This window comes from Callorhinus ursinus, unplaced genomic scaffold (assembly GCF_003265705.2).
Source record: "Callorhinus ursinus isolate GAN/ISIS: 27379988/994484 unplaced genomic scaffold, GSC_fseal_2.0 scaffold32, whole genome shotgun sequence".
Taxonomy (NCBI): Eukaryota; Metazoa; Chordata; class Mammalia; order Carnivora; family Otariidae; genus Callorhinus; species Callorhinus ursinus.
In genome coordinates this window covers 16881521-16951878 of record NW_027397094.1, presented here as the reverse complement: position 1 = coordinate 16951878, position 70358 = coordinate 16881521, and the positions used below count along the sequence as shown (strand labels likewise).

The 70358-nt window shown below is 51.1% G+C and overlaps 2 protein-coding genes across 5 annotated transcripts in view; one reads left to right on the top strand and one right to left on the bottom strand.

Moving 5' to 3' along the window:
• Positions 1 to 9256, bottom strand: part of AGT (angiotensinogen) — an 11999-nt gene extending 2743 nt beyond the window's left edge. Inside the window, exons 1-3 of one of the 2 annotated variants that reach the window (XM_025850902.2) lie at positions 9156 to 9256; positions 4049 to 4900; positions 516 to 783 (exon numbers count right to left, since the gene is read on the bottom strand). In XM_025850902.2, coding sequence (XP_025706687.1) covers positions 516 to 783; positions 4049 to 4877 — 1097 coding nt within the window. In that variant the 5' untranslated portion in view covers positions 4878 to 4900; positions 9156 to 9256. The remainder of the gene's footprint in view (positions 1 to 515; positions 784 to 4048; positions 4901 to 9155) is intronic. The other variant, XM_073879063.1, reaches the window with a different exon arrangement.
• A 19222-nt stretch (positions 9257 to 28478) lies between these two features.
• CAPN9 (calpain 9) lies at positions 28479 to 69034 on the top strand. 3 transcript variants are annotated; one of them, XM_025850886.2, is made up of 20 exons: positions 28479 to 28718; positions 34628 to 34697; positions 38057 to 38175; positions 40341 to 40474; positions 44666 to 44834; positions 45863 to 45946; positions 48095 to 48180; positions 50128 to 50205; positions 51546 to 51706; positions 52672 to 52829; positions 53003 to 53211; positions 56010 to 56046; positions 57093 to 57173; positions 59164 to 59221; positions 60887 to 60951; positions 61296 to 61364; positions 61641 to 61719; positions 63451 to 63567; positions 66220 to 66284; positions 67351 to 69034. In XM_025850886.2, the coding sequence occupies exons 1-20, from the start codon at positions 28506 to 28508 to the stop codon at positions 67375 to 67377; spliced, it is 2079 nt and encodes a 692-aa protein (XP_025706671.1). In that variant the 5' UTR covers positions 28479 to 28505; the 3' UTR covers positions 67378 to 69034. The 3 variants fall into 3 exon arrangements, 2 of the variants coding, with proteins under 2 accessions (XP_025706671.1, XP_073735163.1); XR_012374329.1 differs by lacking the exons at positions 63451 to 63567; positions 66220 to 66284; positions 67351 to 69034 and having other exon boundaries at positions 57093 to 57168; positions 61641 to 61701; XM_073879062.1 differs by lacking the exons at positions 61641 to 61719; positions 63451 to 63567; positions 66220 to 66284; positions 67351 to 69034 and having other exon boundaries at positions 57093 to 57168; positions 61296 to 61373.
• Positions 69035 to 70358: the final 1324 nt, after the last annotated feature.

The window sequence follows — 70358 nt, the reverse complement described above, 5'->3', positions numbered from 1 at the left end:
CCCAGGGGAGGGGAACGGCTTTCTTCCCGCCATAGTTGGAAAGCCCCTCCCCAAGGCGTCTCAGGGGGTCCAAACCCTTCTGGAAAGCCAGTCCCCAACAAGCTCTTGGAATGCAGCAGATTGTGGGTGGGGGAGGACGGGGGTGGGGGGGTGGCATCGAAAAGTCTCCCCCCAGTGGCAGATTGAAATGCAGTCCTCCAAAACCAGTGGGTAAGCCCAAGCCCAAGGAAAGCATGCTCCCCACTCCTTTGCCTCTCCTGGGCCCAGAAAGAGACGATACCTGCAGAGCTAGGTCAGTGGATGGACGGAGGGATGATGCGTGAACTCACCGGCCTTCTGCTCCAGAACAGCAGGGCCACCCGGCTCCTCCCTGTCCTGTGCCCAGGGCTCAGCCAACACTGGCCCATCTGCCCACCCCATGTCCCCTCCCGCCCTGGGCAGAAGGATGGGCCCAGCTCCCCACTTCCCAGGGGGAGCAGCCCCAGAGGTGCCAGGTGGTGTCCTGGGACCCGTACCGGGGAGACAGGTTCTTCACCCACGTCAGGAAGTTGTGCTGGAAGGTGAGGGCCTCCACATTCTGCAGGCCCGAGGCGTCGTGGGGCTGGACCAGCAGCAGGCAGGCATTCTTGCTGAGGGCCACACAGGTCATGGAGAGGTTGTTCTGGGTGTCGCTCCAGTGCTGGAAGGTGCCCGTGCCTGAGAGCATGGGGACCGACACCGAGGTGGCGTTGTCCACCCAGAAGTCCTGCAGCCCCGCCAGCAGGGAGAATCCCTTCAGCTTTCCTGGGGACCCAGAGAGGAGAGCAGGAGGGACGGGTCAGCTGAGGCAGGGGCCGGCGGGTGGGCTGTGGGCTGGGGACACCACGGAGCCTAAGCCTGGACGGGCAGGTCCCGAAGGCCCAGACTGTGCCCCGGCCTCCTCTCGGCACACCCCGGGCCGCTGGGCCAGCGCTCCACCAGCCCCACCCAGGGCCCCAAGGGCCGGCCAAGTCTTCCTCCTGCAGAATCCAACTGTTTGAGTTCACGACGGTGGCACCAGCTGTTGAAGACATTTTCCACACCAGCTGCCACTCTGAGGTTTTACACCTGTCACCGTAAGGCCCACAAAGGAAACCGGGGCCTTAGGGAACTTAGGCCACTACGAATTGACCAGGTAAACTCACCCCAGATCTGTCCTGGCCCAAAACCTGCGGTCCGCCACGCTCACTGGCTTCTTTTTAAATAACTTAATTTTTTTTTTAGAGAAGTCAGGCTCACTGCGCAATTTAGAGGAAGGTATAAGGTTTTCCCGTTTACCCACTGCCCCCCACAAGCACAGCCTCCCGTACTATTGACACCCCACCGGAGTGGGACATCTGTTAACACTGATGACACTATGCGGACACATCATTGTCCCCGAGTCCAGGGTTGACATTAGGGCCCACTCTCGGGTCCATACGATCCACGGGGCTGGACAGATGTGCGGTGACATGTGTCCACCATCACAGTGTCGCCCAGAGCAGCCTCACGGCCCTACGCAGCCTCGGGGCACCCCCACTTCTCAATCTGTGAGCAGGGCCAGCTGCGACAGTGCCCCCTTCTCATGTTGGGACGCAGGGCTGAGCACACATGTCCGGCAACGCGGCCTCCACGTCTCAGGCCCCCATGCGGCCTGGGACAGACATACGACCTGGTGTGACCGGCCGCTCCGTGCAAGCTCGCCCTGGGCCCTGCAGGGAGCGGGGAGCCCTGTCTGGTGCCCTCCCTCCTGGCGCTGCGCGGAGGCTGGCTCCAGTGTCATGGGTGGTGGGGCGGATGCCTGCTCGAGGCCCTGTCCCTGGGGGTCTCTCCCTGACTGCAGCCCCTGGCACATTCCCACCCCACCCCTCACTGCGCTCTTCTCAGTCACCTTGAGAGCTTAGTCACCCATGTTGGGGCTATTTCTGGGAGGATGAGGTGAAGGGGAGTCTGTCACAGAGCAGCCCCCGGGTGCCGGCTGGCTGGGGGTCTGAGTAGAGGCAGGTTAAAGAGCCGGGGCTCCCTTTTCCTGGAGCAGAAGTCTCCAAGGTGGTGGGGCAGGGGCGGAGGGGCAGGGAGGGGGCTGGACAGGCTGCCTTCCCCGGGCCTGGGTCTGAGGAGAAGGGACTGGTGGACCCAGCGTACTCTTGCTCTTTGACACTCAGAGACCGTGGGGAGACAGGAGTAAGAAGCTGCAGGGTCCTTCCTCCCCGGCTCCCTGGGGGACCCTCAGTGCTGGCCCACCAGGCCTGGCCGGGAACTTGTTCATCTGGGGGAAGAAAGGTCTGCATCTCTCCCCACCAAAACAGAAAGACATGAAAGAGGCGTCTGCCCTGTCCTATCTGCTCAGCTGAAAAGCACAGCACACCATCCTCATCCGGAGGTTAAGTAAATCTCTCAAGGTTAAGTCAACTGGTGTTGTGGAAACTGCCAGAGCCAGTGCCAGCTCGGGATGACCGCACGGCCTGGGCAAAGGGCGCCCTGCTGCTCAGGGGCTCCCAGTGCCCGAGTCTCCGCCAGCCAGGAACATCCCGCTGTGCGCTGAGGTCGTGGTAATAGAACATCATTACCAAAGGGGAACTTGGAGCTCCCCAGACAGCCTGCGGCTTCATCAGCGGGCGCGCGGTGGTGGGCAGGGAGGGGCGGTGCATCTCTGTTTGATGGAAACGGCGGGCTGAGCCCACGAGTCTCCTCTGTCCTCCACGGGGGGCGGCCACCCTCAGCTGGAGGGCACCTGTGCTGGACTCTGTTCCTGGGTCTCGCATCTTCCTCCTGCGCCCAAAACGGGCAGGAGGTCCTCCCCCGTGGCAGTTTACACACTTCCAGGATATTTTCAGAGTAAGAAAGTAGTAGTCATTGTCTATTAAACCTCCCTGTCTCTGGTTTCATCTCTGGGCTGCAGGCTCACTTGGTTCGCAAACGCACCCGCCCCAGCCCACCCATCGGTTTGCAGAGCCACTACCTTAGCACGTGTTCCCAGGACAGTGTGCCTGTTGCGTCACCTTCCAAGGGACCCTCCCTGCCTCCAATGCACACAGCCCCGGCCACCTGGATGCCCTCTGACCAGAACACTTTGCCTGCTCCAGCACCCACCACCCTCCCAAAATCCGGCCCGACCCGTCTTTCGGGCTCTACCTTCCACGGGTCACATCGACTCCGAGCTCTGGCCAGACAGAGCCGCCCTTGCTCTGGTTCCTGGCCCTGAACTCAACCAGGCTTTGCTCCCACGTTTGCTCTTCCGCAGCCCCGCTCCCCTCGCCTGCCCCCAGCCTCTGTCCTCTCCCCAGTGACCCTCTCTCCTCCCAGTGCTTGGCACCCCCAGAGTGCCTTCCCAGGGCACTTTTACCTAGAGCTCTGTAGCTGGGGGCATTTGCCTGTGGGATCTATCTCCCCTCTTGAACTTGAATAGGCAACCTGGGGTCGGGACCTGTGCATCCTTCCTCCCAGGCCCCTCCGGAACGCCCAACTCAGGGGCATGCACGTAATAAATCGTCAACGATTAGTTGTTGAATGAGCGAACTATCTTTGCAGGGATTTGGGGGTGGGTAGAGGTAAGGACCCTCCCAACATGAAAGTGGTGTAAGCAAACAAACTGGTTATTTTTGCTGGGACATTGAGCTTCTCCAGAGACAATAACCCTCCCCCCTGAGCGTGGAGCTGGGCCACAGGGCTGGCTGGGAGGTGTGGGTTTGGATCCCAAGACCCCGACTGTGGCTGTGCCGTCTTGAGGAGGTCACTGTGTCTTTCTCTAGAGGCAGGTGTACCGCTTTACTGCATCACAAGGGCATCAGTGATCAGAGAACAAGGATGTCCTGTGGTAGCTGCACATAGCAGAGCAGGAGGGGGGAAGGCGGGTACTCATCCAAGGAGCCCATTGGGCAGCTACTTCCAGCTCCTTGAGAGTGGCTCCCGGCTATTTCCTCACGTTCGCCACCCTGCGCAAGTCCAAGGCCCGGCCCTGCTGAGCTGAATGCTGGACATGAAGCCCACAGACACCCAGAACTGTCACCCTCTGGCGCCAGCCCAGGGGCACCCCCAGAGTGTGCCTTACCTTGGAAGTGGACGTAAGTGTTGAAAAGTAGGGTGCTGTCTGGGCTGACTCCTGACAGGGGTCTGTCCATTTTCCACCCTGTCACTGCCTGCATGAACCTGTTGATCTTCTCTGCAGCAAGATCCGGGTCCGTGGACAAGTCCAGAGAGCGCGGGAGGGTGATGGGGGCAAAGAGAGCCAGGCCCTGCACAAAGGGCTGCTTCAGGTGCAGGCCGGGGGCTGTGAACAGGCCCAACACCGTGGAGAGGAGCAGTGTGGACTGGCCATCCGCGCCCCCCTGGGCGACCAGAAGGCCCTGGATGGTCTGCAGGGCGGAGAGGACCTTGTGGCCATCGAGCCGGGAGGTGCAGCCCTGGTCCTCCCCGGGGACGCCCAGGAACGCCTGCAGTCTGCTGGCCGTGGGGTCTAGTGCGCCCAAGTAGAGAGAGGCCAGCGTGCCAAAGAGAGTCGTTGGGGACAGGACAGTCCCTCCAGCCGTGCTCCAGGACTCGCGCAGCAGCCTGTACATGTGGAAGCCCAGGAAGTTGAGCATCATCCCCACTTTCGCTGCCCGCATCCTGTCTTCCTCCTCCTGCTTCTCAGTGGCCAGCACCAGATGCTCTCGAAGGGCCTGCTCATCCACCGGGGACGTCTTGGCCTGAATCGGGACCGGCATGAAGGTCGGGTCTTTGGGCCTCTCCGTGTTGGATTCCTCCAGGTGCTCACAGCTGCTCTTGCTGTAGACGAGGAGGTGGAAGGGGTGTATGTACACCCGGTCCCCGGCGGCCAGGCCGGCCCAGGCCAGGACACAGAGGACGGTGGCCCCCAGGCTCACCCCGGCAGGAGCCATCTCTGACAGGGGCGCTCACTTCCCTGAAACATCAGGTCACGAAGGGCGACAGATTACCAAGTGAGTAAGTGCCCTCCAGCCGGACTTCCAGCTGTTCCAATATTCCCCGCGGTCATTTAACCCAGGGGAAATCTATCTGAGTCTACACATTTCGAAGAGAAGCAATAGAGTCAAAGCTCTGAGGAAAATATCTCTGTGATCCACAGCACACTGTTGCGGGCTGAGCTGGGCCTTTTGGGGGCTTATTTTGGGGTTGGTTTTGTTTTGTCTGATTTTTATAATGGGGGGAATGTCTTGATACGAAGACGTTGGTAGATTTTGAAGAGAAATACGAAATCGTCCATTACGTCAAGTAAAAATGTACGCAGATGTTTTCACAAGATATTGTAAGCACTTCTCTTCAAGAATATGTGAATGGCTGATGTTATGTTTTACCTTGTGCTAATCAGTGATATTATGCTTTAGTCAATAACTACATGTTTAATAAAGAGTAATATGGGGGGGGCGCCTCGGTGGCTCTGCCTTCGTCTCAGGTCATGATCTCAGCGTCCTGGGATGGAGCCTTGGGTCTGGCTCCCTGCTCAGCGGGGAGCCTGCTTCTCCCTCTCCGTACACCTCCCACCCCGCTTGTGCTTGCTCTCTCTCTCTCAGATAAATAAATAAAACCTTTTTTTAAAAAGAGTAATATGGAAACATTTAATCTTATTTTAAAGGAACTTTAATTTTACAATTAAAAAAATTTTCCCTTGTTGCCTTGAAGTTGTTAACTTCATATGTTGATGCCCTAAATCCCACTACTTCAAAATGTACTATATTGGGAGACAGAGTCTTTAAAGAGGTAATTTAGGTTAAACGAGGTCATTGGGATGGGCCCTCATCCAATCTGACTGGTGTCCCTTTTAAAAGAGGAGATTAGGACACAGACACATACAGACGGAAGACCCTGGGAAGACAGGAGATGGCCATCTACAAGCCAAGGAGGGAGGCCTCAGAAGAGTCAAACCTGCCAACACCTTGATCTCAGACTTGTAGCCTATGTGTGACATGAAGGTTATCCCAGGAGAAGCGCTTCAGTACTTGTCGCCTCCCGAATCATGAGAGGACAGATTTCTGTCGTTGGAGTGACCCAGTCTGTGGGACTTTGATAAGGCAGTCTGAGCAAACTCAGACAATCACATGCCCCTGGCTGTGAGTTTTCCCCTAGAAAACCAGTCGTGGACCAGACCGCCAGTCTCCAGGAGGCCTCCTGGCCCCAGGGTAGGTGGGAAACCAGTTTGGAATACAAGACTAACACACACAGAGGTTTTTCCTATGTTACAAATTGGCCCGGCAAGAAAGATGGAACTGTGTAGTATCGACCAGGAAATGTCCATCTCATTTCCCAGACAAGGCGCATAATTTAAGAATAGAGATATCATAACTGGGTAGTATGTGAGAGTTCCCAGAAACCCCTGCCCATAGATTACCCAGTCTAGTCCTTGCGCTATTCAGGCAAGGAAGGAAGGGTTTCACGTCTTTGCAGACACAGGAGTGGGTGGTTCTGAGGCATGAAGAAAAGTTCCCGAGCTCACACAGCAAGCGTGTAACAGACGCAATTCAGACCTGCGTTTACTCTCACCGGTCAGTCCCAGCCCCGGTTCCCGTTGGTCTCACCTGGGAAGCCCTAGAGACTGTGGAAGTCTGTCTCACCCCCAGAAATGTCAGTTAAAATGGCCCTGGGGTGTGGCCTGGGAATGGATTTTTCAGCCTCCCCATGGCCTTACCAGATAGCCAGCATTGAGCACCAGAGGCTCAGCCTAAAGCCCTGGTGTTTCCACCTGTCTCAACGCCCCAAACCAGCCGGCAGCTATTTCTTACATGGTGGAGCCCCCGTGGAGCTCAACACCAGCCTCACCAACGCCTCTCACCAATAGCTGATGTCGTTGGTCTGTGCTGGGGCCGGGTATTGATTTTTTTTTTTTTTTTAAAGCTTCCCAGGTGAGTCTGATGCGCAGCCATGGAGTAGAACAATCCTCTGCCCTTGATGTGGGTCTCTAGGGTTGGCAGGAGCACCCTTCTCTAGAGCCCTGAGATTCTGCTCCAGCCTCATGTCTGGGCCAACAGCACACGGAGTAGCCTGAGGTCCTGGAAGACAAGGTTCTTGGGCTGGCTCTGCTAAGTTATTCCACTGTCTCACTCTTGACATTTGAGGGGGATCCATGTTCATTGTATGGGTTCATTCGGTTCCAATCATCTCCATGATATCTCACTCATTTCTGGTGAAGACGTGGACTATATTACCAACTTAGTTCTTCGTGCTCCCATCCCAATCCTCAGGCATCCCTGGAACCGAGGTATGTCTCCAGTAACTCAAGGTCACCTTGACACCACCGTCTTTCCAGCACCTCTACGCTTACCCAGTTATCCCCTTCTGTTGACAGCTTGCACTCCTCTCCCGGGCCTGGGAACCTGCACCTGCTTTCAACTTAAAAGCGTTGTGTGTTTAGTTCTGCTCTGGTCATCAAATACCAAAGGAACTTTGACTTCTGACCTCGGCCACCACGTCACCCTCCTCCCCGCACATTTGACTCAACCACTGTTCTCATGAGAAGCCACACGACATACAAAAGTGGAACAGAAAGTTCTCCTTCCTGTCCAGACAGGCCTCTGTTGCCTGCTCATGCCTCGTGTAAAAAGCCAAAGCACACTGAGTTATCAGGGGAAACTTGCAGAAGCCGAGCGCTGGAGAAATCTTACAGTAACGGCACCCAGGCCCGGGCTGGGGCCGTGCAGATGCGGACAGCCCCCTCCCTGCTTTGCCAGTCCCGTGGGGCGCGGGCACCATCGGGGGTGAAGCAATTCCACGATCGTGCCAGGGCAGAGACTGCGGTTGTTCTCAGCCGGGATCAGCAGCCGCTGTGCTGGCGGGTCCTAAGTCAGCATACAGCTGGCGCAGGGGCTCCAGGCACCTGTGGGTCTGCCCTCCTCCGCCAGCCCTGCTCAGTCTCCCTCTCCACCGCCCCGCTTCTCGGTGTCCCTACTCCTCGTGGTTCCGTAGCCTCCTGAAATGGTGAGATCGGCAGCCGACACTGTTCTCATGCCTGTATGGCCAGGCAGTGTTCCCGAGCTTTCTGTGGACCGACTCATCTCATCCTGTCCCCAGCACGCCTGCCACCCTGAACTCACTTACCCCGCTTTACTTCCTTTCACCATGGCACTGACCACCTTATGACCTTATAAATAATTAATTCTAATGTATTTATTTATGTTTAGTGTTTATTGCCACTCTCTTCCCACGTGAAGGCAAACCTTGTGAGAGTGGGGTCCTTGCTCTGTTTTGTTCGCTATATATATATATATATATATATATATACCACATTTCCAGAAATGTTCCTGGGACATGGTAGGTACTTGATAAATAATTGTTAAGTGGATTAATTAATGCTGTTTTGCAGAGGAACAGAGAGGTTCCGTGACTTGCTCAAGGTCACACAGCTAAGTGAGAGACAGCACTAGAATTCAAACCCAGACCCCCATGCCATAGTCCACACGCTTCAGCACCCATCTATAGTGCCTCTTGAACAAAATAATAAGAATCTGTCTTTTTAGTTTCTCCTAAAGTTTAAAGAAAGCACTTTCACATTCCATTAGCTCTCTTAATTTACACCACAGTTCAGGAGCAAGGGAGGCCAGGCATTGCTATTTGTCCCATTTTATAGATGAGCAAACCAAGGCTCAGGAATACAAAGTGATGAGTTGAGGGCACTCAAACCTTGAACCCAGGACCAGAGGCAGCACTGCCTCAGGAGAGGTTCAGGGAGACAGACGCAGGCCACCCTCACCTGAGCCTCTGCGGACGCAGCCCCGGGCTAACTGAGTCTGCTCCCTGACCCTCCTCCAGGCTCCGGCGCCTGCGCAACAAGCCTGGCGCTTCCTTCTGACTGGAAGAGACCCGTGGACTCTAGGCCACTGTGGCTCTGCTCCTGTACCGGCCCCCGAGAACCGAGCCCTGCTCAGAGGCATCGGGAGGACCGGGCCACCCTGCCCTACTGCTGGGGAGGGGCAGTTCCTCTGCTAAGACCTGGGGTGGGCTGAGGGGGAGGACAGCCCATGACAGGACATCCAGTGTGACAGGAGGGGAGAGACGTCTTCTGCGTCGTCTTCAGTAGTGATCCCCCCTGCAGCGCATGTCACCACTGACCCCTGGCTTCTGGCTCCCAGCAGATAGCTGCCCTGAGAGAGATAGGGAGGGGGCAGCGGCAGGGGAGGGGTGTGGATGAAGAGAGGCTCCCCACTTACCTTCTGCTCGAGTCCCCAAAACAAGAACAGCCTCTTCCCCTGGCTGGGCCACCGAGGCCCTATTTATATCAGAGGGGTGGGGATGGAGCGGTTCCCAGACCGTTCTGTGCCCAAGCTGGGGAAGAGGGAGGTGACATCACTTGGCCCCGCCAGGGGGGTGGGGGCCTCAGGCAGCCAGGCCTGACCAGGGGACAGTCGCCAGAGCAACTCTCAGGCTGGGACTCCTTCCAGGAAGTCAGGGTGATCGATACACAATTCCAGTGCCAAACAGAATGAGCCGGTACGCTGTCGAGTTACACATTTACCTGAGTTCACCTCCCTGGGGCCACGGTGACGGACACGGGGGCATCCCACGTAGGTGTGTGGAGGTGTGTGATGGGTCTCTGCCCTGAGGTGTGACAGCCACCCAGGCCTTCTGACAGAGCCCTCTTGAGGTATGCTTCTGAGAGTCCCCGAGAACATGCCTGAGTTCCCAGTGGGCAGGGGAAGGAGCAGTGGAGGGTGGCCCGGGGTCGACTTCTGACCCCTCGGCCTTGACCAGCTTAATGGTTGTCCAAACAACCTTTAGGCACCTGCTCCATGAGAGGCCCTCTGACGGGCGTGGGGAGACACACACAACCAGAGCAGAAGCACCTTCTAGAGACTCGTGATTTAGCTGGGGAGACTGCCAACAATGGTACAGACAGACGGAAAGGCACCGACCAGATGCTTTCAGATCCTGGGAAGGAACAACTGTTAAAACTGGGGAAGGTCTCGGGAAGAAATGTCATTTCAGTCAAAGCTGGAAGGATAAATAAGTTGGGCTTGGATGCTGAAGAAGGGATCTTTACAGGCTTATAGGATAGTAACAGAGTGGGAGGAAAGTGTGGAGCTTGTTTAGGGGACACCAGCACCCTCAAAGATGCTATGAGGGAGAGCAGGGATCACAGCAAATGGCCACTGCTCCCTGTGCCTGCCCCCATAGCCGAGGAGGGTGCCCCGTCTTCCATGAGTGTCCCTTGGACACAGGGCTTCAGGCCAAACTCTCCAGGATCCGAGCCGACGCATGAGACGAAACCTGCTTGCCACCGCAGATCTGGGGCATGGGACCGAGTGATGTGGAAAGAAAGGATGCTGGTTAGAGTCTGAACACCAGCTCAGAGGTCAAAGTTGATGCCACGGGAGGGAGGGATAGAAGATGTCTGAGTGGGGGAATGCCATGAAGCCTGATTTCTGCTTTTACAAATGTCCTCTAATTGTGACGGGCATCAGATATACAAGCTCCAGCCCGGAGAAGATGCTGAAACCAATAACCAAGAATGGGACCATGGAAGCACAAGAACTCTGGGGAAGCAATGGGAAGAGTTTGATCTTGGATGGGTTTCTTTCGAGCATCTATTGGACCCCAGTGGGGAATACTCAGGTAGACGATCCCCGCCCTCAGGACAGAGATCTGGGCTGGAGACACAGACGTGGGGCGCTAATGCATCATGGGGGAATTCAAGCCTGTGGGTGGAGATGTCCCCCACCCCACCCTGAGAAGAGTTAGAAATGAGGAGAGGGGAGAAGAGGGCAACCTAGGGAGGTGGGGGATGGGAAGGGAGTCAGCGCAGGAGGGGGGTGGGGGATGGGTAGGCTGCAAGACACAGGGGGTGGTGTTCCAGAAGCCAGGAGGAGAGTTCTGAGAGGTGAGGAGTTAGGGCCCAAAGGAGGCCCTTTGGGCAGCATGCCAGAATGGCTTCAAGTCATTGGTGTGGAGATGTCTCCACCCAGAGCATTCTTGGTTGATCACTTACCAACTCTTTATTGCTCATCAAAGACCATGAAGTGGAGGGTAGGAGTCCCTGAGGGAGCTGTAGAGCGGCCTTGGCCTCGGCCTCAGGGGAAGGACGAGGGAGGGGCCTGGCTGAGATGGTTTGAAAAGCCAATGGAAGATTGAATTGTGAACTCCTCTTTAACGATTGTGATAATGAAGGGGTGCAGGGACTGGAAAACTCTGTATTCTCAACTCCCAGGTAGAAGGAAGAAAGAATTCATATTTATTGAGCAGCTTGTTAAAAAATCAAAATTCTACCAAGCAACTGTGAAGATGTGATGAGCTTTATTAAATGATTCATGCATCAGGCATGATTCGTGGAGCTCAGAGGGGAGCTCCACTGAGCAAAACAAAAGAAAGGTTTTTAAAGGCAGAGGGAGGGCATGCCAACAACAAATAGAGGAATTTATTAGCAAGAGCAAGGAGTGCATTGTTTAGGCAACGGTTGGCCTCCTAAAGGAAGTGGAAGGGGTCTCTCAGTCAATTTCCTGGTATCGCCCAGAAAATTCCATGTTATCTAGTGAAAGGTCACGTTCCTGGGGGGATCGAAACTGCAGTTCGGTTGGGTGTTAAGTCTTGGTTTGCTTAGGTAGCCTAAGTGACACCATTTTGGGCCTGTGCTTTTCTTTCTAACATGCGGCTCCATGCCCGGGGCGTTAATCTTAGACGTCTGCAGTGCACATTTTAGTGCACCCGCTGTCATCCAGGGAGAGAAAACTGAAGCCCCAAGATGTTCAACGATTTGCTAAACATCACCCAGAAAGAACGTGGTGAATCCAGGTCTGACACCCACACCTGTTCTTTTCCTAGCACATTCAGGCATTTGTCTGACAACTATTTTTCGAAAGTCTACTATGGGCCAAGAATTGAAGTTCAATGTCTGATCATGAGTCTTAGCCCAGCTGTCCAAAGAATAGCAAATATTTCACAGAAATGACAGTATTAAGGGGCAGGAGGACATCTGCTGTCTAGACAAACCATACCACACACATATTTCTTAAAATAGTGAAGTTTGGGGGAGGGATCCTGAACCCCAAATATGTACAAAACTAGATTTTACCATATAATCTCAAAATAGCCCAACACAATGGGTAAACAAACCAAGGCATGAAGAGTTGCATCATGGGACCACAGAACTGGAAGGAGCCTCCCAACTGTACCACGCTTAGATCCGATCTATGCAAACCGTGGGCTAGAGCACCTCCTTTTCAATGTTTTAAGTTCCCTGGTGTCTGGGACTGGTAGGGTGACAGGATCATGACCTGTGTGGTCCCCGGTTCCTGTTTCTCCCCCATTAAGACGCTCCCTCACTTTCTACACATTCCCCGTATTGCATCGGGGGGGTGACCAGATGTCTAGCTCTAGGACTCTTGCCTGTGGAGCATCCTAGTTTCAGGAGGGCAGTCTGCTCACCAGATCACTCTTTCTGGCTGGCACAACGTTTCACTGATAATAAAGAACAGGGTCACATAAGACTGGGCTGTCAGGATGGTACTGATGTGCTCCTTTTGAGACTTCAGAGCTCTGAGCTACCACGAGCCTTGGGCTTGGGCCATATGTGGGCCTATGCGTCTGTCTCATCCACCTGTATGCCATGTATCTTTTCTGCTCTATAGTGCCTCACGGTGTGGATGGCAGCAGGCATCCTTCTTCCTGTGGACCCCTGCCTCCGGCCCTCAGAATGCTCACCCCACACCTTCCACAGGCTCTGTGTCAGCTAGTCCTCCAGGGGTGGTTTTCCTCTCCCTTCCAAGGCCCTTCAAAATCAATGCCCATTCACTAACTGGTCCCTCTGATAGGTGCCCTCTCTTGTCTCAAATCAATGCAGTAACATTGTGCTCTCTGGGGTCCTGCCGTGGCAGACGAGAGACGGACATCCCTTGGGACAATGAGACACCCCCCCGCCCTTTCCCTCACACTGCCCTATAGGTAAGCCTTGCATTTGTGGTCGTCATCAACAAAGGACAGGGCAACTTTGTTGAGTCGTCGGAAGCCAGCATTCCCAGAGGGCATGACGGAGGACATAGATTCCGGAGTGTCAGGAAAGGGAGGCCTGGACTGTCTCGACACTAACAGGCTGGAGGAGCCATGGTACATTCGCTGTGGCAGATAAGAAATTATCCAGGAATGGCACATTTGACAATAAAGAACAGAAAGAATCTTGACATTCACTGATTAGACAGTAGGGACTTAAGTACCTCTTCTCTAATCACTATTCTAAATCTTCATTTAAAAAAATCACTGTATCTCACATGGGCCCATGAATTCTGTCACATAATTTTACAATTATTTTGCTCATATAGACAAGTTCCCCTCAAAGGTTACTTGTCTGTGGCCCCACACAGCTTAGTGGTGGCCTGGCCTCAAGGAAACATCCGATGTGTCTCTCCTCTGCTGCCCCCCGCCCCGCCCCACTCCCTAGACCCAGGCCACCTCTGCCCAGTCCGTGAGCTTCTGCAAACCATGCTTGTGAATGCCCTTGAGTGATTTCCTCCCCCTTCTTTCAAGTTTTTCAGCCCGGAGAGTCCCTGTCACACAATTACAGTTTTAGTATATTTGAAAGCAGCTTCTCAGGGATTACAACACATGTCAAAGTTCATTTCAAACTCGTTACAAGGTAGAGAGAGGCCTCTAAGCCGACATTACTCTCTTGGTAATGACATGTTATTGGGGAAAAAATGAGGAAGCAGTCATCGTTAAGTGGGACACAGTAAAGGATGTCAGCTTCGACTTCTTGCGAGATTGGTTCAAGGCCATTAATCAGTTCCCAAGGCTGACTATGAGCTGGATGGATTTTCGATGCCGGGCTTTTAAGCTCATTAAAATAAATCAGAAAATTGCTAGAGCATTTGATCAAGACTGTAAATTATTCCCAGAAGCAACAGCCACTCAAACAGGCCACCGACATTTGACCCGGTACAGATTTAGGAGAATTTTCTTTCTAATAGGTACCATTTCTTGTGTCCACTCCATAAATGGAGGTTAGGGACGGTCTATCTGCGGCTAAATGAAGACTGTGGAATGAACAGCACATACAGGCTGTGGATACTGAGTAAGCCATCCTTCAGGACGGGGTCCATGAACCCAGTCATGGGTAGGAGGCAGCGCTGGGCCACAGCGATGTATTGGTGAGGGGGTGCTCCTCAGGCTGACGCTACTGGAGGTCAAGTCCACCCTGTGGTTACGGAGATGAGGCTCCCGCTTTCCCATCTCTTGACCAACTAGCCAGCCATGGGACAAACACACACAAACTCCTAGTCTAAAGCAAGACAAAGTCAAACTGGGGAACTAGGCGATGCTTTACTGATGTACATGATGCAATCGGACTCTGAGGCTGGTAGAATGAAGGGAAGAACGAGGCATAAACACAGGAACTGGGTCTCTATTTTTGCTTCTAGGGCAAAACTCATTATTTCACGGGGGACTTGCTTCTGCCTGGATCAGAGCAGCTGTCCCCAGAGCGTGCGTGGTCCGGGACGCATGAGTACAGAACACATCATTTCCTGGAACCGGGCAGCAGGGAGGAGCTCCCTGTCCTGCAGCCAAGCTTTTCTTTTTATGACAAGGACACTTTCTCCCACTTGTGAGTCCTCATCCCTGCTCATCTGAACCAAAGGAACTGGAACAGCTCTGGGGGCTCTCTCAGTTGGTAAAATGGACTCATTAGGGAGAAGTCCATCTCCTTCCAATAAAGAGTACTCAAGTACAAGGACAGTATTCTCAGCTCTCAAGGGCTTTAGACTCCTGGTAAATAAAACAAAGCAGTGTCAGCACCCCCATCTCAGCAGGAGGCATCTGCTCCCCCTGGGAGCCCTGTGGGACATCACGCTGTTGCCCTGGGCCGTGCCCTGCAGACCTGTGCATGCAGCCTTTGCCTGGTGGGGTGTGGCTGCCAATTTAGATGCAGCAGACCGTGGGCTGGAGGGAATGGGGATTCGAGATGACACCGTTCTAGGGAATTCTGTGATTGGAGCATATTTCAGAAGTTAGAGGCAAACAGACGGCTTTTCTTGGTCACCATTTACAGTTGTATAAGTAAGAAGTGGATTATTTGTTTCTATCAATTTCGATATTAGGGGATACAATTAGTGAATCCAGTTCCAAGGTGATTGGAAAAAGTAGTAATAAACTTTATGCCAAAATGCTGTTGGATGCTGACCTCTCCTCTCCCCCTGCACCTTTCTCCTTTGTTCACATCACGTAGAAATTGAGAAAAGCCTTCACATTCCTAGCCTCCCCTGTAACCATTAATGGTCAAGTAAGATGGTTCTGGCCAGTGAGACATAAACAGAAATTTGAGAGCCTCTGGGAGTCTTTTTGCTTTTCTTGTAGTACTCAGACTCTACTGCCCTTTCTTCCTCCCTCAAACGTTACGTGATGCCTGGAGATAGATCAGCCATCTTGCAACCATGAGACAACAAACAGAAGGACCAAAGGCTAACACAGTAAGAATGATAGAGAAAACCTGCGCTTTGGCACATGGAGCTGCCCGGCCAGTATCGACAGCTGTCTGTCTCTGGGCCTCTGCTTGTTTGAGCACAATTAGTAGCCTTTGCGGACAGTTATGCGCAGCTGAGAACGTCGCCAATAACATAACCTTTATTCCCACTGAGAGGCCAAAAGAGCATTCTTCGAAAATTCAATTCCGGGACGCCTGGGTGGTGCAGTCAGTTAAGCATCCGACTCTTGGTTTCGGCTCAGGGTTGTGTCAGGCTCTGCACTCAGTGAGGACTCAGCTTAAGACTCTCTCTCCCTCTCCCTCTGCCCGTCCCCCCCAATAAATAAGTAAATAAATAAATAAAATCTTTAAATAAATTCAAATCCATTGAGTACACTAAATTTCCTGTCAAATTTTAGCCTCTTTGGAATGAGGTTCCCTTTTACATTTGTTTTAGTTGGATTTTGGGTTTTTCCTTTTTTTTTTTTTAATTTAAGTACAGTTGACACACAGTGTTACATTCCTTTCAGGCATACAATACAGTGATTAGACAATCCTGTATCTAACGCTACACTCAGAAGTGTCATTGTTTCTGTATTTAAGGGAGTAATCTAAGTATAAAGTGTAACAATTTCCCAGTGAATTGCAGAACTTAATCTGCTATGCCCAGACGAGGTTCATGAAAACTCTAAATCTTGAATGAATAACATCGTTAGTGTCATGCCTTGCTTTGCAGTTAGGTTTTATTTTATCACATAACATGCTCCATCCATAATCAACCCTGTGAGGAAGGTTGGGAGGATCTTTCTGCCTCTGTTTTCAATAAGATGGGAATAGGCTTACCTTCCCTTTATCCCTCCCCAGGATGTTTATGGTTCTTGATTTAAGTCTGCAGGGTGATAAGCTTCTCTAAGAAATCTGGGTACGACCCTGCTGACAGACATGTGGCTGGTATACAGGATCTTTAATAACAGCTGTGATCCTGAAAGGCTGGGAAGAGAAACCATTTCTAATGTGCGTTCCAGGAGTTCTCTACCCAGAGTCGTCTATGGTCAACCCTGGCAAGTAAACAAATACTAGAATAACATTCTTCTATTCCAGGGATTGGTGAGCTATGGCACACAGGCCAAGTGTGGACCACAACTCTATAAATAAACTTTTTTTTTTAAAGATTTTATTTATTTGACAGAGAGAGACACAGCGAGAGAGGGAACACAAGCAGGGGGAGTGGGAGAGGGAGAAGCAGGCTTCCCGCGGAGCAGGGAGCCCGATGCAGGGCTCGATCCCAGGACCCTGGGATCATGACCTGAGCCGAAGGCAGACGCTGAACGACTGAGCCACCCAGGCGCCCTACGCAATACAGTTTTAATTGAACACAATCGTGCTCATTAGCTTCCATACCGTCTGTGGCTGCTTTCAGGCTCCAGCAGCAGACTTGAGTGGTTGCAACAGAGAAGACATGATCCTAAAATATTTATTACCTGGCCCTTTGCACAAAAGCCTTGCTGAACCCTAATCTGTTAATTCAGATTGCCAGTGACAAAAGTAACAGATCTATACTTGTATAGTGTCCTTCTATCTAAAATTTAGCTTTGGAGGGCGCCTGGGTGGCTCAGTCAGTTAACTGGCTGACTCCTGATTTTGGCTCGAGTCATGATCTCAGGAGATCGAGCCCTGCACTGGGCTCCATGCTCAGCGGGGAATCTGCTTGAGATTCCCTCCCTCCCTCCCCTCCTCCCTCCTGTGCACACGTGTGCGTGCTCTCTCTCTCACACTCCCTCAAATAAACAAATAAATAAATCTTTAAAACATAAATAAATAAATATTAGCTTTGGAAACATCTACTCTATTTACAGCACGTATTTCATGTGTCATTTTACTATTTTATTCCTGCATGAAGAGATGACTATCCAGAAAATTCTGAACAAAGCGACGCAAAAAAAAAAAGCTAGATAACTTATCTTATCCCCTTCATAGCGAGAAGAACAGGTAGAAATAACTTACAGGTGATAGCTAGAATTGCACAGCACAAACTTCATCACTCACAGGAAATTGATTTAAAAAGCTATACTGTTGGCAAAATTCAGATCTGCAAACTTTAAGCCTGAGACATTGGACTTGACCGAAGGGGGCAGTGGAGAAAAACAAAAGGAAACTTTGGGTCTGGCCATAAAAGAAAACTCTGAGCAGCAAATGCTACAAATCAAGAAAATCTGATGAAGACAAAAGCTAATTGATTAGTCAGCTCTTCACGATAAACTGTAAATGGAAAAGAATTTATCCTGATGAAAATCACTTTTGAGAAATAAGAATGGAAAATGTTTCATTAGCTTTAGAGAAACGAAAATGATTTAACTACTCTATATAATAGAAATTGATTAGTGAATTAAATTGGCTGAATGGGTTCTATCCCAGAAAATATATTTTCAAAGAAAATTCAGCAGGAGTCACACAAATTTTGAATTCTGCATTCTTGTGTAAGACGGCACATTCTCGGGGGCTCTCAGTTTGTTTTGTGGGTGCCTCCCTGGCGGGGGGGTGGCCCTGGACAGGCCTGGGGTTCCGTTTCTGCATCGGCAGAGGGAGGCAGATACAGAAAGTACGGTTTTCCAGAACTATTTTTTCTACTCAGCCCATCTTACACCTCTATTATTACTACAGCAAGGTGGCTGGACTCCACGTGTTTGCTTTGGCACCTGTGTGGTTGGGAAAAGTCTACAGGGGACAGCACTGCTCACCATGTAATAAGTTTAGGTAAGAACGGCTGTCCAAGGGGAAAACGTTGTCACCCTTTTCCCACCGAAGCTCCATACGGGTGATGATAGAAATGCTGTCCTTCTGGGCCTGAGTTGTATCTCTTGCGAAAACCGAGTTCCAGAAATAGTGTTTATGCAACACTTTGGTTATTCTTCCATGGAAAACATTGCAAAGAAATTTGGGAAGAGAAATCTGAGGAAGTGCCTTCTTGCTGCAAATGGGAAGGAGTGGAGAAGTCAGGGTGCCATGGGGAGGCCAGCCACGGTAGGAGTGCTAGCAAAAGCTGCCAGCCAGAGCCAGCCCTACACGGAGGCCGGGGTTCCTGGGTCACCACTGGGGCCTCCCCCTGGCCGTTGTGGAAAGAGCTAGGTGACACGTCCCGTCTGAACCTCGGTATGAAGAGAAGCGCCCACGACAGTTGCTTTGCCCATCTTACCAATAGAGGGACCGGCTACCCTGATAGATGGTTCCATGGCAAGTGGTCAAGCTGTCTGGACACCGGGGCTTGGCCTAAGATGTCATGCGATGAGCCAAGGTGGAGGAGGGCTCTATGTGGTTTGCACTTACGATATTTAAAAACAAACACAAAAACATTGAGCTGGGCGGACCACTTATACTACTTTATCAACAGTAGGGATTCTGATGGGTGCATGAGTCTCTTCTAACATCCTGTCCAAACAACGCTGTTCCGTATTTCGGTGAAGAACTCAATCTGTGTATGTTCTTCAACAGAGCTTTACTGGGAGAACCCAGCCGCTGTGTCTCCTCAGTTCTTTTCTCTTCACCTCATGCCATTCCCTTGGATCTCGAAATGTTTCCACGAAGACACCTTGGCTGTCTGAGTAAGGAGTAAGGAATTTGGATAAGGGATCTGGAAGTCTTCCCTTCTCCCTCTCCCCTGGATGGTCATGTCAATGGTGACTTTCTGGAGTCAAGGTTGCCCTGTAGATAGATGACAAAGGGTGGGACTTTCTGGCAAGGTCCCATGAAAATGGCACCCCAGTTGGAGAGCCCTAAAATCATACCAGTGGTGCTCAGGTATTACCCTGATGCCCAAAAAGGATGATCTCTCTTCCAAAAGATTCTAGGCAAAGGAAAAATACAATTCTCTTCGGCTGCCTCCTCCAGACATTAAGTGACCCCCTGTGCCAGGAACTGCTTCTCCTACCTAAACCCATTTGAGTGATTTCCCAAGCCAGAGCAGAGAGACCATCACATAACACCATGCTTTAAAATTATGAATCACAGGCGTCTTCCCCTGGGGAAGAAATACCCAACCACACTTGCTGGGTCATTCCACGATCATAAATTAAAACTATCAATCAGACTGTCAATAAATGTTTACCAAGCACATATAAACAGATTACAGTTACAAAGGAGATTAGGAAATTGAGAGAGAATACTATAAACAGTTTTATGCCAGGAAGTATGAAAGCCTACGTGACAGTGACAATTCTCTAGCAAAATTCAAATCATCAATAGAGGCTCAGGAAGCACTAGAAACCTTAAGTAAATAATTGAGGAGCGTGCAACAAAGTTCTGCTGAGGTTCTATCCTCCAGAAAGACACCATGCCCAAGGGGGAAAATGGCAAGTTCTATCCACTTCTGAGGGACCAATAATCCTCATCTTTTGTGAATAATTACTGAACATGTCTTCTGTATCAGGTCCTGACCCAGCCCTGGGAGGCACAGCGCAGGAAGTTCTCCAGCCTTCCACGGTCTTATGTCCATCTGGAGAAGTACTATGTCTGCACATGTAGATGTCACCGATGAGATCGCAGCAACAATTATAAGACGCTGCCCCTTCCTAAGCACTTTTGATGTGCAGGGCACCCTTCTAAGACCTCACACCTGCTACTTCACTTCCCTTCTCCATCACGGGGCACGTGGTAAAAGGGTAGAATGTACTAAATGCACCGTAGCTCTTTGAGCACAGGTGTTATTCTTGCTCTTGTATCATGTACTCTTGAATTAAGGTCAGGGAACAAATCGGGCCCATGGTTATATTCTCTGCAAGCCCCAGGAGAAAAATTCCTATGTCGAGGGTTGTGATGAGTACTTGGCACGCAGTGTGCCGTCACTCGTGAAAGGTCTGCTGGGGTTGTGGTTTTCAGCCAGGTGGTTGGAGAGAGAGCTAACTCTGCTCGGCTGACAGCAAGCAGAAATGCAACGGTAACCTGACCCTCCACCCGACCCAGAGCCGAAGGTCTCTATCCTGTGCACTTTGCCCACCCTCTTCCTCTCTGGGTTCCCACAGTGCCCTTTGGCCTCCACTGGTCATCTCTCGCCGGACCTTCATCCACGGCCAGCGAGAGCCCGATGGCGCCCAACTAGTCTTCGGCACAGCTCCCCTGTGCTTCTGGACAGTGTTTCCGACACCCAGAGGGCCCTGTAAGGACAAATTCAAATGAAATAATAAGAGACCCCATTCTCTCTGTTGAGAGTGGGGAAAGGGATCTCCCCTACCCTGTCTGTTTTCTCAGAGCACTTACCTTAGAAAACTTGGTGTCGTCAATACAGTTCTCTTCTTTTCGAAATACAAACAGGAAGGACCAGAGCTCCCTTAGCTCCCAGTCCCTGAGTGCCGTACATAGGAGCCTAAGCTGCGGGGGTGTCTGGCTCCGCGCTGCCAAACTACCTCCTGCCCTAAAGGGGTGAGAAGTGTGTCTTTCCTTCAGTTAGCAGATGGTCACTCCAATTACCAGGTAAAGTCAGATGACCTCTGCGTGACCAGGAGCGCCATCGCGTCCTCTTGCTTAAGGACTAGGTTGTCATCTGTCTTGAGAACACGTGTGTAATGGTAGTATCTGCTGGCCATCTTTTCGTAAATTCCCTGTGATGCCCATCACATGGGTTTTAATGCTTACTCCCTCAAAAAAGTGTTTTCTTTCTCTACTGTTCTGTGGAGAGAATTGCCGGGTTGGGAGAAGACTCTGTTTTTTAATTAAATGTCCCCAACAGTGCCCCATAACCGCTTGTCTGATGCATGCATGGCTCCCCCACATGTCCCACAGGCCACCTTACTAGACTCCCTGCTTCCTGCCTCCGGGGCTCCCTGCCATCTGTTGTTCACACGACATGCGGTGAGGTCTTGCTTCAGTGTAAATCACATCCCATTCCCTCCAGGAGCAAGACTCTCCGAAGGCGGCCCCTTGTAGTCGGTGACAAATCAGAACCCTCGCCCCGTGGAGCCATTTACACAACCTGACTGCTGCCTGCCTCTGTAAGCCCTAGTACACGCCCCCCTTGTCCTCTGGGCGCCGGCCACTCTGACCTCATTCCTGTCCCCTGAGCACAGAAACCACCACCCAGCATGGTTTCCTCCTCCATCTGTGAGCCACGGCTCATTCGATCAGTTCGAATCTCACCTTCAGAGGCCTCCGCGAGCACCCCAGAGGAGCACCCTGCCCCACACCTTATCGCCTGACTCCTTCTTACCTTCCTTATCCCGGGGACCGTTGCATGAAATTATACGGTTCATGTATTGAATTCTGAACGATGAGCTTGCTGAGGGCTGATTTTGTTCTTGGCAATACTTCTGCATCCAGAACAGTGTCTGGCCACAGGGGGGTCTCAAAAATCCGTGTGCCCCCCAAGGTGGAGCGGCCCTGGCTTTCGTGGTGAACTGGTCCATGAGTGCAGCAAATGAAGGCAAGAAATTTGGAGAGGTACTGAAAACCATCCCGGGCATGAGCGGGCTCAACCAAGTAGCTGGTCTATTGAAATTCAGGCCCTTTTTGAGAAAATTCCTTCTGATTGAAATGATAGAATATTTCTATCGACTCCTAAACTCAGCTCTTCACTAGATGTTTCCAAGCACATCCAGGTGCCCCCCTGTTCGCAGCTCTTGGATCTCCCCCAGTTCCTGCTCCTCTCCATGCCTAGTTCTTAGTTTTCCTGTCCATTACCCATTTTCTGGGTTTCCCGAGCTCTTTTGATAAATGCCTTTCTGCCTAATTTGTGCAGATCGATCTGCACAACTTGCAGGAGAACGTTGACACGTGAGGGGCCACCTGCACGGAACACTGTGTGTGCAGGGGACGGCCAAGAATCATACCTGGGGATTACTGTTCGTACCACTACTATTACTAAAACCTAAGTCACATTTGCAGCACGTAACTTTATGAAACCTTGCCAGGGGCAAAATTAAGCACAGAACTCATACACATCTTTTACAAGCAGCTTTATTGAGATATAATTCACTTATTATACAATTCACCTATTTTAAGTATACGGTTCAACAATACCTAGTATGTGCACAGGTATGTGCAACCATCACCACCATCAATTTCAGCACATTTTAATCACATTAGAGAAACCTCGGATCCCATAGCTATCACCCCACTTCTACCCCACTCTGCCCCGGCCCCTGGCAACAACTAATCTATTTGCTGTCTCTGCAGATGTTCCTGTTCTGGACTTTCATATGAATGGAATCATAGAACATCTTAGTCCGTTTGGGTTGCTGTAACAAAAATACCACAGACTTTAGGGCTTAAACAACAAACATTTATTTCTCACAGTTCTGGAAGCTGGGAAGTCCCAAGATCAAAGCACCACCAGGTCTGGTGTCTGGTGAGAACCCATTTCTTGGTTCAAAGATGGCTGTCTTTCCCCTGGATCCCCAGTGGTGAAGGGGACAAGGGAGCTTTCTTGAACCTCTTTTCTAGGGCAGCAATCCCATTCATGAGGGCCCCACCTCCCAAGGCTCCACCACCAAATACCATCACACTAGGGGTTTGGTTTCTATCTACGAATTGGGGCAGCGAGGAGGGGACACAGACCTTCAGTCTATAGCATATAATCCGTGGATTTTTGTGACTCATTTGTTCACTTGACGTAATGCCCTCATGGTGCCTCTATGTTGTAGCGTGTGTTGGTGTTTGATTCCTTGTTATGACTACATGGACCTACCACGTTTTGGTTATCCATTCTTCAAGTTGATATGCATTGTTTCTACCTTTTGGCTATTATGAATACTGTTGCTAGACACACCCAATGAACACGGTTTTGTGTGGACATATATTTTCATTTTGGGGGGAAATACACCTAGGAGTGGGATTTCTGGGTCACATGGTAACTGGGTGTAGTCTTTTGAGGAACTACTAGACTATGTACCAAAATTGCTACATGGTGTTACATCCCCACCAGCTCATACAGTTTTTAATTACCTAAATTAAGCAAGAAATCATATTTATACATCAGTCATAGTAATCGAACCCGTGACTGTAGTACTTCATATCCTAGTACTCGGATGAAAAAAAGTCCTATCCAAAATAAGCGATTCTTATGTTCCTTTATGTCCTCACAGCTAGGACTGACAGTCAGTGACTTTATAAATTATCTTTTCATGGGAGCCTGAGCTAATAAATCCCTTTGAAAGCTGGAGCATAAGGATTGCTATGAGATTTTACGAGAGCCATTAGCTCAAAGGAGACAAATAGTTCCTTTCCTGAGCCATTCATCCACACGAACATAGCATGTGTTTGCTGCCTAATGGCACCTTCCCAACGTGGGAGAATACAATTTATGAGAGTCTGAAAATGATGTGTCAAAAAGACGAAATGAGCGGTGACAAAAGATGAGACGTATGAAGAGTTGCTGAAGATAAACCTTTTCCACAAAAAAGATGGGAATTAAATAAAAATCTATGTCAATTCTAAATATGCACCTGGACCATATCATGTAAGAGAGAGCGCAAATAAGATATTTGTAATTATATTAATTATTTTAATAAACCCAGCAACATTGTGGAGAATATAAAAATCTCTACAATGAAAGGATTTTTTTTTTTTTATTCCATCTCTTTTTGCTATAGAAAAACTTCACAAACTACCGGGGACTGTCCTTCCTCCTCAGGACATTACTCTGCATTATTCACGCCCAGAGATACGTGTCCCATTAATTCCACGATAGTTATTGTCTCCTGGGAGGTGTATCAGTGAGCTTTTGCTACATAACAAACCACCTCCAACTTAAGGGCTTTAAAGAACGAATGCGTGCTTTCCAGGAGTCTGTGGATGGCGTTTTACATCAGGCTCAGCCGGGCTGTCCCGTTCTGGGTGGGCTCTGTTGTTTGCCCCTGAGCCAGCTCGGAAGGAGACAATGGAGTTGGGATGGCTCTGGACGGCCCAGATGGCTGGACCCTCTCTCCCTGCGGCCTCTCACCTGCCCAGCAGAACACTAGCCAGGCTCGTGGATGCAGTGCCAGAGGGGTTCTCAGGACCAGAGCAGAAGTCCCAAAGCGTCCAGAGCCCAGGCTGGGCTGGTGGGGGTGGGGAGAAATTGAAGGTGAGAATGGAGCTCCCACGTCTGAAGTCATTGCCTCCACCCACCCCAACACTCCTCTTGGTTGACCCTGCAGAGGGAGAGCAATGGAAAACTCCCAGATGTTTGCAGGAGACCCTGAAACCAGCGCACTGAGCACCAGGTTCTGTGTGCATCCGTGGGGGCAGACAGCTTCTCAGAGGGCTCATGGGGGGGCACCAGACAAGAAGGGCCACCACGGCTGTTCAGGTAGAGGGAGGCCTGCGAGCCCGCTCAGGTCCCAGGACCTGAAGATCACATGGGAATAAGCCAAGGGTGCCCACAGGCCCCAGGATTCCTAGCCACAAGCAACGGTTGCTATTTAAAGCAGAAGAAAATTTATTAAAAGGTAGAGGGAGATAACCATTTCTAGGGAAGCCAGAGACCCAGGCTCGGAAAGAACAAACCAGCAGTGATGCTCAAGGCCATCCCGAGGCTGCTTCGGAGAGAGGCCATCTTCACGGTCGCTCGCTGGCAGAGATCTTGTTCCTCAGTCCAACATGCTGGAGTCTCACACAGGATGCCGACGAGTGGACACCAAAAGCTTGCCACGCAGGCCATAAAGACTGGAATGCTTCCACCACCACCTTGCACCCACAACACACAAAACAAGTTCTTTCTCTCCTGCTTCTCCACCTCTCGCTCTGAATCAATCTTGCACGGGGGCATCTGAGGAGCCGAGCCTGAGTCATGTAGCTCCAGGCAGCCAGGAAGACCTGGGAATAAGGTCTGCTCCCATCCCCGGGAAACAGGATTTATGAAATGAGAAACTCTCTAGTTGGAAGAAGGGTGTTCAAATGATGCTGCGCAGCCCAAACATGACAATTTCCACTGTCGGGGAGCCATGGGTGAGGTGTGTGGCTGAGAATCAAGAGTCACTTTTCCCAGGCGTTGCCCTGAGCAGGCAGGAGATGTGCTGGGAGAGCTGCAGAGCCAAGAGCCCCACCAGGGAAGGAACGAAGGGCCAGAGATCGAGGGGACTCAGAGAGACCCCGGCGGAGGGGCTCCCGTCAGGGGAAGATGTTGGAGCCATGCCGCACCCCCAGGGAATTACAAAGCATTGTCCGTGATAAGAAATTGAAACACAGGTTACACTGGTTGTGAGCCTCCAGGAGCAAACACAGTGAGAGAAGAGGTGAATTCCCAGAGCCCCAGAGGCCCTGTCCCGGGCCCTGGATAAGTCAGACCCCCACCCGTTCCGGGTGCCACTGTTGGAGAGAAGAAGGGACAGGAAGACCGTTGAGTGGGGAGAGACGAACTCAGAGAGTGTTTGAACTCTGAAGTTCAAACTTGACAGAGCGAGAGACTATTTTAAAATGAAATGGTGTCGTACAACAAAATTTAAATTCCATTTTTACTACTGTATGGGAATGGGGGCTCCAGAACAAGAGGCGACAAGATGTACAGTTTTTAAAAAGTCAAGTTAGAATGTTTGCACGTAAACCCCGGAAAGCAGATTTCCATTCTGCTGTGCCTGGGGTCCAAGGCATCCTAGGGTCTGTGCACAGCATCAGCCTGCAGCCCCTGAGGGAGGCCCGGGAAGCTGTCCTCTTGGAATGAGACCAAACTGCAGGGACAGAGGCACCAGAGGGTCAGCAGAAGGAAGCCAGGGATATTGGTCTTTCTTCCGCACTGGAATTGTATTTTATTTTTCTAAAGATTTATTTATTTATTTGAGAGAGAGAGAAGAGAAAGGGCAGAGGGAGAAAGAGTCCTAAGCAGACTCCACGCTGAGCATGGAGCCCCATGTGGGGCTCGATGTCATGACCCTGAGGTCACAACCTGAACCAAAACCAAGAGCTGGACGCTTAACCGACTGCACCACCCAGGCGCCCCCACGATGAAAGGTTACAGAGTGAAACCCCTCAGCAATGCAAAGGCAATTTCAACAGTGTCACCTTGGGCCGTAGGGCAGGAGCCTAGTGCTTATCTGGGGCGACAAGGCCTTGGAGGAAACGATCCCACAGTCAAGCCAGAAAGCAAGCCCGCAGCCGAGGAGCTCTGGGAAACCGAGGGCAACCATCAGCAGCTGATGAGTGTGCGTCTCCGAGCTGGAAGCTCTCCGCAGTCATACAACTGAGGCCAAAGACTGGGCAGAGCGCCTGGGGAAGACCTGGGCCCGGTGCCCAAAGGTGACCTCCTGCCCTGTGAGGCAATGCTGCTGTGGGTGGTCCACTGGGGAGGAGGGGTGGGTAGCCGGATGCTGGAATGGGGGCTGTTCCGGGGTGGACACGTCCTGGGGAAGGAAGTGAGAGTCTCACCTGGGACCCAGGCTTCCCAGTGTGAACCTGGGAGGTAATAGAGGGAGTTTTGCCCCCAGGTGTCACAGACCCACCCGGGCATGATCTTCGCATCCCTCTGCCCTGAGCACAAACCCACCTGGGCTTGGAAAGGAAAACAAAACACATTCAGTGCAGGCCAGCAGTGTGGAGGGGAAGGACTAGTAGGCCCCCCGAGGCCCTGGTAAGGATCAATTAATTTAGAATTCACTTCAGCACATTGTGCTGTCAACGGGAAGGAGATATAGCTCAAATGATGAATGGTCCCCATGAGGCTCACAGGGCTCGAAGCCACCCATGTCTCTCTCTAGGCTGGTGACAAGCAGACAGACCTCATTACAAGAAATGCACCTCATTCCCATGGGCAGACCCATGGACCTTCCCCTCCGAGGTGTTCAGAGCGTTCCCTAGGGTGTGTGAGGGGGTGTGTGTGAGAGGGGCTGCATGCAGGAGGTGTGCAGGGCCTGCCGGGCATCCAGACGGTGTGGCTGAAGTTCCTCTATTTCCCATCCTGAGATGGAACTCAAGAACCAACAGTCTGAGCCCTTACCCAGGTGCAGCCACTTTGCCCGAGGAGTCCAGTGGCCTTGGACATCGGAGCAGGGCAGACGGACTCTCCCTTACCAGGTCTTGCCAAGCGCGCAAACCAGACCCGATCCTGCGACGGGGATTGTTCTGTGTTCCGTGCCTGGCTCAGCGGCGCTGGGTGCTGTGTGCAGAATGGCTGGGGCGGCTGGAGGAAGAGTCCGGAGGGGAGGGGAGCCAGGGTGCGCGCCCAGGTGTCCGGGGGAAAGGGGCCACGGCTTTCCAAGGTTTGGAAATGGCGGCTAATACTTTTATTATATTGCCTCCAACCTCTGAACCTCATTTCTTCTCAAATGTGAAATTGTGTTTGTAGAGTTTTACAGGACACAGAATTTTACTAATATGATATCTGCTTTTGCAAATATTTCCTAACACCGACTGCCAGGAATGTTGGAGAACAGAGGCTCCTGTACCCTGGAGGAGGAGCTGATGTCCTCTGTGTGTACACCGTATCAGGGGTCAGTCACCAAATTCCGGCTGGATGACATCTGGCCCCCCGGCTGCTTTTGTAAATAAAGTTTTATTGGCACATAGCCACGCTGATTCATCACATAGCATCCATGGTTGCTTTTGTGCTACAACCCAAAAAGTTGAGTACTTGCAACACAGACCATATGGTCCACAAAGCCGAAAATATTAACTAACTGGCTCTTTAAAGAAAAAGTTTGCAGACCCCTGCTCTAAATCAAAATGAGGTGGTCTGAGAAAGAGCTGGGTAAGCTCGGTTCATGTAATAGGTGTCATGACGGTTCACTAAGCTCCCTTCCGACTACAAAACCCTGCAGCTCTCTGACTTCACATGTGATTCAAGACCACACAGCACACTCTCCTCCCGCAAAGCAAACACTGCCTGCCACCTCCCAGACCGATTTGGTTTCCGTGCTCTCTTTTCCCATAAAGCCATCCTCTCTCTCCCACGGAGACTCCCCAGTGCATTAAGCAGAGTTTGCTGCCTCTGCCTGGAATTGACCCAGGCTGACTGCTCCCTCTGGGTCTGCAGGAGCCCCTGGGAGGGCAGAGAGCTCTCTCCACAGTTTGCCAGCAGGGCGTGCCTCATTTCAGTCTTCACAGGGAGGTTCCCAGGCAAACAGGAAGAGGCCAAGGGCCACTGAGCCCTGGTTTCCCTGAGCTGGCTCCTTGATTAGTACGGTCACCTTGTCAACCTGAGCCCACCAGCAAGGGAGCAGCCATGCCTTACCTCTATCGGGCCGCAGGGCCCCAGAAGCACCCAGTTCCCAAGGATGCCCGCATCACCCACTCCTCAGGCCAGAGCTTCGAGCAACTGAGGCAGGAGTGCGTGCAGAAGGGCGTGCTGTTTGAGGATGCAGACTTCCCAGCCAACAGCTCCTCTCTCTTCTATAGTGAGAGGCCCCAGATCCCCTTCGTGTGGAAACGGCCAGGGGTGAGTGCAAGAGGAAGTGGTGGGGGTGGCAGGCAGGGGTGTGGGCTCAGCAGCCTGGCAGAAGGCAGCGAGGAGAGGAGGGGCTGGGTGGGTGGGCTACACACAGACGCATCTGCCAGGCACATCTGCCAAGTCTACTGTTGAGATGCTATGCAGTTTGCAGAGGGAATGACACGCAGGGGGCATGCACCAGCAAGCCAGGGATGGCTCCGGCACCATGCCCAGGGTGTCTGGCTCCACCCCACCCCCAGCTCTCTGACTCCCACCAAGGTGAGCCCAGGACAGGAACCCAGAGCCAGAGAGGGTCTTGTCATTAAGTGGTGAATGGGAGACAAGTCTCAGGTGACACGTTCTATGGGAACCCAAAGGCAAACATGCAGAGCTGGGTGGGAGGCAGTCTTGCCCCGTGTGCTGAGGCTGCTGGGATGCATGTGGGGATCCCGTAGCTTCTGGCTGCAGCCCAGGATGTTCAGTGTGGATGGACACTCACGCAGCGAGTGCTCAGTACACACGTGAAGGATGGAACACTCGGGAAGCAGGGCCTCTCTCCCCAGACCACAAATCTCCCTTCCCAGAGGGGAGCCAGCGTCCGAGCTGCCCCATCCCCAACAGTCTGGAGGTGACGGGCCCCAGGGGCACCAGCTGGTGCCTCCCACAAGGAGTCAATATTTGCTGTGCTGGATTAGTCAGGCCTTGACCTCCGCCCGGGCGCTGCTGGCTATCATTCCTTCCAGGTGGGGACACCTTCCAGGTGGGGCTCCTACGGGGACAGGTTGCTATGGACAAGGAGAGCGCAAAGAGGGCTGGACAAGAGGTGAGACCCTGAGTGCTGGTCCCACCCTTCCACTGATTTGTCCCGCGACTGTGGTCCTGGCACTTAATTCCCCCGAGCCTCAGTCCCCTCCCCTGTGAAACGGGAACAGAAACGGCCAGAGAAACGACCAATGTAGATCCAATGTCCAGCAACAGTCTGCAGTAAGCAGCAGCTGATGTCATGATTGCTATTACGGGTGTCACCCCAGAGCAATGCCACCTACGGCTACATGACCTCCTCTCTGGACCCCACACAAAGAGCACCCGCAGGACGTTTATCACAGGTGTTCTCAGGATCAACACCTGCGGCCGGACGGGGAGCAGGAATGAGCAGAGGGAGCCTCTGGGCTGTCCCGTGGCCCCATAAATGGCCGCACAAAGCCCTCAGCCGGTTACACGGGGTGCCCTGGAGCTAGGATGGACCGTCAGAGTCGTCTTGTGTCGGGGTGACAGTGTCACCGGTGTCTGTGGCCCTCACCAATGAGTACCCCCAAGAGCCATGACCTTGGAAAAGGTAGCTTTCTCAGCACCCCCAACAGAGGGAACGAGCGGAGCCCGCCCTCGCCCCCCGCTGCGGGGGGTCCAGGCCATGCACCACACGGAGCCTCACTTTCCTCTTCCACAAAAGGGGGTTATAAGGCTGCTTCCTTTGCGGGGCTGTTGCAGGGATTCCCGTGTTAGCGTGTAGAGCAGGCAGAAAGGAGCCTGTAGATGGGTGTCCCTGACTGTGTTTACACGACCCTGCTTGTAACCAGACTGTCCCCTCCCCGCTGGAGGAGGGCGCCCTGCCTTTCGGTCTGCACCGCCACCCACTGGCTGAACGTGTGATTCCGCCGCCGCGTTCAACTCACCTTCTCTTTGCCGAAGTTGGAGTTTCTCGGCTGCACACAGGCCAGCATGGAGAACGCCTTTGTTCCCGCACGTGGAGTGGAGCAAGGACCCCCCAGACCCCCAAGGGAGTCCAGAGTCCCAGATCTCAGCTCTAGGAGGCAGTCATCCTCACTACTGATCTCTCTCGGGGTTGCCCCAAAGGATGGGTGAGGCCGCCATCCACTCGGGGGCCCTCCACCCGTGACCAAGGGCAGAACGATCTCTCTCTCTTTTTTTCTTTTTTAAGATTTTATTTATTTATTTGACAGAGAGAGACACAGCAAGAGAGGGAACACAAGCAGGGGGAGTGGGAGAGGGAGAAGCAGGCCTCCTGCCCAGCCGGGAGCCCGATGCGGGGTCCGATCCCAGGACCCTGGGATCATGACTTGAGCCAAAGGCAGACGCTTAACGACTGAGCCACCCAGGTGCCCCAAGGGCAGAACGATTTCTTCATTTACCTTAACTCAGGTCTACTGTTGCTGTCTTTCCTATGGATCCATTCTCAGAATCCATTCTGCGTTTCCCTTTGCGTGCCCCTGACACGGTCCTTTCTGTCCTCACTCCCAGAAACACACCCGTCTGTTTGCAATCCGAGGGGCTAGGGGTTTTACAGACTTCTGATAGACTTGTGTGAAGTCAGCAGCAAGGGGCTGGGTGGTGGTGAGGATTGAGATTCCTCCTGCAGGACGGAGGGCCAGGGTCGCTGGTGTGCAGATGGGCGGGCGGCAGGAGGGAAATGCTAAGCGTTGCCAGTGTCCCTCCAGAGGGCTTTTGTGGCCTGGGTGCTGTTTGCATGTCTGCTCAGCACTTAGGTGGTGCATGTTCGGGCAGCAAGTGCCGAGCTGCCCAGTGGGACCGTGGTGCCCTCCCCAGCACCACCTTCTTGGCAAACACAGCTGTGCTCGCGGGCGGGGTCATGAGCACCAGAGCAGTCGGAATCAGAAAAGTCAGGGGGTCACCAGAGAGCAGTGGGCAGCCGGGCTCAGCCTCCAGAGAGCCCCGGGCAAGGCGCTCACCGAGGGGGAGCCCCCGGGGCCTGCAGTGGGGGTGGGGTGATAGGCTCCGCTGGGAGAGAAGGGGAAATCCCCTCCAGTGGGCCTCTTGGAAAGGGCTGTGTGTCGGAGTGGGGAGGAGTGGGTCTGGGGTGCAGCCAAGGGCCTGCCTTCCTGGGCCCGCAGCCTTGACTTCCTCAGCTCACAAGCGCTTCCTTCGGCTTTTTCCTCCTCGCCTCCCTGTCCGCCTGCATCCTTCTGTTTCTTCTATGCAATTCCCTCCCTAACTTCTCAGCCTAAACCCAGGGTACCTCTTCGCTGAAGATGCTCATAACCCTCTAGCCCAGGCTGACGGCCCCCTGGCAGCCTGTGGCTGAGACTGCCCTGCACACTGGGCCTGCCCTGTGCCTCCAGAGACACCCCCGTGTCCCCACGCGCCTTTACAGCCCTGGGTAGCACACAGCTGCCGATCCGAGCCCAGCCTCTCCAAACTTGTTACAAATGCGGCTTCTCCCCTTTCAAATTAATGACTAAGTAAAGAAAAGTCTATGTGCGTGGCTGAGCCCCTGATGATGTACGAAGTGAACAGAACAGGCCCCAAGAGGGAACATTCCAGGACGCCTGGTCCTCTGTCTGGGTTCACCTCGGGTTTGTCAAGACTCCTCTGATCTTCCTGTCCCAGGACTGTAACAGGTAACCCTCATCCTCAAGCCCCCAAACAGCATTTCACAAGAACAAATGTACCTCTGGGCCCCACACACGCAGGCTGTCCAGGCACAAATGCAATGCATCCAGAGTACACACGAACCAATATGCGTGTGAGACGGGCGCACGTCACACGCTCCCCACACCTGAGACCCACATCTGTCGGTGTTCGTGGCCACGCCCCTTCGGCGTGAACATTCACGGACCCCACGCGGATTCATTGACTCCCAGGAACACTGGACAGACCCCTGTATCAGCCACGCGTCCGGGGAGTTCACCACTCCATACCCGATGGCTAACTCCTGTTCACTTGGTGAGAGTTTCTGAGTTTTCTCCTTCTGTGTTTTTCTCCATCCATCCACAGTTTGAGGCAATTTGGTAAAACTCTGCTGGACAAAAACAACTAGCTGCACGATGGAGCCGAGACGCAGTGGCAGCTGTTGGCCCAGTTGGTGCTGTTGGCAGGACGGGCCAGCCGAAGGCGGGGGAGGGGAGGGCCGCGAGGGGGAGCGGGGGGGGGGGGCCCCCTCGCCCACAGCCCATCTGGTCTCTGGGAGGTCCGCGTCTGCCACAGCCTGCTGGGCAGGGTCTGCCCGCCTTCAGAGTCGGAGATAGGGAGGGGGCCACGGCGGTGGGAGTTTTGCTGGCTGGAGCCCTGCGGCGCTCCCCCGATAGGGGCTGGCTGCCGTGGGAGCTCCTGGGGTGCCCTTGGGAGCCGGGGCTCCAATACACATTGTGCACCTGGCCCCGAATGTCCAAGACGGAGGAAAGTGGCCTCACATGACAGATGGAGACAGCCTGGAGAAGTTAGATGGTGCGCCCGGAGCCCCTCTGCGGATCGAGGAGGGCTCCTGAGGGGAGCACCTTTTCCTGGTTGGTTTGCACCTTCCCACTGGCCTGGCCCAGAGCCACCTGCAAACACCTGGGGAAGAGGAGCCGGGAGAGCGCCGTGTGAGAGGGTCTGCACGGGCCAGGAGACTGGCACAGAGGAGCTGCCCCCACCCCCGTCCATGGCCTCGCCTGCCATTCTGGAGCCAGCATTCGGTGTGTCGGTCAGACCCCCGCCACACCTGCGATTGTGGTGAGCCGATGGCACAGTGTTCAGAGGTTCTCCTGGCCCCGTTCACTGAAACACTGGGAAAGCACATAAGCCCACACAGTGCTCTCTGGGCAGATGTCCAGGGCGTCCATCACTCCGTGAGACCGGCACATCACGGGGGCTGCGGGGAGAGTGCCATCATTTTACACGTTGGCTCTTCGCCTTAAGCAGTCCCCCTTCCTGCAAAGAAATCACCATCCTCCTGCTGATACTTTGGACGCAGACCAGAGAAGTAGGTCCCCGGGGAGCTTGAGGAGGACTGTTCAGGGCAGGGCTGGGCCCCGGGGCACCACCCAGGTGCTGGTGAGGACTCTTGCCTCCAGTCCTGTCTCTGAAAAGAGGTGGGAAAAGCCCCTCACTCGGCCTGCATTCAGATCCTCTTAAAATGACCGAGCATCTGCTGTGTGTCAGAACTTTCCTCTATGTCTGATGATTTGTTGTTTCCTCGCCCTGGACCCTCACGTGACTCCCTACTCAACTGTCTGCTTCCCCAAGAGGTCCTCCCTGACCGCTCCAGCCCCCACACAGCCCCCGTCCCACACCATTACTTTCCATCCTGGAACTCACCGCTCCTGAACTTGGATGTCCGTGCCTCTGTTCATGGTCTGGCCCCCAGTCCCTCAGCAACTCAGGAGGGCAGGGATTCCCTCTCTCTTGTTCTTTGCCTTAGTCCCTGTCAGGAATGGAGACTAACGACTCAGCAAAATGTAAAGAATAGACGAATTTTATATAATTGCTTTCAAACACTTTTCTGTTAATGCTTTATAGTATCTCTTTCTCTCTATATATGTATATATAAGTAATTATGTACACATAATAATATAATTATGTGCAATATAGCATAAAATATATGTAATGCACTGAGGTAAAGTTACATGAGAGATATGTGCATGTATCTCCCACTACATAGTGTATATATATATTGATAGGCATATATATGTGTGTATGTGTATATATATATATATATATATATATATATATATATATATACAAAATGCATACTTTAAAAAAGAAAACAGCTGGGTGGGTGAGCATGAATTTGTATTTAATCCTAGGCACTGGTCTGTGGTGTGTGTATTACCTCATCTTAAGATGAGGAATTTGAAGCCCACAGAGGGTACAATGCCCGTAAGCGGAGAGTCAGGATTCGAACTCATGCCCTGCTCCCGCCCCACCCCGATTGCTAGCCCAGGGCGAGTGGCAATGGGAATCTTCAGTTCGTGGTCCGTTGTTTGTCCAGCACTGAGGGGCTGCCCAAAAGGCAGGATCTCTCCCCAAGGGGTGCCATCTACCAGAGACAGGCCCAGGTTTGTGGCACCCCTCCACCGGAAAAGAATCAAATACAGAAAAAAGCCCTCTGCTCCCAGAAAGGAGAGAGACCCTGAGCCCGCTCCAATCACAATGGCCCAGTAACACCTTTGTTCTTCCAGGAAATAGTGAAAAACCCAGAATTCATTCTCGGAGGGGCCACCAGGACAGATATCTGCCAGGGGGAGCTTGGTAAGTGTGAGGGGATGGAGCACGGAGAGAGGGGGGTTGGAACAAGCACCCCTGGAGGCCAGCAGGGCAGGGCCTCTGAGCTGCCCCCACGGCAAGAGCAACGTGGGACCCCCGGGGGGCACAGGGTCCGGGGGAATATGACTGCTACCACCGGCTCCTTCCTCCTCTCCTCCCTCCCAGTCTGCCAGTCTGCCGCCCCCCCAGATGGAACCCCGTGGACCCCAGGCTCCTTACACTCCTGTTCCCCTGGGGGTGGCTGTGCTGCAGTGTGGGGCTCAGTTCACAGAGAACAGAGATACCCCGCGGCGCTGGTCTGGCTCCCTGCACCGTGACATGGCTAACACTTGCATGCATTAACTCGGTCCCTGGATCTCCGTCCTGATCACCCTTCCTATTTTACAGATGAGACACCGAAGCTGAGGGAGGCTGAGTAACGTAAATCACAGGACTGATAGCAAGGTAGTCAGGATCTGAACTTGCTCTTAACCATTATGCCACAGTGCACCAGGGGCTCAGACTTTGGGGGGTCCCCCCGGGAGTTTCACAGTCTCCTTCCTAAAATTAACCTGCGAGTGCCCCCAAGTCCATTAAAGTGGGTCTTGCATTTCAGGATTTAGCCCAAAATTGGAGTGAGTTTACCTTTATTCTATCTACGGGGAAAAAAAAAAAAACGTCCTAAAAAAACCCACCAGTGAAGCTGTAAGCTTATGAGGCCTGGCCTACAGCTGAGTTACCACTACGGTCTAATGGTTGCAGTGGATCGTGCTGGAGCCTCCGTGTTCACCAACCAGCTACCCCAAACCAAGAACGCAAAGTCACAGACCTAGAGTGATGATAGCTGGTGATAGATCAGTAGATTGATCCATGATACAGTTGATCCTTGAACAACACGGACCCACTTATACATGGATTTTTTTGAATAACACAGTATCTTATTGTCAATGGATTTTCTCTTCCTTATGATTTCCTTACTAACATTTTCTTTTCACTGCATTCCTATTGTAGGAACATACAAAATACATGTTAACTGACTAGGTTACCGGTAAGGCCTCAGGTCAACAGCAGGCTCCTGGCTGTTAAGTTTCGGGAGAGTCAAAAGTTATACGTGGCTCTCTGACTGTGCGGTGGGTTGGGGGTGGGGGGTCAGCGCCCCTTCCCCCATGTTGCTCAAGGGTCAACTGTACACAGATGATAGAATTACACATCCTAGCTATGACTTTGACCTTTCGGAAAAAAAAATTACATCCAGACTGGTCTTCATTTGTTGGGGGTCAGCCTTCTCTGGGAGACTCTGCCTGCCCCTTCCTCATGTCCTCGCTCATCTCTCCCTGCAGACTCTTCCTCTGCCTCCCCTCACTGCCCCCCTACCCGCCCCCCGCCTTATCCCTATGCTGCTGTTCGATAAAAAGGCATTGTATAGGCTCCTTTGTGTTTCAAGGTTTTGGTTTGTGGCATGAGTGCAAGTATCTATTTGGAATTACAACTGCATATTTAACCTTGGTTGGTGTTGAATATAACTATTATTTTGTAACACTTTTAAAAAAATATTTTATTTATTTGAGAAACAGAGAGAGCAGGAGTGGGGGGGCAGAGGGAGAGGGAGAAGCAGACTCCCCACTAAGTGGGGAGCCCGACCATGACCATGTGGGGCTGGATCCCAGGACCCTGGGATCATGAACTGAGCCAAAGGCAGACGCTTAACCGACTGAGCCACCCAGGCGCCCCATTTTGTAACACTTCTATTACTTCCAAATACTGTACATAACATCTGTATAAGCCAGGAAGGATAACAATAAAATGAAGGGCTGTGAGCCTCACACCCAAAATAAGAGCTAGAACACGACCAACACCATCGCCAGTCCCTCCCTGCTAGCTAGCGGCCCCCTGCATGCTCTTGTCCACCCAGCTGCCCGACGAACTGACCTTCAGAGGGTACCCTCTTCTGGTTGATATGACCAATGCCATGCATCCACACAGACCCAGCAGAGAGATAAAGCCATATTGCTTTCTTGCTGAGTCTTTTCCTTTGCTTTAAATTGCATGAATAGCACTAGCTTCTGCATGCCCCCCCTTCAAAAGCTCAGGGCCTTCCTGGCTGAATAAACAAGAGGTGCTGCGCTCTAGGGAAAGAAATGCATTTTCCTCCACTGGGCAAAGCCCTAACTTGGAGAAGAACCGGGAGGAGGTGAGCCCACAGCAGGGGGGCCCTCCACCGGACTCTGGCCAGGACCACCCCAGAGCTGAGAGCAGGGACCGCCCCCCACCCCCCGGGAGGCACTCAGTGAGGTTTGCTGAACAAATGATCATGAAAGATTCTGTGTCCCTTCTCATTAGCATCTCCATCTTAAGAGCAGCAGATGCTTGAGGAACCAGTTGGCATGTTCCCCCCGGTGACATTCTAGGGAAAGCCAGAAGCAGGGCGACTCTGCAAGTAGATTTCCTGATGCTACACCATCTGTGAGTCGCTCTAGCTTGTGCACAACAATCAGAAAGGGGTCGTGGGCTGTATGGTATTTTCCAAAAACGTGAACCCCGAGGAAGCCGAACTAAGTGTGCTTGGGGTCTTGAATTCCAATGACGGCGGTGTTATCAACTGCCAACAAAGATATCAGGGATAAAACAGAGAGGTTGGGTAAATGGATACTTGCAAGTATCTGCTCACACAGAGCTCGTAGGCAGCCCTGGCAAGAGCGCTGGTCCCAGCCTCAGGGCGGACGAGTGGATGCGTCCGAGAGGCTGGCACAGCACAGATAAAATGCTGTCTGATATCTGACTTCCCTTTGGAGTTGTCCTCCAGATGTGTGTCAATGTGAAGTCACGGCTGCAGAAATCAGTAGACCAGTCAGCAAATCTTGAAAATGAAAAATAACTGGAGCTACTCTCATCTCTAACACAACCGAGTCTGTGCTGTGGGGAGGCCTCAGTCCCAGAAATGCACTCCCCGGGCACCACGAGGGGCTATTTCTGAGGACCCCCAACTTCTTGGGCTGCAGCTACGAAATGCCTACTCACCCAGCCCCGCTGACATGAGCGTCCGCAGCCTTGGCCCTCTGGTGGGGAAGCCTCTGGAACTGCACAGAGCTGATGCATAATGGAGCATCAGTCTGAAACCCAAGTGAGCGTGTCCTATAACATGACCCGGACGACAACAGCTGTGCGTGATAAACCGGGCACGGAAAGAGCCAGGAAGGGAGGCAGAAGGGGAGGACAGAGGTATCTGTTGGTATTCTGTCCATTTTCCTAAATGTGGAAAAGATGTGGCCACATCTGGAACGCCCCACCTCTCCTTCCGGCATAGAGCTTTCCCATTCATTGCGAGTTGGCAATGAAAACCGCGATGTCTGGCTCTCGTTTTGCAGGGGACTGCTGGTTATTAGCTGCCATTGCCTCCCTGACGCTGAATGACAACGCTCTGGCTAGAGTCGTCCCCCAGGACCAAAGCTTTGGACGCGGTTATGCCGGAATATTCCACTTCCAGGTAAGAGGGAGCCTGGACCGGGAGTGTTAGCTCTTTGGGGTCCAGCATGACGTCATGAGCCTCTTCAGCTGCTCGGTAATCCTGGGAGGAATGTGACCCCATCTGTGTGAAAGCTGCACCCCAAACCACGCTGCGTCACGGGATTGCCTCTAAATGTGTGAGGAGGACAGTGAGGGCATCCTGTGGTGAGCCCTTCCGGAAAATAGACAGTAAGGCTTTAAGTGCGATTGTGGCAAGTCTGGAGGTCCTTGCCAATGGGTTTTAGTCTTCAGAACAGCTTGTGCTTTTAGCATAAATGGCCTAAAACAATTCTACCTCCCTGGGACTGGATTATTTCTCATAAACTGGGAGATCCTCTTTATTGAAGAAATACAGATTTGGAGACGTGAGTGAGGGTAAGAAGTAGAAATGGACAGAAGCACGGAGGCATCGCCTGCTGGACGTCGGGGGGAGGGACACACAGTCGCCCCTGTGGGACCCCCGCAGAGCCACCCTCGGGGCACAGCCTGCCTGGGGGCTGGTTTCCCTTTGCTCACGGCCCTGTTCTCTGTCGTCTCCTCCCCTGCGTCCCCTGCAAAGGGCCCCAGCTCACACTGACGCCTGCCCTGCCCTGTACGTCTGAGGGTTACCTCGGGCAGATTTCACACGCTGTCTGGAAAAAGGACTCATATCTACCTTGTGGGGCTCGCAGAACTAAAAGGGATCCTAGGAAGGTGGCCGCATGGGGCCGGCACGCACTTCTGCCCCCGCACGGCCACCTTCCCCTCCCAGGCCACCACACGATCCCCTCCGTCCCCAAGGCCAGCCATCTGAGTACTCCCTCCAGTGCCCTGTTGTGCTCCACTGCCCTGCCTCTGATCGGGCAGGGGCTGGCCCTGTGGGGGGCCTGTCAGTCACATGCTGACATCTGGGAGGGGGGCGTTGGGAGTGAGGCCCCCTCGCTGCTCCTCTCCTGTCCTCAGCCACAGTGTGGGCATGAGGGTGCCGGTGGGGCCATCTCTGTGCTGCCCTGTAAGATCCCCTGAGCCAGCTCCGCCCTGGAAGGCCAGCCCAGAACCGCCCCCAACACCGCACCTGCTTCGGAAGCCCCGAGCAGTGCGTCTGTAGAACCTGAAGTCACAAAGGCCCCCAAGAAAGCCTGAAGTGACACGTGCTGGGAGGGTTAAGCCCCCAAGTGGGAGCCCAGCTGGGGGGGTGGTGGTGGTATTTATTGTCCCACGCCATGCTGCCTCCCAACACACCCCTTAGAGCCCGTCACTGGGAGCCCAGGGGAATATTCTCCTTCAAACACACACAACCTCGGCCGGACACTGGGCGGCCTGGTCTGACTGGGGCAGGGTCGCTGACACGGAACTGATTGGGATGCCCCGGCAAAGCTGGACATGGACTGCTCCTGGAGCCCCTGCGTGTGCTCCCCTCTTTCTACTTTCTCTTTCTTCTTCCCTTAGTGTCTCTCTCGAGCCAACTGAGTGAGAAGGAACGCACACGCAGATACACGCACGCACTCATACGCACATGCACGTGAACACATGCACACACGTGTGAACACACGGACTCACAAGCATGTGTGTGAGCACACGCAAACACATGCACACACACACACACATATGCACACACTCACCTCGTGTCTGCACACCCGGCACAAGTGTCCACCTGCCCCGTTACAGCCCCCCTCTCTCTGTGTGTGAATGGCCAAAAAAAAGGCAGTCTGAGAGTTTCCACCCCTGGGCAGGGAAGGCACTGAAGATGAAGGAACATTAAGACGCCCAGCAGCCGGCTGACAGAAGGGCATAGAGAACCGCGCTGTTGCAAGAGCAGAGCAAACCCCACACTATGCCCCTCCCTCGGGAGACAGAAGAGCTAACCCAGCCCACCCGCGGTGTCCGCGTGCGACCCTGTCCCGCCGGCCCCCGGCTTTGATGGGTCCACACGGGGTCTTCAGGCAGATGTCCGTGGTGGGTGGGGTGCTCAGCCTGTGTCTCAGTGGACACAGTCCAGGGGCCCCCATCATGGAACCCGCATGTGATTTTCCTCCGTACCCTAAGGGCAGTGTGTGGTCTGAGGGAGAAAGAGCCAAGTGATAAACATTCACGGACGGGGCTGGACTCCCCTGGGACTCACGCCCCCCCGCCCCCCGTGCTTTCCGTCTCCGTCCTGGCCAACAGTTCTGGCAGCACAGTGAGTGGCTGGATGTGGTCATCGATGACCGGCTGCCCACCTTCAGGGACCGCCTGATCTTCCTCCACTCCGCCGACCACAGTGAGTTCTGGAGCGCCTTGCTGGAAAAAGCCTATGCCAAGTGAGTGCTCCCTGCCCGGGGAGGAGGGGTGCTGTCCAGGAAGCAGGTCTCCACCCCTGGGGCCTTTCCAGGGAGTTTCAGTGAGTGGCGACACATGTCCCTCCTGTGTCTGGCCTTCCGAAGAGCTGGGAGAGTAGGCGGAGGAAAATCTGGATGAGTTACCAGAACTTGGCTCTCCCAACCTGCCACCAAGCACCGTCATAGCTCAAACATCTGGGCTGTGGTAACAGGGACCGTTTTAATCATTTTTAAGTGTACAGCTCGGTGGCGTTAAGTACATTCACACTGTCGTGCAACCATCACCAGCATCCACCTCTAGAACTTGCAAAACTGAAACTCCGCACCTGCTAAACTCCAACTCCCCGTCCCCTGCGCCCAGCCCCTGGCAACCGTCATGTTGATTTCTGTCTCTGTGGATTTAACGAGCTGAGGAAGCTCAAAGTAAGTGGAACCCAAACATTTTTAATCGCCTGCCAGATGACCTTGGTTCCCTCCAGCACTCTCGATGTCCGGCCCGTCAGCTTGTCAGCAAAAGGCCAAGCAGCCCGAGTTCTGTGCTCAGCTGACAGCAGAGCTCCCCTAGGAGTCCCTCTTGGGCTCATCCCGGATCTTCGGAGCATAGGGAACCTGTCTTCAGAGACGGGAACTGGGAAGCACATTTGTGTTTCTAATTCTGGCAAGTGGCAAAATTAAGTGAAGGGAAATGGAGGTTTAACTGACCCTGAAATCAGCAGGACAGAATTAAAGCCATCAAAGAAGAACCAAAGGTATACTACCCGCCCCCCATGCCCATCTGCTCCAGCTAGGTCTATGCACACGCCTCCGAGGCACCAGACAGGTTTCAGGTGGGCAAAGGGGCAGAGGACAGCCAGGGAGCCCAGCCCCAGCTCTACCCCATGGTGAGTCCCCACCAGGAGACCTCGGCAGGATCCTCTCCAGGGCTAGTGCCTGTGCTCTCCAGGGCTGGGCGGGCATGGCTTCATCCTCGGTGAGCCCAGCGCAGGGAAATCCTCCCCCTGCAGCTGTGGAAAAGTCTTGAGTCAGGAATTCCAGCTGGCGGGATCCAGTGGAACTTGAAGGGTATTCACTCAAAGAGTGGAGAATAAGTTTCCTAAAAAAGAAAATCTTTAATTTTTGGTCATTCAAAGAGGCCAAAAATGATTGGGATGTACCTCACCAAAAAACATGTCCAGATGGCAAATAAGCACATGGAAAGATGCTCAACAGTATTTGTCATTAGGAAATTGCAAATGAAAACAATAGCAAAATACCACTACATACTTGCAGCACCAATTGCTGACAAAGATGTACAGCAAGAGGAACTCTCATTCACTTGTGGTGCGAATGCAAAATAGTTCAGCCATTTCGGAAGACAATTTGGCAGTTTCTTATAAAACTAAACTTTCTTATAAAACTAGTCTTACCTAATAGTTCAGCAATCAAACGCCTTGGTAAATGAGTCCGGTAAAAAGTCATTTTTACCCAAATGAGTTGGATAAAAACTTATGTCTACACAAAAGCTGCACACAAATGTTTATTGTGCTGTTATTGATAATTGCCAAAAACTAGAAGCAAATAAGATGTCCTTCAAGATGAATGGATAAACAAACAGTGGTACATCCAGGCAATGGAACATTATTTAGTGATTTAAAAATGAGCTATCAAGCCATGAAAAGAAATGGATGAATCTTAAATGCATATTGCTAAGTGAAAGAAGCCAATCTGAAAAGACTACATGCATACTGCATGATTCCAATGATATGACATTCTGGAAAAGGCAAAACTATGGAGACAGGAAAAACATCAGTGGTTGCCAGGGGTTCAGGTGGAGGGAAGGACAGAGGTAGGGGTGAACATGTGGAGTACAAGGGATCTTTTTTAGGGTGGTGAGACTATTCTGTATGATACTGTAATCGTGAATACGTGACACCATTCATCTATCAAACTCATAAAACTTTACAGCACAAAGAAAGAAGCTTAATACATGAAGATTTAAAAATCATAGAGAAGGATGACGAACCCCAGGATGAAATGCAGACCATGCATTTCATCTAACTGTATTGCAAATTTATGCAACAAACTCATTGCAGGGGTAGGAGAAAAAGGAGCTGACCTGAGTAACTGTGGGCATGAATGGGGTCTGTAAGATTAAAAGCAAAAGGAAGCATTCTACTCAGGCTGATTAACTTGTTTCTCATAGGGGCAAGGACAGCAATTCTGATACCATTATATGTACATAATGAGTTGAACAATTAAGGAGATGAATGGCAGGCGGTGGAGCTAGGTTTCTCACTTTTGGAGAGGAGGTTACAGAGAAGCAAGGGGAGGAGGCTTAGAATGATGCCTATGGTCATGGGTTAGGGCTGGAGACTCAGGCTGCTCTCACGTTTTGTTTAGTAGAGATGGTTCCAGATAGACACATGTATACATCCTGGGTTGGTGTACATACATCATCTCCTCACTTTGTCAGCACAGGGGGCCTAGAAAGAACGGCAGCCCCACAGGAAAAAGGACCCCTACTTCCCAGGTCTTGGTCTCTAATACTGTTTTTCCAAAGAAAGGAACCAGACAGCCTTGGAGACAAGGTTGATTCTAGGACTGGGCTGGGAAACTCACAAGATGAGCCTAGAGCATCTTGTCGTACCAAGAAGTGAGAGAACATGGTTTACACACACACACACACACACACACACACACACACACTGGTGGGGTTACGTCAAAAGGACGCAGGAACCAGCTGAAGAGGTTGAGAGTAGCCAAAGCTGGGAGAGTTTGAGCAATAAAATAAGCAAAGTGGTATTGGATTGTAAACCAAAGTGCAAAGTAAATATCCCTGAGTCCATATTGATATAAATAAATGACTGAATAAATAAATTGGAGAAAAGAATAAATCTTCCACGTAGAAGAACTGCAAGTAATTAAAGGTGGAGCAAATCCCTCTGCTCCTGAAGGGAGGGCTGCACATAATGGTGTCCTGCCAAAGAAGACAGCGTGGACAGGGGGAGGGAGAGTAACTACAGTGGAGAAGCCTAACGGACATGACCTCACCATCGACAGCGATGGGTCATGATGACAGTATGGACCCTAGATACAATGTGATGAGAAGGACATGTTACTTCTGCGGTCTTCCTCCCCTACACCCATAACCCCAGTCTAATCAATAGAAAAACAGCAGACAGATCCCAATCGAGAGACATGCTACAAACACCCGACAGTATTCTTCAAGATGGCCAGGGTCATGGAAAACAAGGAAAGTCTGAGACACTGTCACAGCCAGGAGGGGGCTTAAGGACTCAGTGTGATGTGATATCCTGGGTGGGATCTCGGAACAGAGCATATTAGGTAAAAACTAAGGAAATAAGAAGAAAGTAGAGACTTTAATAATAATAACGTATGGGTTCAGTCCCTGCAACAAGTGTACCAAGATGTTAATCCTGGGGGAAATTGGGTGAGAGGTATACTGGAACTCTACTGTTTACAAACTTCTCTATAAATCTGAAACTGTTCTAAATGGAAACGTTTATATTATGTTAATTTCTTATATCTATATATTATATTAATTATATGATATTAATTTTATATTAATATATTAATTAATATATTATATTAATAATATATTAATTATATTAATTAAAAAGACCATTATGAGGGGGAAAAATGGTTGTGAGTATGTGAGACCAGAAAGGAAGAGAAAAATCCTCAACTTTGTCTCAGTCTATGTATAACACCTTCATGGTCAAGTCCTGGTCCCTGTTCCGTGTAAGATGAGGGAGAGGGAGGGAGGGCAGGCCGGCGAGCCTCATTTACACCTCACAGTAGTCCTGGCAGGGAGCATACACGCATCACCCCCATTTTGTAAATTTGGAAACTGAAGCACTGGGTGAGTTGTCCCCGGAGTCCTCAGTTTGTAAGTGGTGGGTCTGCCGCTTGCACCTGCGGCCAGTCGGGGACCAGAGTCCACGCTCTTTACCACCGCACCGCACTGCCTGTCTCTAAGAGAGCCCAGGATCCTTGCAGCTCCACGTAAAGCTGAATCCCTGCTTCCCTTCTTCCTTCCACACCACCCAACCCAGGGCAAGGTCAGGAGAGACAATGGTCCTTAGAAGAGTTAGAAAAACTCTGGTCAAGGGGCGCCACCTGGTGGCCTTTCTTGTTCCCTGCAGCGGTATCCCTGCCTTCCTTCCGAGACAGGCTGAATGGGAGCTATGAGGCTCTGAAGGGGGGCAGCACCATCGAGGCCATGGAAGACTTCACCGGGGGTGTAGCAGAGACCTTTGCAACTAAAGAGGCTCCAGAGAACTTCTATGAGATTCTAGAGAAGGCCTTGAAGAGGGGCTCTCTGGTGGGCTGCTCCATTGATGTAAGTCGTTCATGTGCATGTTCACATTCCTGGCACTGCCCTTGGGCTGTAGACCAGCAGGTGCCCTGGCTGGGTGAGAGGAGGGGCATAACTTTCGAGGGGGGGGGCAGCGCAGTGGTATCAATGTTTATGTATTTTCATTAAAACAGAAGTTCTAATGTTTTTCAAATTACAAAGTTGGGGCACACTTACTGTATTAGGCGGAACAATCCTCAATCTATAAAGGCAAACTTCGATGTCCCTGCCCAAGTCCCAGCCCTGGGACACCCAGTGTGTGCCCTTCACACCCCCCATCCTTACTCAGACATACGGGCATGCGCCTAAATACACAACCATAGGAGAAGTCCAGTTTGATTTTACTAAATGGAGTCCTACTCTGTAGATTTTACTAAATGGAGTCTTACTCCATACTTTTCCAAAACTTGTTTTTTTTCTACTTCCTACAGCATTAAAACATTCACATCAGTAGATAGGAATCTAACAGTATTTTCTCCAACGTCTTTATGCATGCAAACATACACACGTATAGTTTTACCTCATCCAGTTTTTAGAACCTATTCAAGTTTTGTGTTTCTTCTTGCATTAACCTTGGGAATATCTTCTTTGTTACTAAATTATCCCTTTCCTCTGTGTTTCCAAGTTTGTGACATAGGGTTGTACGTGACATAGGTTGTATGTGTCTCACATACACATAAGAAGTTAAATGCTTCTTATCTTGTCTTCGGTGTATGGGATCGTACTTCTATCTGGTGCTGGGCTACATGATGGGGGGTGGGGTCAAGTTGCTCTGTGTGGGGGCAAAAAAGTGAACTTTTCCCTGGAGTCTGAGCTGGGAATGAAGGTCTCCTCACTCTGGTAAGAGACTGGGGATAGCTGTATGTCCCTGCTAACCATCTTAGGGGTGACCTTATATGCGTCAGGCACATGGCGGAGCAGAAGGGGCCAGGCCAGGCATGGAGCTGGGTCTGGGCAGGTAGGGAAGGCTTGACTTACCTAATGGGTCCAACGCTGCTTTTTTCACATTTTAGATCAGAAATGCTGCAGAATCTGAAGCCCGGACACCTTTTGGTCTCATTAAGGGCCATGCCTACAGTGTGACAGGAATTGACCAGGTAGGCGATGTGAACCTCTGTAGATAGGGTACAGGAATAGACTCAGCAGTGCTAGTCCCTTATACTGATCTAGTGCATCACAGTATAAACCACACCTTCAGATGTTTTAGAGAAGGTCTCATCTAAAGGAGGAAGGCTGGAATCCAAAAGAGCAAAACAGGAGAGAGAGAAAGAGAAACATGTGATTCTACCACAGTACCAACCTGGTTTAGCTAGTGTAAGAGCCTAGGCTTTGTTTTTTCTTTTCTTTTCATTTTCTTCCTTAATTCTAGAGTTCTCTAGAGAAACAGAATCAATAAGATATTGATAGATGATAGATAGATAGATAGATAAATAGATAGATAGATAGATAGATAGATGATAGATAGGGAATGAGGAATTGGCTCCCATGATTATGGAGGCTGAGAAGTCCTATGATCCACCATCTGTAAGCCATAAACCCAGGAAATCTGGTGGGGTTGCTCCAGTCCAAGTCCAAAAACCAAAAACCAAGAGAATCAATGGTATAAGTCCCAGTCTAAGAGCAGAAGAGAATCAAAGTCCCAGCTCAGCAGTCAGACACAGAGAATGAATTCTCCCTTCCTCCACCTTCTATAGTGCTAGTCAGACCTTCAGCGGATTAGATGAGGCCCACCCACATGGGGGAGGGCCCTCTGCTTTACTCAGTCTCCCAATCCAAATGCTAATCTCATCCAGAAACGCCCTCACAGACACACCCAAAATTGTGTAAAAGCAAATATCTGGACACCAGTGGCCAAGTCAAGGTGACACATAAAAATAACCATCAAAAGTCCCGTTCTCTGCAGCAGTGGCCCAGTGTAGAATTGATCCCCAGGGGTTACTAGACCCCACACAGTACCCCTCTGACTTTTAGGGAGTGCTTGGTTACAAAGGCTCTTTCCCCCTCCTTCCCTGTCCATAATGCCTTGCCACTCACTCACTTGAGTAGGCATGTGATTTTTTTTTAAAGATTATTTATTTACTTGAGAAAGAGAGTGAATGAGCGAGAGAGAACACGAGCGGGGGTTGGGGGCAGAGGGAAGGGAGAAGCAGGCTCCCTGCTGAGCAGGGAGCCCGATGCGGGGCTCAATCCTGGGACCCCAAGATCATGACCTGAGTCAAAGGCAGACGCTTAACAGAGTGAGCCACCCAGGCGCCCCAGTAGGCATCTGATTTTTAATGTTACAGCTCCCAAATATTGTTTCCAGTAATAGAAACTTCCCACCCCATCTGTTCAATGGCTTTTCCTTTCTCTCCACCTCCAAGACATTTACCTTCCCGGCACATTTCACGTAATGAACATCTTAAATGATGAGCTGCAAGCTGCATCCTAGACTCTGGAGAGGTTATACTAACTTAATTTTTACACATCAAAAATATGATTTGTGCCCAGCGCATGAGGATAAAGTGTTTTGAGCTAAAATTTCTGGTTAGTTGATGAATAGAAATTTTTTACTTCTACTCTCTTTCCTCCAAAATCTTTCTAAATGCACTGGCCCTTTCTCTTGGTCCGGGGCAGAGCATGAAGGGCATGGCTGAACATCTTTCTTTACTGGCTCAAGGGTTCTCCATACGGACAGCAGAAATCCTCACCTGACACCTGAAAGGGGGAATATTGGATTCAGAAGACTTGGAAGTGGTTTTTGTTTATCGTTTAAATTCCCAGCGTGTGCCTATATACTTTTCGTTCATCTGTCCGTAAGATGTTAAGGATGAAGAAAACTCACTCATAGGTCCTTGAGCACTTGGGCCAAACTACTCTTTACCTCTCGCTGTGCTAGATGCTGATACACTGATAAATAGGACGCGGCACCCGCCTCTAGGGCAATTCCAATCCAGCGAGAAAACTCATTCATTTGAAGATTCACGTGAACTAATTTCTTGTTATGTATAATTCTACTTTATTTCCCAGATGCAGCGTATCCATTCTCGGGTGATTAATAATCACTGTAGGTGATGCCAGCCACTGTGCTCACTAGGAATTAGAAAGTTCCAAGGGCTAGTTAAGAATTGATGAGTTTTGACATGTCTTTTGCGTGTCATAGTCAAGAGGCTTTTGGGAAAGCCAACCGTGGCTGGAGGGGAAGTACTCTGGAGCTCATGCATGAATTTATCATTCCACATTGCCCTGATGTTTTTCCCCTCCAGGTAAACATCCGAGGCCAGAAAATGGAGCTCATCAGAGTCCGGAACCCTTGGGGTCAGGCTGAGTGGAACGGGTCCTGGAGTGACAGGTCAGTCCCCGCCTCCTTGCCTTCCTGGGGCTTCTGCAGGCGTATGAGGGAGGCGCACTGTGTCTACAGTTCCCTCCTGCTGCTGGTGACCTTAACTTCCTCCCTCTTCAGCCCTCTGGCCCACCATGCAGTCAAAATTGAACACCCTTGTAACGGCTTTTTCTCACCTTTCCAGTTACTGTTACTTACGTTAGTGGATATATTCCCTCCCGTGGGGAGATGTGATCTCCCCATGATATTGTGAGAGGCTTTATCTCCAGTGATGAGTAGCTCCAATATGCAGGGTGTGTGTGTGTGTGTGTGTGTGTGAGCGCACATGTTGGGGGGTGGGGGTGGCCATGAGTATTTGAAGTGTGAGAGTCCCCGAAATATTGCCAAGCACGTCACTACAGGGTTCTCTCTGATTGGTCACTGGCCATTGGCTAGAGCCCCAGCGGCCCAGTAGAGAGGGGAAGCAGAACAGGAAATGCATTGCTTCCAGAGCAGTCAACCAGGGTTATTTCTTGGCCCCCAATTATATAGAATGGTCTCCCTTGCGGGTATGTGTCCCCTCCTCATCCCTCGTGAAGCGGCCCAGGTGGCTAGCATCCGGGAACGTTTAGATGTGCTTGGGCAGGGCCCACCCTGAGCCGCTTGCTCCCTCAGCCAGGACTCTGCCATCTTGGGGTCCTGCTGTCCCACCCCTGCCTGCTCACAGCTCGTGGGACTCTGGGGAGACCTCCAGCATGTCTAGAGCCTGAGTAGACGAACCTGAGCTGTGTTTGTCCTCAGACCATGAGGCCACCATGTCGCCAGCCATCAGCGTGTCTGCATCTCTGTTAACTTGACTCCAGCCCGAGGGTGCAGGGGCTTGTGGACCCATCATGGTTCTTGTTCACCACCTTCCCCCCACTTTGGCTCTCACCTTCTCAGAGCCCGGGGTCTTTGGCAGAGATGGATTCACACCAACATCACAGGAGGGAAGAGATCGGCCTCCCTCTCCTGGCAGAAATGGAAAGAACAGAAATATTGAAATTGAAATTAATGAGCCTGCTTCATATCACACATAGACTATTAGAGTGTTCTTCCGTTAAGAGAACACAGCGCATAAAAGGGCCATTTTTTTTCTTCTCCTGGGAAACATGCAGAGGGAGAAATAAGGGAAGTGCATTTCCTGGGGTCAAGGCTGGAAGCGAGCTTTCCTCCTGCTCCCACTCAGCCTTGGGGTGACAGAGGGCAGGTCCCCATCCTGATCCCTGCTCCTGACCCCACCTGTTAGGAGCGAAGTACTGAAAACGCGTTAGCCCGGCAGGCCCGTTTTGGGCTGTGAGCCCCTCGGAAGGTCCTGGCTCTGGGTACTGCTGTTCTGACCCTGGCACGCTGGACCTGGAGAGGGGCTTCTCCTGGGTCCTTCCTGGGATGAGCTCTGCAGGGTGTGGATGAGGGGGCCATGCCAGTTGGGTACCCCGGTGGCGGTTACTCAGTGGAACCATTTGAAGGTGTAGAGACACGGTGAACTTGGAGGCTTCTTGGAGAGCTCACCTAAAGAAAATGTTTAGTATGTGAAATGTCAAGCCCAAGCAAACATAAGATACTATTATCACTTTTCGAAACGTCACTTACCAATGAAGAGGAGAGATCGGGAGATGCTCCGGGGCACACGTCAGTCCCCTTCTGACTTCCGGTTGGAAGTTTCTGCTACCTTGCTAGCGTTCAACATCCTATGATGGTCCTGTGATAAGCCCCTACAGAGGGACTTCAAATGATCCCGAGGACCTTTTACCATTGGCTGCTCTTGGACGCCTACTTTGCAACCAGCCTCTAGATCCCCTGGGGCATTCCCAGGGCCCAGGGAGTAGGCACTGACCAGGATCAATCCCCACATAGCCACCACCCAGGCACCTCGGGAGGGACGCTCACACCCCGACAAGGCAGTCTTGTTCCAGCGGCTTTGCTTACTCCTCCTAGTTCCTCCGAGTGGTGTTCCGTTGGCCCAGCCGAGCAAAAGCGCCTGTGTCACACGGCTCTCGACGACGGGGAATTCTGGTACAGTGCTCGTCTCTGTTTTCTTTTCTGTATTGACTACATAACAGGTATGAGGGCAGTGCCCTAGAGCCCTTGGCTTGCTTGCTTGCTTTCTGTCTGTCTTGTTCAATTTCTTTGGTAAATCGAATACATTGGTCTCAAGCCCCTTATGTTCACCCAGGTTGGCAAAGAATTTGGTATGAACACGGGGTTGAGCCTGGGTCTCCATACCAGCATCCCTCCTCTGAACTACCCGTCATCCAAGTTCGCATGGTGTATTTGAAGACAGACAGGCAGCCCCGCTGCTCCTGGGGGCTACTTCCTTGTCCCACTTGATGACAAGGGCCCCTGAAGGCAGCGACCTTGACAGCACCTAAAAAAATAGACCTAAGTGGGCAGGAAACATTCCTAATCTGGACTTTCTACAGGGTGGAATCTCTTTGCTTAACTGGGAGTTTTTAATGGGCCTTTGTTTCTAGAAGCTTCTTTTGATCTTGTTTCTTCCTGTGGGGTCCAGAAAACAGTTGGCTCTTCCAACCCTGCAAGACCACACATTTCTGATGTCCAGCTTTCTTCCCTGATGAGCAAACCAGTCGATTCTTGTCTGAGCTCACTTTTTTTCTTATAGGCCTTATTAAACACAGCAGGCAAAAGCCAGCACACAGCTGGCTGTTCCCCTTGAACACAGCCTCTGTCTTCCATATTTTGACAGTTTTAACAAGTATATTGCCATTTGTAATGTGGATATCTATTTCCCAGCTCTAATATTTCCATGAAACCTGCCCAAGTGCTAAGCTGATATCACATAGTTTAGAATTCTGTCACAGTGGCTCCATACTTCAAGGCACCAACGACTTAGGGTCACACCAGCTGCTGTAAGAAGTAGACTCAAAACGTATAAAGACTCAAATGCAGTAAAGTTTATTTCTCACTCATTGTAACAGTCCAGCAGGACATCCCTATTCTGTGGGTGGCTCTCCCCATGCAGTGATTCAGGGACCCAAGCCCCTTCCTCTCTGTGGTTCCACCATCCCCTGGGGTCACCCAGCCATCTGCAGGAAGCCAGCAGCAGAAGAAAGACAGGAAAGATTGGAGGAGACACCCCCACTTCCTAAGAGCCTTGACCCGCACATCACTGCTTACATCCCACTCTAGATGCCAGGGGTGGGCTGCAGTTCCTGAACCTGGGTTTTCCTTAGCTTTGCTTGTGTATTTTCTGTCTGCCCACACGTGAGTTCTCCCTGTCCTTGAGGACAGGTGCGGGCCCTTACTACTGGTTGGTTAGATGATTAAGCGAACGAATGGATCATGACATCACCATCACTTCCCATGGAGAATGGTGTCTCTCCACCTTGTTGCAGGATGGCATTTAGGGACTTCAAGGCCCACTTCGACAAAGTGGAAATCTGCAACCTCACTCCTGACGCCCTGGAGGAGAATGCTCTCCACAAGTGGGAGGTGACGGTCCATCAAGGAAGCTGGGTGCGGGGCTCCACGGCCGGGGGCTGCCGCAATTTCCTGGGTTGGTAATCTGCTTGTCACTCTCTCTGTCGTTGCCAAGTGTCCAGTGAAGTCTGGGGGACGTCAGCGGGTCAGCACCAGGACCCTAGAGAAGGCCTGAGTGTGGAGTTAGTAGGATTTCCGGGATGGCCGGTGAGGGCTGCAGAGATGTAGCAGGAAGTCAGATAAGAATTGCTCGGGGAAACTCTTGTTTGGTCACTTAGGTTATCTCCCATGACAAGTAATAGAAAGCACAAGTCATGCTAGTTTAGCAATTCAAAGAATTTTTTCCTTGCATGGCTGAAAAGTACAGAGAAGTAGGGTGGGCTTCAGGCATAGTTCCCTCAACCCACTGGTCTGGAAATCTCTGCTCTGTCCTCTTTCTTCTGTTGACTTCTTCCTCAGCCTGGGTTTCTTTATAGAAAGGAGGGCAGGAGGGCTGCCAGCACCACCCAGGACTTCCTGAGCCCTCACTTATGCACAGGGTCATCCAACGAAAGTCCCCAGCTTCACTCTAACTGGGCATTCCTTGTACCCATATTGGCTGGTGAATGCTTCGGGCTGATTGGCTTTGTTCCAACTGTCCACAGCAAGATGCACTAGGATGAACCAATCAGCGTTCGCCCTTGGAACTGGAAGCGGGGTGGCTTCTGTTCACCTTGCACAACCAGAGGGGCACAGCACTCTCCTTTGAAGTATCACAAGGGAAAAATAAGATGGAGCAAATCGTAGACCCAGAAGAATGTATGGGAAATGGCTCAAGAGAAGGTGGGGTTGAAAGGGGAGCACTTGGCCTTCTCACCAGGGTTATGGGAAGTAGAGCACAAGGGTCATCAGAACCGGGAGAGAAGAAATGAATGACTTCCTCAGGTTTGGGAAGATGTGGTGGGGGTGGATGGAGTGTGTGTGTGTGTGTGTGTGTGTGTGTGCGCATTTTTTGTGTTTTTTTTAAGGAAGATTAAAGAATTCACCTCTTTCAAAGGGCAGATACCTTCTGGACCAATCCACAAATAAAATTGTCCCTGACTGAGAAGGATGAGGGGCAGGACGACTGCACTTTCCTCGTAGCCCTAATGCAGAAAGATCGAAGGAAACTCAAGAGGTTTGGAGCCGACATGCTGACCATTGGCTACGCCATTTACCAGGTGGGTAGGAACTAAGCCGCTCTTCGGAGCCCGCCACCTAAGGTGCTGGACTCTTAGCTCCTCCTTGGCCACATGCCCGAGACTCACTGGCCAGTCAGTCCCCCAACTGTGTCCAAATACCCAAGACCAACGGCTCTCCTTACAGAACCAACCCCATTATGCTCCCATCGCAGAGCCCCGGCAAAGACGAACACCTGAACAAAGACTTCTTCAGGTACAACGCTTCCCAGGCCAGAAGCAAAACGTTCATCAACCTGAGAGAAGTCTCCGACCGCTTCAAGCTGCCCCCTGGGGAATACATCCTGATTCCCAGCACTTTTGAGCCCCATCAGGAAGCTGATTTCTGCCTGAGGATCTTTTCAGAGAAGAAAGCCATCACCCAGTGAGTAACAGGCTCAAGAATTCCTCTTCATTTAGTGGCTCAGTCCCTGGGAAGTCACAGGAGATTGTTGGAGCCATGACCCCTTTCTTCCCTTCTCCACGATCCACTTGAGAAACCAGGAGGGTTTCTTAACCCATTTGCAAAGCAGGATATGTTTCCATTTTGATTCTGCTCCTTCCTTCCCTCGAACTGAAAAGTTGCTCTCTCCAACCACTCCCAGAATCATGCTCACCAGACCCTCTCGGGTGGAGCCCTTCATTTTCCAAACCCTATTCTCAAGAAACCTCTGGAGTGGGACCCACATTTAGAAGTGCTAGACTCATTTTTGAATACAGTGAAGGGGATGACTATTACAAGTTTCGTAAAAGACCCGTTCTTTCAGCTTCAGTTTAAATAAATGTCGCCAAATTGTTTGGGGTTGATCCCAGCCTATGGGTAGTGATGCCATCAGCTAGGAACGCCCGAGAACACTCACCTGGGCCTGTACTTCCTGTGGTGAACCCCCAAAGACGTTTCCCCAACCGGAGCCAACGTTGAGGCCAGACTGACCCTTGTGGATCTTTTTATGATTGCAAGATGTATCTTGGCAACAACCCAAGGAACTTTGAAAAGACAAGGTTTATTACTTACAGGTTCTGGAGCATACATGGCACACCTGGGGCCACAGAGTGATGTCCTGAGTAGAGAGAGAGAGAGAGAGAGAGCACAGGCCTGGGGTTCTGCCTTTATTGGGGTCAAGGGTAGGGCCCTAGGGTTTCGCAGGCGCTCCTTATTGGTGAACTTCAAACATAAAAGCAGAAATTAGTGCTTGAAGGAAAAGCAAGCAGTGGGCCAAATGGCCTACCAGAACTTTCTAAAAAAAGAGGGAACCTCATGGGTAGGGTGGCTGGGCTTTGGATCTAGCTGTGTAGCTGGCAGTGTGTTTGAGATGAACGTCTTTGAAATGGATGCCTCAACGGTCAAAAACTTAATGCCAGGCACTTACACTACAATCAAAAAAGCCAACTGTCAAGTGCTTACACTACACAAGTCTGCCTTCTATTTTATATACCCGACATTCTGCCACCTCCCCCTTTGCAGTGTCTTAGCAAAATTATTTTGTGTTAGATACTTCTATGAAAAGTTTCCCATTACTACCCTTTTGCCATCGGTTGCTTTATGGCAGAGGGAAAAAAATGGTACAAGATACTAGCATCCACTTCTTTTCCCAGTAGAGATATTCTAGATATCGCAGAAAATGGCCAAATTGGCTAATTCTGCATTTGAGCTAGATGAGTCCCCAACTAGGGACCGGCCTTAGATAACAAGATGGAGCCAGCTCTGAGTTAGTGGCCTCTGGTTTTATCTTTTGTTTAGAGGGATAAGATTGGATTGGTGGCAGGCACTGAGAATACCCCCAGTTGTCCAGTCTGGTTGGGTTTCCCAAGCTGATTACAAAAGGTATGGTTCCTTCTCCTCAGCTAAATAGAAGCAATTAAAGATCTTTCTTTAATTTTTGAAAATTCTGTTGGAGAGTTGCTCTCCAGTCTTCTCCCAGATACTGGTACAAGCTGAGGATGCATTTCCCAGGATCTGTTCACACAAAAACACCCACACGAGAGGCGTGCAGACTGCTGTGGGCAATAAGAACAAGAGAGGGGAAGCCAGGCTGTACCTGCCCCGCACCTGTGTTCCCTGACCCAGCAGTGGGGCACGGTCTGAGTCCTGGGCATTCGTAGATGGTTCGATACGGCCGAGCTAAGCCCATACTCACGCTTGCTCCCAAATGAGGTCCTTTAATCTGCTGTGATCTGGAACATAAGCACCGCCTTGGTAGCTCAGTGATTGAAGAACCGCATGAAGCTCTATTTCCATTGGCTTCGTCCTCATGAGAGGATCCTAAACAACCTCTGAAAAGCGTTCTGTTGTGCGTGCCCAGGGGATAAGGAAGAAGGGGGGAACTAGCCTAGTTCCATCTTGTTTGCTTCTTGGTATCCCCTTTGACATTTTAGCAGTTTTTCTTGGGGAGTGCTTCATGTTTACTCTGCAAGATTGGATTCTTCCAAATGTTTTAGCATCACCAAAAGCTAAGCCTGCTCCTCCTCTCAATATTACCGCTTCCCAAACACTATAGGTTCCCCTAAATATGTGAACGGGAAAATAAACATCTCCATTGTTTTTCCTCTTTTCCCCAGACATAAGCACACACACACAGCCTACCCCCAACACCCACAGTGGGAGCAGGGATTCACTTCCTCGGGGAGGGGCCAGGGGTAAAGGATGGAGCTTTTGGAGGGAATTTTAAGTTCTGACTCAACTTGCTCTATAATCTTTTCCAATTCCCCCAGAAATAATTCACCCTCAGTAGACGGAATGACGCCGTCCAAGGAACTGAATCTCCTCTGGGGATGTAGAGCTCATGGGGCATATTTAATGAATCTGCTTCACTTGTGGGTCCTCTGGGGCTCTGCTAGCCTACATAACACTTCATAAATATCCCTTGTTATGGGGCATCCAGGAAACAGGGGTGGCAGCTGGCTCAGTTTCTTTTACTTAGAAGTTTAGAACTTACAAGTTTTCCTTGACCAATGGCTCAATTGCCTCCCTCTTATTTTCATGCCCAGCAGGATCTGAGTAATAGGGTGGGAAGAGAGGGAGGTCAGTGCAGGGGGTCTGCGGGCCTTGTGAAAGGTAAACCTCATGGAAAAAGAAGGGCTTCAGTGGGCCAGAAACTTCCCCTACCTCTGGGCCCTTGAGTGTTGCAGATCCTAGAGAGGAAGTTAATCCACAAGTGAGCCAGCATGTTTTCTGCCCCCCAGGGACATGGACGGGGACGTGGACATCGACCTTCCGGAGGTGAGCCTTCCCAGGGTACTCTGGAGGGTGGGGTTCAGTGACTGTCCCGAAAGTTCCTTTCGATCACAGTGTCATTCAGAGCTGTGAAGTTCAGGGAATGGTTTATCTGCGATCCAGTGAGTACCTTGATTCCATCCTCGTGGGGGACACGCCTTCTACCTTCTAAGGCTCTCATGTCCCACCAGGACCAGGCATGGGAACGAGGTAGGTGCGCTGAAGAAAGCTCTGTTTGGAGCAATGTTTCTCTGTGCGATGTTTCTTCACCATGAAATTGCAAACATGATTTTGTCCAACTCGCTCTGTTCCGAGAGTTGGGTGCTGCTTCTGAAGGGGGTGGGATGTCTTTAAAATGCATTCAGACGAAGAAAAATAATCAAGAAGAAAATGAGAGTGGCTAGTAGGTTCCCTGACAGTGGACTTCCTCCCTACCATATGTGTGTTGGTAGGAGGCAGTGGGGGTGGGTTTTATACTTGTCCAAGGGCTGTAAGACTTTGAAGAGGTGCTGAGGTGTACCTGGGACAGTGTGACGCTTCCAAAGTCAGCACTGATCTGCACAAAACTAAAACACCCAAAGCATTTACTGAGCTCGTTCCATGCGCTAGGCCCAGGGCTGCCTGCTAGAGACAGACTCCAGCCTTCAAAGATCTCACCACTTGTCAAGACAGATGGTTCGGCAAGTAATTACAGCTGAGAGTGGTGAGGAGTCCAACAGAGGAGGTGCAGGGAGCCGTGGCCACCCTGGCTGGGACCCCAGCTCGGTCAGGACTCCAGCCTCCCTAGCGCTTCTATCTACAAATGTTCCCCCGATTAGTCCTTCCAGATTCTCCCACTGAAGAGCCTTCACAAGGAATCCGACTGCCATTCTTAATGCTCCAGGCAGTGGCCACTTCTGGCCCCTCCTCACCGCAATGAGGTCCCAGACTCTCCTGCAGGACCACAAGGTCTCCCGTGCGCGCCTCCTTTTCTTGCTGTTTCTTTCGGATAATCGTAAACGCCAAGTGTCTTTTCTGTGAATCCCATGTAAGTTCCTCTGGTTTCTTTTTAGCCTCCGAAGCCGACTCCAACTGGCCAGGAGACAGAGGAGGAACTGCAGTTCCGGGCCCTGTTTGAACAAGTTGCGGGTGAGGTAGGGCTGACTGCAGCCTGCCCTTGGCCTTGACCCCCTGCAGTGCTGAGGGGCCTGGTTTCCTCCACAGCCCAGGGATGCAGGAAGCTGTTTGTCAGCAGCACTTCCCAGAGGCCTGGTGGAGCTAGAGCCAAGGAGAGGCCAAGCCTGGTCATTTGGGAGGCTCCAAAGACCGCCTCCCCCAGTGCACCCCTCACGCCGGGTTGCCACCGTTGGTGGGACAAGGGCCCTCAAAGGAGCTCAGCCTGGCCCAGGGGCTTTCTGTGGAAGGCTAGAGGAAGCCTTGAAGAGGTGGCTCATTGCACTCTGTCCACAAACCACTGCCTTTAGAATGTTCTCTCTGCTCTGGTGGAAGGTGGTATTGTTCGGGGACATCACCATGAAATTGCAAACATGATTTTTGTCCAGTAACATCAGCGGCATGGCTAGGTTTGGCAGTTCGGGCCAGGGCCAGCCACTGGGGAAGGAGAGGATCTGTCTCTCGCCTCCTGCTCTCTGACCCCTACTCCGTTCTTGCCCCCTCGGTTGTCAGCTTGTTTGTTGGGGGCCCTGGGTATCTCTCGTCCATTCTGCTAGAAACTGCCCCACCTGTGTTCCCTCGTAGCCATAAATAAAATTAGCCTGATTGACCGTTTCATGGTGGGTGCTGATGACTACATTTGGTTCCTTCCCTTGGCAGGGATCCTGAATCATAAAAGAGGTGTGACCCCTGCAGCGGGGCCGGGGCAGGGGGTGGGGTGGGGGTGTTGATGGTGGGATTTCAGGCAGTGTAAGAAAGAGCAGGGCAGGGAGACTTGGGGACTGCAGTCTGGGTGGAGAAAAATGGGGACTCGTGTGACTTACTTTGTGTAAGCCACAGCAGGCAAGGTGGCCATCTGCTCTTCCCAGGGCGGCCGGCAGCCCCGGGCAGGACGGAGCAGGGCCGGGTGGCACAGGAACGCCAAACGTCCAGCTCTGGATGCTGGCTGGAAGATGGGCCTGGGTGAACTCCTCCTCACGGCTGAGGAGGGACAGAAGTTGCCAGAAATGGAGACCCAGGTTTGGAAGGGAAGTGAGGGAATGTTGCAGGAGATTCTTTCCAACTTTACTAATGACCAAAAAGCACCTGTAGAATCAGCTCACTGGTTCCAGTCCCGCTCTTCTTTGGACTGGCCTGATGGTTCAGACGTGTGCCTCCACCTCTCTGGCCTGCTCTGTCCCAGGGGGGCTTGGGCTGCATCAGCGATTCTCCTCTAAGGCTGAGCACCCCAACCCCCGTTCCCCAGGCCTCAGAAGCTCCAGGGGTGGAACCTGGGCAGGCGCATATGGAAATAACTTCCTAGGTGACTGTTTCACACCACTAGCTCAAAACCCTGGACCAAAGGAGCCCTGAGTGCGTGCTACTCAAACTGTCATTCGCAAAACCCTTGCTGGAGCATCCTGAGAAAATGTCAATTTCCTCCCCAGGAGGTCTGGGGCAGGGCCTGAAACTCTACATTTCTGACAAGCTTCTAAGGGCCTTGGATGCTGAGATCTCGCAGACTTAGTGGACGGCCCGAGATCAGTGGTTCTGAAATCACCCTATAGGTTTTGAAAATAATCCATGGGACATCCCCCCAGTCTTCTGATTGAAATGGTCCCTAGAGTGAGCTCCCAGCACGGAGTGAGCCCCCAGGGTGGGCATTTTTAATACTCTCCAGGCGGTTCTGCTGTGCAGGGGCTTGGAGACCCCCACACGAAGGTCCCCCAACAGAAGCTCCATGTGGGGAGCTTTAGCTCAGAGGGTAGGGATGCTTGCCTCCCCTGGACCAGTTTTCCCATCCTTTCTGGGCTGGGCATGCAAGTCTCTGAGAAGTTAAGCAGGCTGCAGTCATGGGAATTGGGTACACGGCCCGCAGCAGGGTCCTTGAGGGCCAGGTTTGTCGCTTGAGCCAGATCAAGCTCAGAACTAGAAGCAACTAACAAAGAAGGCGCTAAGGGCCATAAAAAGCAATTGTCTATCCTTCAACAGGACATGGAGGTGACAGCAGAGGAACTGGAATATGTTTTAAATGCTGTGCTGCAAAAGAGTAAGTGCTCATCCCCCCCACCCATCGGGGACCCCAGGGCTCCTCTGGAGGGGACGTGTCACCTGTGACCTTATGCTGCCTGGCTCTCCTCCAGCTCCCCCGGGCTCCCTGCTCTCCAGGGCTGACTTTAGGTAGACTTTCAAAATAGCCTTCATTGCTTATTTCCTGATTACAAAAACGATGCCCGTTGTGGGAGAAAATGCCATAAAAATGCAAAAAAGCCTAAAGACAAAGACAAAAGCCACCAATAATCTAAGCACCCATAGATAACTGCTGTTAAGATATGTGTGTGTGTATCATGTGTCATCCGTGTGTCTCTCAGTGTGTGTATATATGTACACACACACAATTGTCATTAAATTATAGATACAATTTTGTTAGTGTAACATCTTTGAGACATAATTCACATACTATACAATTCACCCACCATGCTTTTTAGTGTGTTTGTAACATTGTGCAACCAGCACCACAACCAGTTTTGGAACATTCCATCACTCAAAAACTATACCCAGTAGCAGTCACTGCCCACCTCCCCCAGGCCCTGAAACAACTGATCTACTTCCTGTCTCTATAGACTTCGCGATTCTGGACTTTTCATATAAAGAGAATTATGTGGGGCGCCTAGGTGGCTCGGTTGGTGAAGCACCTGCCTTCGACTCAGGTCATGATTCCGGGGTCCTGGGATTGAGCCCCGCATCGGGCTCCTTGTTCACGGGGAGCCTGCTTCTCCCTCTCCCATTCCCCCTGCTTGTGTTCCCTCTCTCACTATCTCTCTCTCGTTCTCGCTCTCAAATAAATAATTCTTTTTTTAATTAAAAAATAATAAAAATAAAAGGAATCTTGTAATAGGTGATCCTAAGTGACTTCTTTTACTTAGCATAACATCTTCAAGATTTATCCACATTGTAGTGTTTGCCAGGACTCTTCAATCCTTTTTATGGCTGGATAATATTTCATTGTAGGAGTATACCAGGTTTTGTTTCTCCATTCCTCGCGGATGGCCATGAGGGTTGTTGCCACTCTCTGGCTGTTATGAATAATGCTGCTGTGAACATTCATGAACGAGTCATCTGTGTGGACATTTCTCTTGGGTATATACCTCGGACAATTGCTGCCTGACATGGTAACTGTGTACTTCCTGTTTTAAGGAATCTTCTGACTGTTTTCCAAAGTGACTCTTTTACGAGCGGTGTACGAGTGTTCAAAGTTCTTCAATAATTTCAAATCCTGCCTTTTAAACTGACTTTTTATGAGCCTTTCCCCAGGTCATTAAATGTGCTTCAGAAACATGGTTCTTAAGGACCATGTAACAATCCATCCTTCGCACCTAAACTTTTCTGCTCCTCCCCTTCCATTGGTCATCTATGTCATTTCTAAATTTTTGCCATTATACATAACAAGATGATAAAGATGTTAACTTGTAATTCTTTGCTTGGGATCCTTAAAACTAGGGTAAGTGAATGGAAAGATCTTCCCGATGTTTATATTGTGCAGCGTTGCCTCCCCAAAGGCCATGTCAGTTTCTGCTCTCACCAGCAGCCTGAGAGTGAGCACATCTCCCCCTCACCAGCCTGGGATCTGACCACGCTCTTGGACTCCCAGCAGCTGGGAATAGGCTTATCTTATCCCACGTCCAATGAATTCTGCTTTCACGTGTGATTTCAGAAAAGGACCTCCAATTCAAGAAGCTAAGCCTGATTTCCTGTAAAAACATCATTTCTCTAATGGATGTATCCTTCCAAATCTGTGGGCAGAAAGGACTGTGTTTTCCTGTCGTGCAGACCCTCCTAGAATGTGGCACCTTTACCCGGTAGGATAGTCTTCTTCTCGGAGAACATCCAAAGACCGGGCAGCCCCTAGAACTGGAACAGAATCAAGAGGCACAGACTGTCCAGTGCGGGGGGGGATGCTTTGGAAGGGACTTTAATTAAGCCACCTCCCTAGGAGCCCTGACTCTGTGCCACCTGTCCCCCAGGCCAGCCGGTTGCCCCTCCATCCCTGAAGTCCCGCGAGGCACCTTGGGTTGAAACCCTGCTCGTCTTCCTTCCTTCCTTCCTTAACGCGCTCGGCACAGACCAGTGGCAACGGGAAGCTAGAGTTCGGGGAGTTCACAGTGTTCTGGGACAAGCTGAAGAAGTGGACAGTACGTGACCCCGCCGGGCATGGCGTCTGGGGATTGCGCCAGCCTGGAGCAGGAGGGGGTCTTCAGCGGCCAAGGGAAAGGGCCGGAGGGAAGGAATCATGATGCAATACCCCAGTTCCCTTCTCCTGCTTACAGAAGTACCCCAGGGCTTGCCCCCAGAAGGGAGAGGAAAGCAAAAGGTGGAGGAGCCTCTCCTCCTGTCCAGGCTGTTACTGTCAAGGGTGGCGCCTTCGGGTACCCTCCCTCTGGTTCTCAATGCCTCTGTCCTCCCCATAGAACCTTTTCCTTCAGTTCGACACTGACAAGTCGGGCACCATGTCCTCCTACGAGCTGCGGAGCGCCCTGAAAGCTGCAGGTGAAGCAAAGCCTGGGAGGTCAGATGTGGGCTGCGCGTGGCCAGGGACTGTGGACGGCCCCTTGCTTCTCGTGCCCTACGAGGTGGCCGGTCTTTGACCCGAGTTCATGCTTCCTGAGGGCACAGCCCTGTGAGCGCCAGAGCCAGGCCTCAGGCTCAAGACTCGCTCGCCCACACCAGGGCCCATGTTTTAAACCACTGTGCAGATATTGGCAGGAATCTGTAAAATGGGTCCACTAAGGGTGAACTTAGCCTGACCCCCTCTGCCACCTCTGGCCAAGTTTTCTGGCCGAGCAGAGGTACATGTGACCCTTTGGTGGCAAGCCGCCGTGCCTCCAAACCTCTAATTGCTGCTTTCGGAGGGTGATGACCATGGACGAGGCAGGGCAGATCCCATGATTCAGGGTCAGGGAACGGAGCTCCTCTGCCACCTGCAGCCCTGTTCCTGGCTTTGTTCCCAGCAGACGGAACCCAAACCGGATGGTAGTCACGATTTATATCAGCTCTGTACACAAAGGATGGGAGCCAGGTGGTGTCCCTCGCCCTCTGGCAGTCACCACCAGGGCAGCCTGAGTCTCTGGGGCTCTGCCGTCCCGGGCTCGCAGCCATGGGTCTGCGGCCACTGCAGCCCCCAGCCCCTGCCAAGTTGCGTGGTGTTTCTCACAAAGCGTCCTTCACAGACGTGCCCCCTGGGCCCTGCCAGAGCTTAGAATCAGGTTCCCTCCCAGGTAAGCCAAACATCTGGAAACATCGTCAGCTTCATGGTCTGATAGAGACAGCATGTCCAAAATCGGGACCATCTTGGGTCCTACGTAAGGGAGGAAAAAAACCAAGGTTAGTTATAAAGTGGAAAATACCACAGAGGAGGAGGGCCTGATTTTCTTAGGGGCTGGTGACCCTGTTTCTAGGGGAGGAGGACGGAGCAGGGGGGCAGGCGTGGGGGGCAGGAGGGTGCCCCGCTCCCCCCTCCTCGCCCCATGGAGAGCAGATGCTAGGATCTGGGGTATCACCAAGACCCGACACCACTGGCTGGCTCCAGAGACCGCTCCCAGCATCTGACTGGCCCCCTCCTCTGTCTGGGATTGGGACTGAGGAGCGGGGAAGACCTGGGTAGACGTCTAAGCAGTACATTGAACGTCCCCTGGGGAGTGAACATGTAGACTGAAGTCAAGGGAGGCAATCCCTGGGATGTAGGTTAGACATTGAAGCATTAAATGTTGGCTCTAAAGTGACTTAACCTGTCTAAAGCCCTCATCTAACCAATAAGGACAGGAACCCCAGAGAAGCAAAGCAGACCGCCCCTGGCTCAGCCTGGGTGGGTGAATGAGCCCCTGCCCCGGGGGGGTCACTCACCTGGGGCAGCAGCATCCCTTCTAGAAACACGATTTCCAGAGCCCTCAACGCCTTTGGGTTAAAGTGCTCTCCAGAAAGGGAGGTGGGGGAGAGGGCGTGGGAGTAGGGCTCAGACACCATCCGGCTTAAGTTCCCGCAAGGGAGGCTTCCTGACAAGTCTGCAAGATACAACGGGTAGGTGAATGTCAAAACCAAGAGCATGGCCTCATGGGTCCACCAGCATCCCTCCTGAAGGAGACGCACACTGTCACGCTGCCTCCACGCTGAGGACGGGGAGCCCACCTGCTGACCGGGTGTGCACTGCCTGGGTGTGCCCCAAAGGTGCGCCCCACGGGGCCCAGCCAAGACCAGCTCTGTATCTCCTCCCCGGCCCCACAGGCTTCCAGCTGAGCCATCACCTCCTGCAGCTGATCGTGCTCAGGTACGCGGACGAGGGGCTCCAGCTCGGCTTCGATGACTTCCTCAACTGCCTCGTCCGGCTGGAGAACGCGAGCCGTGAGTGGCTGGTGGGGTTGCGCCTCCCGGGCCCCGAGGGGGATCTCCGCGTCCCCTCAGTTGCCTTCCAGGAGCAGGTGACAGCCAGCCAGCCATAAATCCTGGTGACGGGAGGCTCTGTCGTGTGACCTCTGTGCCGTGTGCCTGGCTAGCTGAGGGTGGGGGTGTGGGAGTCTTCTCTGCCGGGCCGTCCTTAAGAGTCTTCTCATCCATGGCCTCTGGGTTAGGGCCACTCCTCTGGCGAAGAGTCATCCTCCGTGTGTACACCTGCAGTGTCCCTGCAGGACAGGGTTGGGGGAGGGTCCCGCCTCCCATTTGAGGGAAGTTCTGATCCAGGGTCAAATGCATCAGAGCCCGTAGAATCAGAAGAGTCTCTCTCCCTTGTCTTCTCCTTTTCCCTCTGCCCCGCTCCCTCCACCCTACCTTTGTGTTTTGTAAGCCCTAGACACGGACCTGGTTTTCCCAAACAAGATGTGTTACCCCAAGAAGAGAGAGACAAATGATGTGTAGGGATCCTTAGAGCACGCAGTTTGTGGTCACACTGCCACCAAGTTGAAGCTGAACGAAGCGCATCCAGGGCCCTGGAACCCAGCGCCAGGGTGGCCGCCATGATTGGGGTTGGGGGAGAGAAACGTGTCGGTGCCCAGCGCCCCGCACCCCTGAGGATGCCCATGCTTGGTTTCATGCTTCAGTGTCACCATCTTGAATCCTCATCATTTTTTAACAAAGGGCTCCCACATTTCCATGCTGCGCTGGGCCCCATGAAGTATGGACCTGTCCTGCTTGGCATTTTCTAAAGGATGTTTGCTAGGTGACCTCAAGGACTCGCCAAACCAAGGCAGGGTCTGTGATCCTCGGGTCTACTGTGCCAGAGGTCCCTTTGCTTCTTTTGTGACACTTAGAACACATGTGATTACCTGTCCCCAGGCTGTAATTCCCCGGGAAAACCGCCCTTAGTGGACAAGTAAGGCTTATGGGTGGGCTGATCGTGATGACTTGAGAGAGGCAAGCAGGTGCTGAAGGGCCTTGCACGCCAAGCCGGGAGGCTGGGCTTTCTCTAGGTGGTTACCACTAGCTGGTAAGAGGTGCATTTTAGAAAGGCCCCCGTGAAAGGTAGTCACTTACTAGAATTACACAGTGGTCAGAAAGGACCTAAAAAGAATGAGATGTAGTAGCTTCTCTTCTCTCAGCTGCTCTTCTCTCCCGGTCCTTTCTAAATCCCTTTAGCCCGATCCTGCCCAGCAGGGGGTCCTCAGCTTGTTCTTACAAAATCGAGGAATATTAAGGAGAAGGCACTTTGGGCTTAACACCACCCTACTCCAGGATCCTCTCCTTAGATCCACCACCTGGAGAACTTCTTAAAATACCAAGGCTAGGGCTTTACCCCAGAATTATTCAAACTTCTTATTCTCAAAATTTTTAATCATACACTTAAGTATAAGGAATAATGATCATTCCCCATGGGCCCCACACCAGGGTTCCTAAACTTTACCACACATTACAATCCCTCCGGTAGCTTTAAAAAATTTCGATGACCTGGGGTTGGGGGGTGGGCAAAACAGGGGAAGGGGATTCAAAGGAAAAAATGTTTTGTGATAACCATGCTGCACAGGAGGCCAATTAATTAGAATCAAGGGGGTGGCACGCACCATCGCTATTTATAAAAATCCCCCAGACGGTTCCAGCGCCTTACACCAGCCTCAACAATGATCATCCTGCTAATCTTTCATATGTTCTTCTAACATATACTTTTTTCGAAGTATCTGATAACAGAGCTCAGAAACTCAGTCCTTCCCTCTGTAAATATCTCTAACAGGTAGGCTTGTTTTCAGCACAGTGCTCATGCCATCTGCACCCCCAACACACTTCTCAGTGAGCCCTCAACATCATCTAAGACCTGGCCCGTGCTGAACGTGGCCAGGTCCTCTTTCCACGTTTGCTTGCTTGTCTCGGGATCTACTCACTGCACTTGGCTGTTGGGTTCTGTCTCTTTTGTTCTATGACAGTCTCCTCCCCCTTTTTGTTATATTTTTAAAGCTCCTGGGAGACTCTTAGGGGAAGCCAGACTTGACTGGCCTGGCCACTTCGATTAGAAGGGGAGGCCGAGGCCCGGTGAGGAAAGTAGCTTTCAGTGAGTTAGCTGAGACGTCCAGCTCAGCCAGCTCTCCGTCCTCCCCCTGCTCCTCCTGGGTGTGCGGGTGCCTACAGTGCTCACCTTCTCCTTAGGGACTCGTAGAGATTGAACGGCTTTCAAGACTCATGCAAAACTTCATGTACATGAGCTTTTTCTCTGGGAAGAAGGCCCGTGGATTACAAGGGGCCTGTAGCTCCCCAAAAAGTTAGCATAGGGGAGATGTTTGGGGTCCAGCATCTGGCCAGCTGACTGGCATATTGTAGAGGACAGCGCGTGCCACCCGATGCTAAGGCCACCAGCTCTGCCATCCCAGGAATTCAAGAGCCTCCACTGTGTGACAGAAACCCCCGTGGAGTCGGCCTGAGTCTGGCCTGCCATTCTAGAAGATCCTTGCTTACCGCCAGATGGAGCAGCTCCTCCACGGGCTGCCCTGCAGGCCCCAAGGTCACTAGGAAAGAAAGAAACCTGTTGAAGGAACTGTCCCCACAATGATGCCTTTCTCATGTCTCTCCTATTAGGGGTGTTCCAGGCTCTCAGCACAAAGAACAAGGACGAGGAGTTCATTCATCTCAACATAAACGAGGTATGATGCAGCCAGGGCGAGGCAGAGTACCCGCTCTATAAATGTTTGCTGAATGCCTGTGAAGGTCACACTCAGCCATGGGCGTAATAACAACAATGAAACTGCTAACATTTTTTAGGTACTAGTCAGTTAGCAGCCAATGCAATCGTTACAATAGTCCTGTGAGCGAAGGATTAACAGAACCCCCATTTGGCAGAAGTGGAAACGGAGGCATAAAATGATTAACTATTCAACTCTGGCTGCACAGTAGGATCACCTGGGGAGATTTTAAAATCCCAATGGCCTGGCCATGACCCAAACCAATCAGGTCCAAATCTCTCGGGGTGGGGCCCAAGCATTGATATTTTTAGAATTCCCCCATGAGTCCAGTATGCAGCCAAGTTCAGGAGCCCCCTCCCATCCACCTAGGTAACAATTGGATCCTTGCCTCACCTACAATTACTCTGCTAGAAGAGCCTGTGCGTCTTCCTTCACCCAGCTGCCTTCCCTGACCCTGACCTTGGCATACGCTGTGTCCAGGAAGTGGGGCAGAGGAGAGAGAAGAAACCATCCCACATAATTGTGTTTCCCCGTGACCATGCTGTGATAAGAAAGCAGGGAGCAAGGGGAGAAGGGGCAGGAGGCCCTCAGGCTAGAGAAGGAACTGCATGCAACTTCTCCACCAGTTCACTTGTAAAGAGCCCCAGATGTGGAGCCTGCAGCCTCTTCCCCATGGACCACCTCTGTCCTCACCGTCAGGGACCCCTCATCAAAGAGGCACTTCATACTGCCTGCCCTGCCTGAGGTGCCTCGGGAAGCCTCTCTTCTTTGCCAGGGAGAAAGTACATTTCTCTCTCTCTCTCTCTCGCCATCTGCACTTGAACTAACTCAGAAAGATCTCAGGATCTCTGGAAAACTGAAAGTGCTGGGAATTCATTTTTTCAAAAATATTTCATGTTGAAGCAGAAGTCCATATTCGCAGGCAAGACGATTGGATGGCAGAACCGCTGTGACACAAACCAACCAGGGCTGGTAGGGGAGTAGAGGGATAACCAATTCTTCACTTTCTCTCTCTTTTTGTTCCCAGTTCATAAACTTGACAATGAACATCTGAGGCTTCCCCAGCAAAGATGCAGTCTGTCCGGCAGAGTCTTGACTTTTGGACCGTGAACTTCAGAACGTTTCTTGGTGTAGAGCTCTCCTCGCATTATCCAACCTTCTCCTCCCCCTGCCCCACCATCCTGATCTTGGAAGAATGAAATGGATTCAGCTATGATCTCTGATTTTATGCTACTTCTTTGTACAATCCCTGCCCTAAGAAAGGCTGAGGTTACCACCTGTGCCTTACGCTCAGGTTCAGGCATTGTTAGCAATTTCTCCCCCCACCTTCCCCACCTCTTCCCAGTACTAATTATCCAAAGTGTAACTCAGTGCACAGAGCCCTGGCTTCAGTGGAGTGTCAATCATTACACTCGAACATCCTATACAGGACAACGTTTTTATAAATGTGTTGGGGCCTGAGATGAGAACAGAAAGTTGTGATGTCATAAATAAGTATTGTCTTCATCCTAGGTGTGTTTCCTTATTGTGGGACAAACCTTGGGGGAATTCCGGATGCTTACTTGTAAGAGTGGAACAACAGGAAAATCCCTATTTCCTCCTCCAAGAGGTGGTAACTAAGATAGTCTCTGTCCAGGCCAGACATCCTTTGTGTCTAAAGTTTTGGGTCAGAAAAGCCAGGTGCAGTGCTTTTCTTCTCAGTAGCCCGGATTCAGGTCAGACTGGATTGCATTCATTTCTACCATGATGGGGAAGAACAGAGTGGAGAAGCCTTGTTTTAGTTCCCTGACACTGAATAGGAAAATCCCACCAAATTGGAATAATGGGAAATAACGTGATATTGCCTCAGTAAATGTTAGGTCTCATTTTCTTATTTATATACTTGTGGCAGGTGAGGTGGAATGGAGGGGTGTGCAGAGAGAGAAGGGTGGGGACAATGGTTGGGATGAAGATCTAGTTAGAAGTGAAACTTCATCAGATTCCTGTCTCCTGGCTAAAGATGCCAGGGCAACATGATCTCGTCTCAATTCCCAACCCTTCCCTGATCTCACCCAGCAATAGGAGCATGATGCAATAACAATGTTTTTTAGTTTCTGTACTTGATATTTGACATCTTGAGGCTTTGCTAACCCTGGAGGGATTGCCCTTCCCAAGGCTAGTCAATTCCCAGAAGTAGCAAACAGCTTGCCTGCAAGTGTGCCTTTCATATACAAGCCAACCAACCCAGAGCCCACACCCCAACCACCTCCTCTACGGGACTTTGACACTCCAGGCCACTATGCACCTACCCTAATCACCACAGGGCCAGGTTTGAGACAACTGGGGACACTTCTAAGCCCTAGAGCCTGCTGAAATTATTGAAACTAGCCAATCCTCAGACTGCTGACCCTGCCTCACCCATTCCTTCCCATGGAAACCACAATAAAGACTCTTGCCCACATTTTCCCTTTTTCCCTCTGCTTCCTGATCAACCCTGGTGCCTCTCTGTATGGCCCTGCATGACATGGCATGCCCCCTCCTTTTGGTATTGGTGAATATAACAAGTTACCTTTTCAGTAGCAATTGTCTCCTGATCTTTTGGCCTCACCAGATAATAACTTGAATTTACAAGAAATGAACAGCACTACAAATGGTATCTGTGGGTTAATACAAAAGTCTTTAAATGTTTTTTTCTCTTTTCTTCTAATTTTGTTAAAAGACATAAGGTTATATAAAGCAATAATTATAACACTCTATTCTTCAGTTTGTAACATATGTAGAGATATATAATAATAATAGCACAAAGGAAAGGAAAGAAATTGAGATATATTGAAGCAATATTGCTATGTTTTACTGAAATTAAGCAAGTATTAACCTGAAGTAGATGGTATAAGTTAATTTGCATATTGTAATCTGTAAAGCCACCTCTAAGAAAATAATAAAAATGCAGTAAAGCAACAGAGGAATTCAAATGGTATACCTAGAAAGAATTGTTAGCACAAAAGCAGTAAAGGGGGAACACATTTTCAAAATGAGACACAGAAAACGAAATGGCAGACCTAAATCCAACCACATCAATAATTATATTAAGTGTAAATGGATAAACACTATAATCAAAAGGCAGTGATTATCAGAATGGATTTAAAAACAAGATTCAATGGCTACCGTCTACATGAGACACACTTCGCACAAAAAGACAAAAATAGGTTGGAAATAAAATGATAAAAAGGGTATACCATGCCAATGGTAGCAATAAGTGAGCCAGAGTGGCTATATTACTATCAAACAAATTTAACTTCCAGATAAAAAATATTATTAAAGACAAGGAGGGTCATTGCATATGATAAAGGGTAAATACATTAGGAAGATAGAACAATTATAAATGTAATACTACCTAATAGTAGAGCCTCAAAATACATGAAGCAAAAATGCATAGATTGAAAGAAGAAATAAACAGTTTAACAATTAGTTCAATACCCCACTTTAGTAATTGATAGAGCAGCTAAACAGAAAATCAGCAAAGATGCAGACGACTTGAACGACACCTGTCAAAATAATAGACATTTTTAGAGCACTCTACTTTAAAATAAATACACAGTTTTTTCAAAAGCAGATGGAATGTTCTCCAGGTTATATCATATACTAGCCATAAAACAAATTTCAATATATTTAAAAGGATTTACATCAGAGTATGTTCTCCAGCCACAAAGGAATTCAATTAGAAATCACAACTAGAAAGACATTTGGGAAATCTCAGCTTTTATAAATTAAACACATTTAGAAGTAATCCATGAGTCAAAGAAAAATCACAATGGGGAAATCAGAAATATTTTAAGCTGAATTAAACAAGGATACAACATGTCAAAATGAATGGGATAGGACTAAATGAGGACTTGGGAAAGCAGAAACTTCTCACATCAATAATTTAAGCTTCCGTCTTAAAAAAAACATGAGAGACCAAAAAAAAAAAAGAGAGAAAAAGAGGTAAATTAAATCCAAAGAAAGCAATAAGAAAGAAATAAAGATCAGAGCAAAAATTAATGAACTATAAAACTG

Excerpts from the sequence above, each read along its gene's own strand:
- CAPN9 (XM_025850886.2), top strand. The coding sequence starts at position 28,506 with ATGCCTTACCTCTATCGGGCCGCAGGGCCCCAGAAGCACCCAGTTCCC. Across the intron at positions 52,830-53,002 it reads TTGGCTACGCCATTTACCAG|AGCCCCGGCAAAGACGAACA; the intron begins GTGGGTAGGAAC and ends CTCCCATCGCAG. Across the intron at positions 53,212-56,009 it reads GAGAAGAAAGCCATCACCCA|GGACATGGACGGGGACGTGG; the intron begins GTGAGTAACAGG and ends TCTGCCCCCCAG.